Source organism: Alexandromys fortis, unplaced genomic scaffold (genome assembly GCF_014885135.2).
Source record: "Alexandromys fortis isolate MF-2015 unplaced genomic scaffold, M_Fortis_MF-2015_v1.1 scaffold_52, whole genome shotgun sequence".
Taxonomy (NCBI): domain Eukaryota; kingdom Metazoa; phylum Chordata; class Mammalia; order Rodentia; family Cricetidae; genus Alexandromys; species Alexandromys fortis.
In genome coordinates this window covers 2,385,846-2,457,030 of record NW_026067929.1, presented here as the reverse complement: position 1 = coordinate 2,457,030, position 71,185 = coordinate 2,385,846, and the positions used below count along the sequence as shown (strand labels likewise).

The 71,185-nt window shown below is 49.8% G+C and overlaps 1 protein-coding gene and 1 long non-coding RNA gene across 3 annotated transcripts; one reads left to right on the top strand and one right to left on the bottom strand.

Moving 5' to 3' along the window:
* Positions 1-27,972: 27,972 nt before the first annotated feature.
* On the top strand, positions 27,973-36,045 carry LOC126503191 (uncharacterized). The gene is made up of 3 exons (XR_007592208.1): positions 27,973-28,093; positions 28,967-29,154; positions 35,260-36,045. It is a non-coding gene; the product is annotated as an uncharacterized lncRNA (long non-coding RNA).
* On the bottom strand, positions 32,989-65,862 carry Tent4a (terminal nucleotidyltransferase 4A). 2 transcript variants are annotated; one of them, XM_050144724.1, is made up of 13 exons: positions 65,029-65,862; positions 47,096-47,219; positions 46,233-46,279; positions 45,086-45,206; positions 43,993-44,100; positions 42,672-42,800; positions 40,368-40,581; positions 38,458-38,584; positions 37,707-37,807; positions 37,012-37,184; positions 36,356-36,514; positions 36,053-36,217; positions 32,989-35,099 (listed from the first exon to the last, which is right to left on the bottom strand). In XM_050144724.1, exons 1-13 carry the CDS (start codon positions 65,748-65,750, stop codon positions 34,905-34,907), a joined length of 2,385 nt encoding a protein of 794 aa, XP_050000681.1. In that variant the 5' UTR covers positions 65,751-65,862; the 3' UTR covers positions 32,989-34,904. The 2 variants fall into 2 exon arrangements, with proteins under 2 accessions (XP_050000681.1, XP_050000682.1); XM_050144725.1 differs by having other exon boundaries at positions 32,989-35,096.
* Between the last annotated feature and the right edge of the window lie 5,323 nt (positions 65,863-71,185).

Below are 71,185 nucleotides of genomic sequence, written 5' to 3'. Positions count from 1 at the left end.
ATGGCAAGATTGAAGCTGGGGACAGGGAAAGTACTCGGTCACTTTACCTCCAACCCTGTCTAGTTTATGACGTCCACACCTTGCCAATGTCTGCTGCTTCCTGTTTTCCTCAGGCTGAGTTCTGTCCTGTGAACATGAAGTCTGAAACCAAATGAGATGGCTATACAGAAGAAAGCAATCCCCGTGTGTGTGTGTGTGTGTGTGCGTGTGTGTGCGTGTGTGTGCGTGTGTGTGTGCGTGCGTGCGTGTGCGTGTGCGTGTGTGTGTGTGTGTTCTGTTCAACCCCAAAATTTAAACAATCAAGTTTTTCAACCCATGGCGATTCAGTGGCCAGCCAGCTGGCAAGTGCCCAGTTGTGTCTCACTATCAGACTGAACAAGAAATATCCCTCAAAGTTCTGTGAACAGGGTGTGCCCTAGAAGTCACCTGATGAACAACACCCTTATTCATGGCCGGAAACTTCAGTCAGAGGTGCTGTACGCCCTGCTTGCGGAGCCTGCTTTCCCGATGTTGGTATTCACTACAGAAATCAGGAAAGAGGTTCCTCAAAAGCTAAAAGTAGAATCATCCCATGACTCGGCCATGGCGCTCCTGGGTGTTACTGTGAAGTCACGTTAGCGGTAGCATGCCCGTATGAGGAGGTCTCGCTAGCCCAGATGGCCACCACCGGATGAACCGATAAAGAAAACGTCATATGTGCACACGACGGAATTTTATTCAGCCCTAAAGAAAACTAAAATCATGATATTTGCAGGAAGATGTGTAGTCTGGAAAATACTATATTAAAAGAAGTAATACAGACTCAGAAAGATGAATACCGTGTTTTTCTCTCATAGGCCTATCCTATATCTTAAATTGTATATACATGTAGAAATTCACAAATGGGGTATAAATCATGAAACCAGAATGGACCAGGAAAGAGGGGAAGGAGTCTGAAAGAGGGGGTAACAGAATGTGTATGGCAGGAGAGTACAAGGGAAGCTGCCGGTGGAGGGGTGGGGCTGGCAGAGCTGGGATGAAGAGATTGAAGAGAGGAGAGGGAAGGAAGGGGAGGGGAGGGAAGCAGAGAGGAGGGAGAGCCCACAAATGCCATAACACAACTGTAGCTTTGTGTGCTGACTAAAACAAAAATATAACATGTAATGTGTTGTTTGCATTCCAAATAAAACTATGGCATAAATGATAAGAAATGAAGCGAGTTTTCATTTAAACAAGGCCTGGCACAAATCACTTAAGAAATCATGAATCACGGGCCAGCTCTAAACAATACGCAGTTCTGTAAACACTTTAGGAAAGGGTTATCTAAATTTAGGGAAGAATTTCAGCTGTGCTCCCCAACAATAAGTTTTAAATTTTCTCCAAATGAAAATTGCTTTATTTCCAAAATGTAGAAACAATTAAAATCTCTTCTATTAAAAGTCTTCTGATTTGCAGCCTTCCCAGTCACCATCAGGCTGTGGTGGGATGATAGCGACCCCTGGAGGCCAATGGTGAAACTGTCTGGCCTGAAGTTCCTGGCCATGGAAAATGCCTCTTCCCCTTTCAACTATCCTTTCCAAGAAAGAATAACCTTTCCGCCTATTTCTATTTATGAATAAAATGTTAAGATTCCTCCGTGCTTAGAGATAATATCAAGGTGCCAAGGGGAAGACAGCTGGAAGTGACCTAGAAACGTCACCAACTGAGACCCCCTTCCTAGATACCCCACAAACCCTGTTGGGAGCTGTGAACCCCCAGATCCTGAATTTCTTATAAACAACGTGCTATGCTTGCAGCACGAGACCCTCAGGAGTTCCTGATGGCGGGGGGGGGGGGGGGGGGGGGGGTGTGGGGGGGGGGGGGGGGGGCAGTGGTTTCTGGTGGGTTTGACTGGGGCGTGGCTATCAGTTAAGGATCCCTATCTATATATAAGCTGCCCATGGACACAATAAAGGGGGCATTCCTGTTTCAAGGGCGCCCCGTGTCTCTGTCTATGTGTTTAAATCTCCAGGTCCTTGCCCAGCTGTCCTGTAGTGAAGGAGTTGTACCGTACTCTCACGTAGTACAGGCGGTCGGTACAAAGCCCTATTTCCTAAGCCGGGAACCATGAGTGGTGCCATCCCTACTCTGCTTCTTAGCTGCTATGGATGGAGTTACTTGACATCTAAATGCTTTGTGTTCACCTCAGAGTACAGGGGAGTTGAGCTGTGGCAACAAACTAACCTGGAACCTCCCTGCTCACTGCACCCAGTTCCTCAGCCCTAAACCTGGAACCTCCCCGCTCACTGCACCCAGCTCCTTAACCCTAAACCTGGAACCTCCCTGCTCACTGCACCCAGCTCCTCAGCCCCAAACTCTCCTGTCCCATAGTCTTCTGTGATCTCAGCCACACACTCCGTAGGGACTGTCCTGCCCAGCTGGCCCACACAGTCCAGGTCCCCTCATCAGTGGCGAGGGAGCCTATCCACTCCAGGATGTTGCAGAGGGCTGGAAGTGAGGCCCAGACTTCCCTCTCCTGTCCAGAGCTTGGTGCATAAAGTCACAGAGGCCGAGTGGTTAGCTGGAGACCCTTCTTTTGGGAGCCACGAGCAGGTGTGAAGAAAGACAGAAGACAGCTGTGAACCGCCAGGCAAGAGGGGAAACCACAGAGAGTACAGTACAATCACCTGCCAGAGAAAGAGAGCATTCTAATGCTGAGTCCAGCGGCTCAGTGACGCCTGGGTAGAGAAATAGCGCCTCCCAGTGTCTCTTCCTTGAACCATCTGGGTTTCAGTTTGGTTTTAGTCCTATGGTCTCTGTCCAGACAGAAACGCTGCACCCTTGGTCTTACTGCAGCAACTGACCTCAAGTGCATGTTTCAACTTCCTAAACTGCTTCCAGAAGACCTGATGAGCACAGGCACAATCCAGTATGTCTTTCACCTCTGATTTTTCAAGTGGCTCTTGGAGGTGATCAGTGGCACCTAAGGAAAAATGAGGTAGGGCATCCTAATAGTCCCAGCCCCCACCACACATCCTTGAGGTGCCCAGCGGAGCACAGAAGAGGATGTATGAAAGCCATGTATGAAAACAACATTGTGCCATGGGCTTGACTGGACACTGACTGTGCCCAGGGCTGCTTCCTTCCCTGAAGGACGACTCAGTACAGACGTAATTTGGTAAGGTGGGGAAGCTTCTCTGCTGTCTGCACTAGGAGAGAAGCAAGTTCTGCCTTCCTCCCCACAGACACCATGAAAACTCACAATTGCACACACAATCACACACGGGAACGGTCCAGGGAGCCCAGGCTATGATAAACTGCCTGGCTAATTGAGAGGCATCCAGGTGAGGAAGGAAGAGATGAAAGTAGCCTTGGCATCTAGTGAGTGGCCTGTCACTCATGGCTGGTCAGGTTATTCTCTCCTTGCACACAGACATTTCACAGAGCACAGTGCCTGGGACGAAGCAAGATCATGCCGTAATTTGTGTATGTGCAGACTAAGCAAGGTCACTCTTCCTCCCATATGGTACTCAGCACTCCCCGCACCCCACGGAGGTGAGTGATGGCTCAGCCTCGCTGCACTGGGCCCTTCCTGTAAATGAGATGCATTAACATGCCTACGAAGATGTCTGCCCCTTTCCCTAAAGCATCCAGTCTATAGGGAGCACCTGCTTCCTCAGGCCACCCCCTCAGAACACTCACATGACCGGAGTCAAAATTCTATTCCACACTTCCTGACGCCCTCCTCATGAGAATGAATCCTACTGACTTCCGAACCTGTGAATGGGCTCCTGGTGGTGGCTGCTGTTGCTATAGGTGCAGGACTAAGGTCTGCGACTCCAAGGGCATTGGGCTGGTTTCCTGTCATTCTGCACAACTTCTACCCCTTCTCGAAGATGGGAACCCTAAGCAGATTAAGTGAGAGGAAGAAGGGAGTTGGCAATAAAAAAAAAAAAAGCGAGGTGTCCCCACCCCCTCTAAATGCCCGGTCCTGCAGCACTCCCTCGCTGCTCTCAACTCTGAGGTCAGTTTCTGTGCCCTGCAGCTCTGCACAGAGAGTGCCCCGAAGAGGCATAGGGAAAGATGAATCCCCCGAGTTGAGGATCAATTGCGCTTTTTTTTTTCCTCTGGACTTTACTTTTGGATACAGAAATCACTCCGTGGCGAAGACCATCAAAACTTGAGCTATTCCCACTGAGCAGTTCCTCCACACAAAGAACAGGAACGAAACAACAGCAAATGTGACGGTCCTGTCCGATTACAGGCGGCTACGGTGGGGATGCTGTACTGAGGATAGTCCGTCTGGGCTGCCTCCAAACTTCCTCCATAACATCCTAAGCCTTAATGCAATCAGCCCAAGCAACAGTTAGTCTGAGCTGCCTCCGTTACCAGGCACGGCCTCCACGATACTGTCTCCGAAGCATGCACTTGACTGAGCCGTATGCAAACTTGACATACTGGGCAGAACTACACCATCACCCCAATGTCACTGAGCCACACAATCAGCTAAGCTGCTTTTCTAACCAAAGGGATCCTCACCCTCTGCTGCCGCCCACAATCGTGCTAAGTCGCTCATCGGCAGAGCTGTCTCCATCAACGAGCAGCCCCCACGCTCCCAAGACACAGATTAGCTCGTGTGGCCTCTGAAACCAGCCTGAGCCCACCTGTGGTCATCTGAATGAGAATGGCCGCTATAGGCTCACGTATTTGAATGCTTGACCCGAAGTTAGTAGAACTGCCTTGGGGCATATTATTTTCGGGTGTGTGACTTTTGTTTACGCTGCATTTGTTTAACTCTGTGAAGCTGTGTTCCTGTGCCTGTCCAAAACACCTGATGGTCTTAATAATGAGATGAATGACCAATAGCAAGGCAGGAGCAAGGACAGGCGGGGCTGGCAGGCAGAGAGAATAGATAGGAGGAGAACTCTGAGAGGAGGGAAAGAGGAGCAAGAGAGCAAGAATAGGAGGGCATCGTGGGCCAGCTACCCAGCCACCCAGTCAGTCATGGAGTAAGAAGGAAAGAAAGGCATACAGAAATAGACAAAGATAAAAGCCCAGAGGCAAAAGGTAGGCAGGATAATTTAAGAAAAGCTGGTAAGAAACAAACCAAGCTAAGGCCAGGTGTTCATAACTTAATAAGCCTCTGTGTGTGGTTTATTTGTGAACTGGGTGGCAGACCCCTCAAAAAGTCAAAAGCGGCAAAAATGCCACACATACACACACACACACACACAAACTGTTTGGGAAGGACTAGGATGTATGGCCTTGGAAGAGGTGTGTCACTTGGAGGGGGGTAAGTTTCAACGTTTTAAAAGCCTGTGTCAGGCCCACTATCACCCCTCCTCCACATGAGCACAATGCTTGCTTCTCTGTCACTACACTCCCCACCACAATGATAATGGACTATAACCCTCTGATACCGTAAGTAAGCCTCCAATTAAATGACCTCATTTATCAGCTGCCTTTGTCTGAGTGTCCCCCCACAGAAATAGAATAGGAGCTAAGACACCAGCTAACTGAGAGCAACCACTGGGTCCAGATGTGTGTTCTGCACACTGTGCTTTCTGTGGTCACACACTTGGCCGCTCTCTAAAGCCACTGCTGCCACACACACAGAGCCTGCAATGCTCTCCAGTGCCACGCCTCCAGTTTCAGGACCGCAGTGGCCATGTAAAAAGCCCCATCCACACTGCTTCTCGGGCCAGAGTACAGCAGGTTAGAGGCCAGCCTGGGCTATGTGGGACACTGAAGAAAAGCCTAGCAAAGATAATAAGGAAAAAAAATCACTCTTTGGTAAATTTCCTACAAGCCAGCATTTTTTTTTCTCATCTTATCAGAGCAATCCGAATTACCGAATCTGTACGGCATGAAACAAACAGAGGCCTGGCAACATCAGCCAAGACAGGTCTCTTCCCCGATATACTCAATGTTTTTCTTTATTCCAAAAGCTCAGTGACTTATTAAAATATGGAAAAAATACAAAAGATTTAAAGTTCAAAGATCTAGGTATCATTTTCTAAAAACTGCAATTAAGTCACAATAATTAAACTCTTGCCTTTCTGGGATATTTTTTTTTTTAATTCTCGCTAGTTTATGTACTTTTTTCCAGAACAACTTAATTGGCTCCAAAAATAGTCCATTAGAGAAAAACAGCAAAGGAAAGTCAATAAATTTTTGCATACCAAAAGGCCCAGAATCTTATAAACACATTATAAGTATTTCCCGATTACATGTCTATCTAAAAGACTTTTTGAGTGACTTCTCTCTTTTGAAGGCCCTGGATTATGGATGTATCGTGTCCTGTGACTGCAAGATGAGGAAGTCATCTCCCTGACTAACCAGCCTTTCTTTACAGCTACATTCACTGTTCAGTTCTTTGGGTCCCAGCAGGAAGACAGCTATCCCATGCCAGTGTGGTGTGGGCGGAGCTGCACTGCCTCCGTGACAGCTTTGGAGAACCTCCCCAGGATGACAGGGCACCAGAAGGACCAGACCCTCAGAGCTCTGCTGGATCTGTAGGAAACCTCAACCAAGCATGGATGCCAGAAGCTCAGATGACAGAGCCTAAGGGGGTGGGGAGGTCTTTCTGCAGTCACGCTGCTCCACCAAGGCAGCCAAGTAGCATCCATGTCTCCACACACACAAAGCAAGAAGCCAGTGGCTCCAGAGACTTCCCAGCACAGTGTCTGGGTGGTTAGATTTCATTGCTAAGTTGACAGATCCCAGAGGTCCCCAGGAAAAGAGTCTCAGTGGGGAGCTGTAAAGATCAGGCTGGCCCATGAGCATGTTTGAGATCAGGCTAGCCCGTGAGCATGTCTGAGATCAGGCTGGCCCACGAGTGTAAAAACCGACAGGCTTATAGCGCCTGCACTGCAGGACCAATTGTGGAGATGGAGACTTAAAATCACACATGCACACAGAGACAGAGAGAGACATGGACACAGGTCATCCTTGATACAAGAATGCCAAATGCTAAACTTTATTGTGCTCATGGGCAGCTTATACAGGGATCCTTAGCCACGCCCAGCTCTCCGGATCTTTCAGCTGCCGGTCTCATCAGCCTGCCACCAAGGTCTCGTGCTCAGAGCAGCTGCAGGTGAGGTCTCGTGCTCAGTTCTCTCCAGCAGGCAAAGAATCTGAAGGAGGCAAAGAAAACCAAGGGGCCCGGGATCTATAGCTCCCAACACATGAGCCCGTCTGCTGGCCTGTGAGCATGTCTGTGAGGGCTGCTTTTCTTAATCGAGTTGACTGATGAAGGAAGACCTATTGGGACCATTTGGAGTCCTGGCCTCCAGCTGTTCTTCCCTGCTCGAGATCTTTACTTTCCTTCTGATTTGAGTTACTAAAGTCTATGTCAAAGTTGTTTACCAGCTCTGCTTCACGAGCAAGCACGTGTTGCCTTGGCCTTGAGGATCAGAGGATAAGGTTTTCACCTGTTGGCCCACCTGACTGTGTTGGGTATATGAGCTTCTGTGGTGCTATTGAATTAAGGGCTTCTTACCAGTGACTAGAGGTCCGTGTCTCTGTCGCTCTGTCTATGTCTGTGTGTCTTTGTGTTTTAACCTCCAGCCCCTTGCCCTAAGCTCGCGAACTGTATGGTAGCACATAGAGTGCAGACAGGCGTTGTGCACTGCAAAGACCCAGTCCACAGTGGGCAACACCATTCCCTGGATTCGGGTCTTGGACTGTATGAGAGTAAAGAAATAAAGCTAAGGGCTGGAGAGATGGCTCAGCTGTTAAGAGCACTGGCTGCTCTTCTGGAGGTACTGAGTTCAATTCCCAGCAACCACATGGTGGCTCACAACCATCTGTAATGAGATCTGGTGTCCCCTTCTGACCTACAGGCATTACACAGTGTACATAATAATAAATATTTTTTAAAAAAAAAAAGAAATAAAGCTAAGCAGGACGTGTATGCATTTATCTCTCTCTGCTCTTGACAGGGTGTGTGATGTGCCCAGCTACTTCCAGGTCTGCCCTCTCGACTTCTCTATGAAAAGGAACTGTAGCCAGGAACTGGGAACTGAATTAACTCTTCTGCTTAAGTTGCTCTTTGTTGGGGTCTTTGTCATGGTAACAGATAAGAAAATAGAAATGTCACAGCAGTTGCCTTGGTGTCCAACTTCCATCCCAAGATCATAGGACAACTCAGTGACTGGTAGCTTCTGGTCCCCTCCCTTCCTAATGACCCCCTCCTCAGTTCTTCCAGTTAACTCAGGAAGCAAGCATTCAGACTTTCTGTCAGCACACACTCTACAGGACACTCAGACTGGAGTGCCCATTCCACGGACAAGATTCAGGAGACTCTTGAAGCTTAGCTACAATTTCCAAGTCCTCTGTGACTCTGTTCTTCCCACTAACAGTGTTCCCATGGCCTCCCTAACTCTTTCTGAAATTAGCAGATGATTAGCCTCTGTGGTATTCTTGCTTAAAACAATGTATTCTCAGTGTCTGCTGTGGGTTCAATCAACCAATGTAGGAAGAAGCACAGCAGAAGCGTTAGTGCCTGCTTGATGTCCTCCAAGCCCTGTGGACCTGCTCTTCAAATTTTAACTCGGAACTTGCAAATGGGAGAATTTAGCCAGCAGTGTGTCCAGGGAGTAGAACTGGACTCAGTGATTTAGGCTCAGGGTGTGCAAGGGCAGAGGGGCACATTCACACCCACTCCTTTTCCCCCTCAGAACTTTGACCACCAACAGACAATGTCTCAGTCAACAGACGATGTGCACAGCTACATTAGAGCAATGGGGAAAAGCAGGTCCAGAGCCACATGCAGCTGTAAAGACTGGGACCCACAGTGGCCGGCCTGGTAAGATACCCTCAACAGCGCAATAGTGGCATTTTTATCTTAGGGCAGGGGAGATCAGCAACTGTCTAATTGACCCAAAGGTTCACTTGTTAGGAGGGGATTCATGCCTGGCACTGTAAACCCAGGCAGCTATCTGTGGCGAGGAATGTTATGGCCCGAAAGGAGAACTTACCTCTGCCCTTTTCAATTGTATTCTAAATTCTAAACGATATTCTAAATACTTATCCTTATACCGAGAGGTAAGTGTAGATCTTCTCATCAAAGAGCCTCTTTTTGCAGTGCCTAGAGACTACTGCAGAAATTCACACAGGGTCAAACACAGAGAATAAATGACCATGGCATGCCTGGCCCCAATTGATACGTGTACACCTATAGCTCAGGGGAAATGGTGGGATATGGTGATGTGGGAGTGTCATATATCAATCTGTTGATTTCATTGGCTGAGCAATAAAGAAACTGCTGGTCCTGATAGGTTAAAAGATAGGTGGGCGGAATAAACAGGATAGGATGCTGGGCGGAAGAGGAAGTGAGGTCAGACTCTGCTCTGCTTCCGGAGAGAGACCCGACAGCTCTGCTGGAGCAGAGACGCCATGCTCAGCTCTCCCAGGCAGCTGCGACCCACGATGGACTTAGGCTAGAATCTTTCCGGTAAGCGCACCTTGGGGTGCTTACACACATCATTAGAAATGGGCTAGACCAGGTGCGAGAATTAGTCTGTAAGGGCTAGAGTTCATGGGCCAAGCAGTTCTTTAAATGAATACAGTTTGTGTGTTGTTATTTCGGGCATGAGCTAGCCAAGCGGCCGGGGTGTTGGGGACGCAGCCCCGCCGCTCCTATTTCAACAGATGGCGCCCAGACGTGTGGATAACTGAATCCACAAAAAGCCTGAGAAAGCTTGGGAAAGAATGGAGTGAAGCATGTTTTCTTGGTAGCAGAAATTTCTTGGGTCTACTCTGCTTGCTAGAGGCAAGCAAGCGCTCTCATCTAAGAGAGGCTTCCTGACTCAGCTTCAGCTGCAAAACCCTGCAGCTCATTAAGAGGTCCTGCCACGAAACACTTAAACGGTGTTGGTGAAAAGCTGAACGCATGCTTTTTGGTTTTCAGCCGTAGCAGGAAAAAAGTTGTGCTGTTTAAAAATGCCGGCTTTCTGGGCCGTCCTGCCAGGGCAAACTCTGACTGAGGCAGGAGGGCCAACTACCGAGAGAGGACTTGACTGTTGTCTGTTGTAGCTCGCTGGCTGGCAGGGACCTTGAAACGCCATAGAATTGTGGCTATAAACATGGCTACAGCCTGTATCTCCGCCATGAGGCTGGAAAGCTAAGGAATGGACTGGATCTACCTGGCAAAGCCACGGCTTTAATCCTACTCATATTGCTCAGTAATTTAAAGGCTCGTGTGGTCAGAAAAAGAGAGATATACAGTAAAGAGATTCAAAGACAAAGAAAATTTTTAAATGATTTACAGTGTGTTAAAAATATATGCAAGCTAAAAGTTAAAAGTTCTTAAAAAAAAGTAAGAAAAAGAGAAGTTGTGTGTGGTAGTACACGCCTTTAATCCCAACGCTTGGGAGGCAGAGGGAGATTGACCTCTGTGACTTCAAGGTGTGGTAGCACACGCCTTTAATCCCAGTGCCTAGAAGGCAGAGACAAACAGATCTCTGTGAGTTCAAGGTGTGGTAGCAAACACCTTTAATCCCAATGCCTGGGAGGCAGAGACAGGCAGATCTCTGAGAGTTCAAGGAGAGCCTGGTCTACAGAGTTATTCCAGGTCAAAGAGATACAGAGAATATAAAAGTAAAAATAAACGAAATAGAGGTTAAAATAAAGCGTACAAAGATGGAAAATACACAGAGAATCTTGATACTGTATACTATTATGCTCTCTTTGAATTGTTTGAATGCTGAGGAAGGAGCAACAGCTGCCAAAAGATATTTGTTTATAAATGCTGCTGAACTAATCCATCGTAGAGATTTTGATGCCTTGACTTTGAAATTTGGATCTAAGGACATGATACTTTGGAAAGGAGTTTCTTTTTTTGTTTTCACAGAGGATGAGACCCTGTTCATTTCTTCTATTCCGATATGGTATGATGGACCACGCCCTCCTGAACGGTTGCTGTGAATACCTTCAGAAAATTGCTTCGCTCAACTGCCAACTGAGATGAAACTAGCACACAGGTTATACCATGAAAGACCTAATTAACGACGCCCCCATTCAGCAGGAAGCAGTTTGGAGAGAAAAAACTGCGCCCATGTTCCCAAATATTGTTTATAAATGTTCTTTTACATTTAAAGGGGGATATGATATAGATATGAATAATTTGCATTAGTATAGATTTTGCTTTATTGATAGAGATTTAAGGTCAATTTTGAATGTATATAGGTTGTTAATGAATAATCATTAATAGTAGTTAAGCTTGTAGTTATGTTAGTTAAGATTTTCTAGATGTGCATAGATATATTTTAGATAGGCATTCTTCATATCTTTCAAAGGCTAGAGAATATGGCATTTTACATGTTTTAATAACTTAGGACTTTTCATGACAATGAGACACTCTGCTCCTGGCAGCACCAATCTACTTCAAGAGGAAGATGGGCATCGAAGAGGATCCTTATGGAGTTTGATAGCCATTTGGGCAAGAAACTGCTCTTGCCTGGACTATTGCATAAACTGGACACAGAGAACCCGCAGAGAGAGGACTGCTGAACTTGCCTAAAGGTGAGATGATCTTTCGGGGTTCCTGATTCATGAAAGAGTCTGCAAGACATTCTTCAGGACAAGCAGATAGTGACTGCCTTTGAAATTTCCTGCTTTGTGGAAATGTCTGCTGGAAACTATGGGCCTGTAGGCCGAAGATGGATGCCCCAACGGTACAGAGGAACTTTGGGTGACTGTCCAGGCAGCGAGATGTCTCTGTCATTTCTAGAGCTTTGGATGTTAAGTTAAAGCCTTCTTTTTTTTTTTTTTTTTGTTTAAACAGAAAAAGGGGAAGTGATGTGGGAGTGTCATATATCAATCTGTTGATTTCATTGGTTAAGTTATAATAAACCAACTGCTTGGCCTCAGCTTGGAACATAGATGGGAGGAGTAAACAGAATAGAATTCTGGGCGGAAGAGGAAGTGAGGTCAGACTCTGCTCTGCTCCCGGAGAGACCCGACAGCTCTGCTGGAGCAGAGACGCCATGCTCAGCTCTCCCAGGCAGCTGCAACCCACGATGGACTTAGGCTAGAATCTTTCCGGTAAGCGCACCTTGGGGTGCTTACACACATCATTAGAAATGGGCTAGACCAGGTGCGAGAATTAGTCTGTAAGGGCTAGAGTTCATGGGCCAAGCAGTTCTTTAAATGAATACAGTTTGTGTGTTGTTATTTCGGGCATGAGCTAGCCAAGCGGCCGGGGTGTTGGGGACGCAGCCCCGCCGCCGCTCCTATTTCAACAATATGGGTATTGTAGAATAGTGTTTTATGATGTGTTGTATTCATGTGTGCTGTGGAACATTTGTTTAATGATGCAAAAACATGTTGCATTCTTTTGATGCATGTGTTTACCTCTGTGAGGCTTTGCCTTCCTAAAACACATGATTGGTCTAATAAAGAGCAGAATGGCCAATGGGTAGGCAGGAGAGGGATAGGTGGGGATATCAGGTCGAGAGGATAAATAAATGGAGAAGAAGGAGACGGAGAAAAGGAGGAGAGGAGGATACCAGAGGCTAGCCACCCAGCCACACAACCAGCAATGGAGTAAGAAGGAGAGAAAGAGATACCTAAGTAAGAGAAGTAAAAACCCAGAGGCAAAAGTAGGTGGGATAACTTAAGCTAGCAAAACTGTCTAGAAACAAGCCAAGCTAAGGCTGGGCATCCATAAGTAAGAATAAGCCTCTGTGTATTTAACTGGGAGCCGGGTGGCGGGCCCCCAAAGAGCAAATAGAAAAAAAATATACCACATCCTGGTGCCCAACGTGGAGCTGGAATATCCACCTTGGTAGGGTCTGAGAAAGCTGGAAAAAAAAAAAAGATACAGCCCCTTTAAGAAACTGCTATGGGGTAAACTCGTGCTGGTGAGCTAAGTGGAAACAGCCTGCTGGGTGGGAAAGTTAAATGCAGTTTCTAGTCAAATGCAACTCCAGAAAGGGCCTCGAGCTTTAGACTTGGCTTCCACAGCCCCAGAAGCGGGAGGAGCCGGCTGCCAAAGCCACAGCAGAGGTCTCATGCAGACACAGAGGGCTACGCAGTAAAGATAGATCCAGACAGAAACAACCTCTAAACTGGTTCCATCGTGTTTTACAACGTGCATAGGCTTCAGAAAGAAGAAAAATGGGTAAAGACAGTCATAGAAAAAAAAATAGGTTAAAAATAACAAAGTCTTTAAAGAAAAAGCCACGTAAGAAGGGAAATACACAGGGAGTCTGGATCCTGGAGGTGATTGTGTCGCATTTGAAGTTTTGATTGCTGATAAGCAAAGGACAGCTGCTGAGAGACGTGGGACTGAAAGAGGGGAAGAAATAAACCATCTCCCTGGGGGCAGAAACCAGGATGTCTGCTGCTAGACAGCATCTTCTGGGCATGATCGGGAAGCTGCACCCACAAAATCCCAACAACATGGTTGCCTAAGCAAGACCTGCGAAGACCACACCAGTTGTCATGCCAACAAGGATGAAGGGAATTTCAAAAGGTCTCATACTTAAAGAGCTACGGGCAATCAGTGACTGTTAGGACAAGAAGAATCCGGTACTCTAGGGATGAAATTCTGAATAGGCTTTTCCAATCCCAAGCAGTCAACCTAAACACATATACATATGAATAATATTAAAAATAGAGAAGTCATGAAGTTAGGAGGGAATGGGAAGACGTGGACGGAGTTGGGAGGAGAAGAAATGGGGTAAAAAATGATGCAAATACAGTACTCACATAGAAAGTCTCAAAAATAATATTTCTGAAGAAAAGAGGAGGAGGAAGGAGAAAGTATCATAAACGTCAAGGAAAGGCAAATCAGAAAAACACCTGTCTGGGTTGGGAACATGTCTGCTTCTCGTTTGCCAAGTATAAACAGAGAGAATTAGATGAAAAGCTATTGACTTGAGCAAAGGCCACCAGTATATACTAAAAATAGAATGGCCAAAGATACTAAGGAATGCCAAGTGTGGTGGTGGCACACACCCTTAATTCCACCACTCAGGAGGCAGAGGTCAGTGAATCTCTGCAAGTTTGATGTCAATCTTCTTTACAAAGTGAGTTGGGACAGCCAGGGATACAAAGAGAAATCCTGTCTTAAAAATAATAATAAAATAAATTACTGGGGAATAAGATAACCAAATAATGACAACATCCACCCATAGCCTCCCAACTATTACAGCGTCAAGCATCGCTCTTTGGTAGTGAAAACTCACCACAGCCACTGTGGGGTTTGAATAGGAGGGCCCCTCCTCATAGACACATATGTTTAAATGCTTGCCATATAGGAAGTTGCACTTTTAGATGTGGCTTTGTTGGAGCAGGTCTGGCCTAGTTGGAAGAACCTGTCACTGTTAGGATGGGCTTTGAGGACCTACATGCTCAAACTCTTCCTGCTACCAGCAGATCAAGATGTAGAACTCTCAGCTCCTTCTCCAGCACCATGTCTGCCTGCATACCATTTTCCCACCATGGTGATAACAGACTAAACTTCTGAACTATAAGCCCCAGTTAGATGTTTTCCTTTATAAGAGTTGCTGTGGTCATGGCGTCTCTTCACAGCAATAAAAACCCTAAGACAGCCATCTAGATGTGGTGACCCCAAAATAGCAGCACCTGGCACTGTGCAACCCACGGTGATGGAAAAATATACTGTCAGAGTGTTCCTGCCAAGATGCTTGCATTTGAGTCCAATTAGACTTTTAGAACTAACTTCCAGTTTGCAGGCAATATATGGAGAAGAAAAAAGTTAAAGAACACAAAGGGAAAATGGTCAAAAAAGTTATCTTTAGGAGATAACTGCCTTCTCTTAACAAAGCATCTGTAGAAAGAGAGGTACAGCAGTTACTTTCCTATAATTATGATAAAACCCCATAACCAGAAGCAGCTGAAGGAAGAAAGGGTTTGTTCTGGCTGGAAGTTCCACAGGAGGAGTCAGTGACAATGGGAAAGGCATGGCTGCCAGAGCCAGACACTCACAGGTCACGCCATCCACATACAGGACACAGAGAGACACAGCTCCAAACCCTCAAATCCTCCCCCCACTGACGACTTCCTCTAGCGAGCCTCCACCTCCTAGGAGCTCCATAACCTCCCAGACAGCATCACCAGCTGGGCACCAAATGCTCAAATACATGAGCCCGTGGGAGACAATTCCCAGTCAAACCACTACACGAGGCAGCTAGCCATGCTATACCAACTGAAGGTAAGAACGGGAACACAACCAACGTTGCCAATTGGGTTGTGGTTCTAATAAAACACTATTAAGAATGATTTGGAATGACAGGAACTCAGAATGGCATAGATGGGACTCACATCTCCTGCCCCGAATGTATGGCTAAGCTTAGGCTGTAGCGTCAAGGCCCTTCCTCTCTTTTCCGTGTAGCCACAATCCTAGAGAAACCAGAGAATAAAATACAAAATAAAATAAAAAATCATATATTATTTTTTCAGTAAAGAGTCTGAGCCAGCAGCCCAGCCGAGAGCATGGCCTTGTTTTTGTGAGGCTTCATCCATAGTCCACACCATTTCCAGTAATTTGCTTCTGCATTAGGTCCTTCACTTCTGCCCCTGCCCCTGCCCCAAGTCCTGCGACATGAGGACAGAATGAGAGTCAATGGTGTCCACAAACCTTTCCCAGTGCTAATTCCATGTATCCATTTTTGAGGAAATTCAACAGTGGTTATGCATAATTTTAAATCAAGCAGCACAGTTAAGGACAAGTGAAATGATCATTTTTCTTCTGTGCAGCGCACAGCGCCTGTCTGCGCTCTGTGTGCTACATACAGTTCGCGAGCTTCGGGCGAGGGGCTGCAGGTTGAAACACACAAACACACACAGAGAGACAGAGACCTCTAGTCACTGGTAAGAAGCCCCCTCTTCAATAGCACCCTGGAGGCTTATATACCCAACAGTCAGGTGGGCCAACAGGTGAAAACCTTATCCTCTGATCCTCAAGGCCAAGGCAGCACGTGCTCGCTCGTGAAGCAGAGCTGGTAAACAACTTTGACACAGCTTTCAGTAACTCAAATCAGAAGGAAAGTCAAGATCTATAGCAGGGAAGAGCAGCTGGAGGCCAGGACTCCAAATGGTCCCAACACTTCTACAAGCTGCACAAAGCCAAACAGACTTCCGGTAGAGGGTCCATTCCCCGTGCACTAGTATTGAATGTGTCAACCTGCTCTGCATTCCCAAGGGCTGGGGGAAATGAGTTAACCGTTTTTCTATAAACTGGAGACAAATAATGTCCTTGGTGACTCTAAAGCAATCCCAGAATGGAAACAGCCACGTTTACACCTGTGAGAGAAAACCCATCATCTGGCAAATTCCCGCATTGATCAGAACGGGGTAGAAGCTTAACTAGCCGCTTAGGGCTGAGACCCCAAAAGCGGCATTTTCATCCTTCCCAGAAGCTGCCAAATGCTTTTGGTTCTACATTGGCTAAAGGGCAGGAATCCCAGAAGGGAACTCTGCTTTATTCTCTCTCCGCACCTGAAGGAGCCCCTCTTCCTGAGCTACAAGTGAGGATGTATCTGAGACTCCAGTCCCTTCTGGCTTTGGAATTGGATCTCTGGGTTTCATTGTCATTGTTTTGTTGGAAATAGGTGATTATTTCCTAATCCCAGCCCATCTCCTAAGTGATCTTGGGGAGGTAGAACAGGAAGCCAGATGGGGATTAATAGCCTCAAAGACACTGAGGATGGGCCCCACCCACCTCCTGTCTCCGTAGTACCACCACCAGAGAAGTAAACGTCCTGCTTTGCTTTCTATTGCTGTGATACACAGCCAAAAGGAACTCGAGAAGGAAAGTGTTTATTACAGCTAATAGGTTACAGTCTACCACTGAGGAAGGCTAAGACAGGAACCTTGAGGAAGGGGCTGAAGCAGAGCCCAGGAGGGAATCATTCTTCATTGGCTCTCTCTGCCTTGTCCAGCTACCTGGCTTATACAAATCAGGCCCACCTGCCTAAAGATGGCATTGCCCACGCTAGACTGGACCTTCCTGCGTCAGTTAACGCCTCTCAGACTCACAAACACGACCGTGGGAGCACTCCAGAGTTAATGCCTCTCAGACTCACAGACACAACCGCGGGAGCACTCCAGCTGCCCTCTTCCCACCTGTGCCAAGTTGTCAATCACGTTCCCACAGCTCCTTAGGCCTCCTGGTCAAAGCAGGAAAACCTCTGGCCCTGGGTAGAGACACAACATTCTGATCTGCTCCAGTCACCACGCCAGAAGTCTACCCGCCCCAGGAAAGCTGTTTTACCCAGAAACATGCTAACAAGGGAGGAATAATTGTCCCCTAATGAGCTAAGGTCCTTCCCAGAAGCCCAGCCCTTGGAGAAGGCACTTGCCGAACTTCCATCGGGTGGCACGGGAGTCTCTTCTTGTCCGGGTTGCTCAGAAACCTGTAACCTCTTCTTCTGTTTTTTCTTTCAGACACTGGCCTAAGCCTGGGCACGTGTTCCTTGTCCTCGACTCAGTCTTTTTGAAGCCACACCCCTCCATCCTCCCACCATGTGGCTGCTTGTCCATTGTCTTTGTCCTTTGGTCTCTGTGGCTGTGACCAGGTATTGACTACAATTTAGGGAGAAAAGGCTTTATTTCGTCTCACATGTTACATAGAGTCCATCACTAAGGAAAACCAAAGCAAGAACCTGGCCAGGAGCTTGAAACAGAAACCACAGAGGAATGCCTCTTACTAGCTTGCTCCCAGACTCACCTGGTGGGGGGCAGCCTAAACCATTAGCGATCAAGCAAATCTCTCACAGATGTGCCCCCATCTGATCAGGTGACTCTGGGCTACTGTGACATCACAATGTAGCTGCTTACAAGGAGTGTGGCTTTCTCTTGTCTTGCTGCTTCCAGCAGCTGCAGCAGCTGCAGCAGCTGCTTACTGACCACTGTTGCCGCTCTCAAACGCTAAGAAAATGGAGCCCGTCCTGGAACTCTTGCTATAGCCCAGTCTGGCCTCAAACTCACAGAGATCTCCCTGTCTCTGCCTTTTGGGTGCTGAGATTAAAGGCCTGGGCCACCACCTCCCGGTTCTAATTCTTATTAATGAAATTAAGGAAACAAAATGGGGAACTCAAGTTTTCCAGGTAACACACTCACAGACAACTTTATCAGGGAACCACGCCCACCACCCCCACACCCCCATACCGCCCCACCACCCCCCTGCCTGAACCATTTGCCGTTTGGTTTTAAATACAGCGCAGAGCTAGAGTCATTGGGGGAGCATTTGCGGCTCTAAACACTGTTAGAAATACCAGTGACCCGAGGCACGAAAGGACACATGAACCGTGATGCAGGGAACTTGGGGGACTTGACGGTTAAAAACCACACCTCCTGGGGTCAGAAGAGAGGCATTGTGGGCTTCCCCGCTCACCACCAAACACTGTCTGGGAAAACATTGCATTCCATCCAACTGAACACAGACCTGACCGTAAAACAAAACAGCAAAGAGCTCGGAAACCTATTTCGCACCACGCTCCACCCTAGCTTAAATAAATCTGCATCACTGCCACGGGGTCCCAGGTCTTTATTTTCAGAAGCTCTCAGGTGAGCCTAATGTGCAGCCAAGATGGCGGGATGCCGGCAGCAAACCCTCAAAGAGCTCACATCTTAAAATGGTTCCACGTTCATCTGCCAGGCCTCTGCGGAGCCCAGAAGCAACCTGTCTAGGGGAAACAGGAAAAACCCTGACTCAAACAGAAGCTGGGGGTGGGGTGCCACCCACTCCCCCACCCTGCCTAGCAGCCGCCAGCGCCACCTGCCTTGGAGCAAGGGAAACCTGTCCCTTCTTTTCACAAGCGCTCCTGTCTCCCATCTCGGCTCAGGTCCGCCACGCTGCCAGTTACATAACTCAGGGAGCTGTTTTTCTTAAAGTTCAAAGTCAAATTGGATCCAGCACAGCAGGAAACAGGATAAATTTAGAGAGGCTCTCAGGTCTGTCAGCAGAGGCAGGCACGCTCTGGCTCCCATGTGCTGTGCTAAACCTCCCAGCATTCCGAGGCTGCAAGTGCAGCCGGATATTCGTCTCGGAGAAAAGCAACATTGGGTGGGAGCTGGGCCATTTTCGTTTCCCAGAAAGGTGCATTGCCATCACACACCATCTTCAACCTGTTTTTGTTGTTTTTTCTTTACAATAAAGATTCTGTGCAGGTGTGGCAGAGAGAATGTGCTGGGGGTGGACTTCAGGGAGGAGGACCCTTTATTAAAGTCCTATACTCAGGCACTGGGGGTGACGGGAATACTAGGATAGGAAACACCACCACTCAGAGCAACGAAGTTCCTGCCGTTTAGGAATTTTAGATGGGACGGGGTGTCTGAGCGTGTCGAGGCACCCGTGTAGAAGCGAAAGGACAACTTTGTGGACTCAGTTTTCTCCTTCTACCTCTATGTAGGTTCCTGGGGATCAAATTCAGGTCCTGTGACCTGACAGCAAGCTCTAGTAGCTGAGCCCTCTTGCCTGCCCTCCAGTACATTTTCTGTAGTGATATTTTTGTTTCTAATCTAACAACCAGAGCTTGTCTGAAAATCAAAGTGCAGAGCTAAGCCACTAGTCAGCCATAGAGCCAGACAGTGGTGCACACACCTTTAACCCCAGCACTGGGGGGACAGAGGCAGCAGAGGAATCTGTGAGTTCAAGGCTACCCTGGGCTATACTAAAATTGAATCTGTCTAAAAGAGAAATAGAGCTCACACAAAGGTGATCCTAACATTTGGGATCACGTGCCTTTGATCCCATCCCCAGCACTGCCCTGGCTAGCTCCCCAATGCTACAGGCAGCTAGAGCAGGGCCAAGTCCTTGCTCTCCAGCCCTCAGGGCCCGCCCACCCATATGCTCCAGGGCAAGCTCTACTGTGCTGCCCCGTACGGTACAGGGTCTGCTCTCCAAATGCAACAACTGGTTTCTATTTTAATACAGATGGAGACGGTGTCTTTCCCCACTGACTGGTGTTTAACCCCACAGTCTTGATATTGACTAGTTTTAAAATAATAAACTCAGCATGATGGCACACATCTTTAATCCCAACACTCAGGAGGCAGATCTCTGAGTTCAAGGCCAGCCTAGTCTACAGAGTAAGTTCCAGGACAGCCAAGGCCTCACAGAGAAACCTTGTCTCAAAACGAAAATCAAAACTAAAGTGCAAAGGAAATTAAGGAGAGTGGAGAGGGATGGGCCACTAAGTAACTTACGTTCCAAAACTGCAGCAGGACCTTTGCACAAGCAAACATTTTCACAGTGTGTGAGAGTTAGAACATTTGCACAAAGGGTATACAGGATGGAGAAGGTGAATAGTTTTGAGTTCCTCATCAAGAACAAACATTGTTCAGATAGAGAAGACTAATATTTGATGTTTCTTACATCATCACGGTGAAGGCAGTCGTGCGGCAGCAGGAACCACAGACAGGCTCTTGATGGATGAGCTTCACGTGCCTCTACTCACGCCAGGGAGCCACGTGTGCAGTGACCCCTCCTCAGGGTGGTGGCATGTTTCCAGGAAAGTGTCCTTCCTTGTCTCTTAACAGAATGACTTCTTGCTCGAAATTAGACCCATTTCTCTGCCAGCGTGTTGAATTGAACCACCAAGGTACTGCCTTCATTGATTGGCATTGATTGATTAATTACAGATTACCCCAGACTAGAGAACTAATCAACAGAAATGCTAACTTCTCGTAGCTCTAAGACTATGGCGTCCCACCCTCGGCTTAGTGTGTGCTGTGGTGTTCACGGCCACTTCTCTAAGCAGCATTTTCCCATAGCAGTGAAAAAGTAAGGAGAGGATATGACTGCTCCTAGGTACAGAGGACACATGCACACACTTGCGTGCAGAGATGGCCATACATATGCATGGTCACACACACACACACACGCATGCTGACCCACACACATGTGCATACTTGCACACATAGAGGTGGCCATCTATGTGCGTGGTCACACACACACACACATACGCACACTTGCACACAGAGGTGGCAGGGAGCTCTGTCAGGCTCATCTAACAAGATATCAACTTTACTTGTGAAGCTCTGCCCTTCCAATGACCTCCCTTCCTAATGCCTTTCGTAGGAGTGCTGGGTTTTAGTATAAAAATTGTGAGAAGGCATAGGCGTTTGGTCTATCCAGGCTACACGTCTAACCAGTGGTCTCCTGAGTACATGTGTCCACCCTAGGACGGCTGAAACGTAGATAAGGTCATATTGAAAGGTTGGGCACCATCCAGGTGGTGCCTTTAATCCCGGAACTCGGGAGACTGCGGCAGGCAAATCTGAGTTTGAGCCCAGCCTGCCAGCCTTATTTACAAAGTGAGTTCTGGGATAGCCAGGGCTACATAGAGAAACCCTATCTCGAAACCGCCCCCCCACACACACACCTCTGCTGTTGTTTTTTACTCTTTTGGGAGCCCACCACCCAGCTCCCAGATATATCACCCATGCAGAGTCTTATATGAATGCCCAGCCTCAGCTTGTCCTGTTTTTAGCCAGCTTGTCTTATCTTCAATTATCTTATCTACCTTTTGCCTCTGGGTTTTTTCCTTTTCTTCTGTATTTCTTACTTTCACTCTTACTCCACGGACTGAGAGGCTGGGTGACCGCTATCATCCTCTCTCCTTTTTGTCTTGCTCCCTCTCCTCGTTTTTTTTTTTTTTCCCTTCTATTTATTCTCTCTGCCTGCCAGCTCCGCCTGTCCTCTCTCCTGCCTCACTATTGGCCGTTCATCGCTTTATTGGACTATCAGGTGTTCCACACAGGCAAAAGATTACAGCTTCACAGAGTTAAACAAATGCAGCGTAAACAAAAGTCACACACCTTTACATCATCAAACAAATGATCCACGGCGTAAACAAAAGTCACACACCTTTACATCATTAAACAAATGTTCCACAGCATAAACAAAAGTCACACACCTTAAAAAAATATTCTACAGAACACCTCCTTTTGTTCCAGTGAGGAAATTGCTGCCTTTTGGTGACCCTGACACTGGGGACAAAAGATGTCTGGAGCACTCTGGCATATGTCAAGAGCAACAGGAAGTGTCAGCCCCCACATGCTTTGACTGCCACCTAAATAGCCCCTTCCCTGGGTACCCAGTCAGTGACTTCTGCTTCTCACATCTAGGTAGTTGATAAGAGAATAGACAGATGTCCAGACGTGTCTATCAGCTTCTCTGAACTCTGCCGCACAGTGAGGCCACCATGGTGGCGGAGGGGCGGGTGAACAGAGGATCCAGAAAACCCAGTGAAGGGCCTGGACTTCTCCAAAAAGACGGGAAGCAACTGCCTTTACTGAAGATAAATTCTTGATGATTTCCAATGGAAGAAGTCCTCAGTGGTGTTTTCCAGTTGGCCAGAGGATTGGTCCCCAAGTTAGAAATCAAACTTAACTCACATGAGCGGAGAAGCCCCCCCAAAAATGACATAGTCCAAGGACAAACAAACCCCAGGTCCTTGGGAATGGAGCCTAGGAGAGCCATTCAGCAGTGTGGACTGTGAAGACCACCTTAGGTTTAGGGCAGGGATTGGATTAGGTCTGTGGTGGGACCAGCGTGGTGCCGGAAGCACCTTCTGCTAGGTAAAATAGTCAGTGGTTAGGAGAGCTTGCTGCTCCTCCAGAGGACCCAAGCTCAGCGCTCAACTTCCGTTTCAGGTGGCTCTCAACCACAAATAATTCAAGTTCCAAGGGATCCAGTGTCCTCTACTGCCCTCCAGGGCACCTGTACACAGACACACACACACACACACACACACACACACATGCATGCACACGCACACACAAATACACATAAATAAGGGTAAAAGTAGATCTTTAAAACCTGTATCCTGATACTGGGTTAGGTCGCTGACTTTCATTCAAGCGGCAGAGTGAAAAAAGAGAGCAACTAGAAGTCGCCTGCCAACCCCCTCCCTCAGCATGCTTTAGCCCCTCATGCTGGAAGTGCCAGCCCACCATGACCCGGTGATCCGTGGAGCCAGCTTTCCTGAAGCTGGGCCCATGCTCAGAGAAGCATTCAAGGTTCCTTCTGGGCCACGAGAGGCAGGCTCACAGGAACTTGTGAACTATTTCTCTCTTCCCGCCCCCCCCCCCGCCCCAAATAGACCATAGACACAAGCCCATGTTGCATCGATTCAGCCGCCTGTGCGAAAATCCCCTGCAGCCTGCAACACGGGTTTTTATCTGCTGACTTGAAAAGCGCTGGAGGGATGGCTTGATGTTGAGTCTCACACAAAGCTCGAGCAGTCCGTGGAGTAATTCTCTTACTGAATTGTCGCCCTCCGCGGCACGCATTTCATCTTCCCTGTCTCCTGGGGAGGATGAGAACTGTTGAATCCAGAGCAGCAGAGAGCTCCACGCCCGAGCAGCCTTGAGCAATAACGCATGCAAAGCGCTCTGCGGTATGGAGAATAGGAACTGTTCTACCTTTGATCTGGCACTGTTGCCCGGGGACTGACTGGCACGGTAAGGTGCTGACACAGAATCTCTCCCTGAGAGAGATCGGTGGCGGGAACAGCTCTGCTTGCCTCCGACATGTTTCCTTTCTTCTCCATGAAGGATTTGTCTTACCCTACTTTCAGTGACCTCACTGGAATGGCTTCGGAAGCCCAGTACCATTTCCGAGCTCCCTGCTGTATGCCTGAGTCTCCTTCCACTGCGACAGCAACGCCCAGTAGTGCATGGGTACGCATCACATCCTGAGTCCTCAGAGAATTGCTGAAAACTGGGATGACCTTTGAAGCCCCAATACAGTCACAAAGCCAGTGATGTTCAACTCATCCCAGAGAAAACATCAGCGGGGCGCAGGATCCACGCGGGCTGAGAACCCAGTATTCGTGTTTGTGATGGTTGGGAACTCAGTCCAAAGCCATGTGGACTGGCAAGTCAGGACCCTCTTCCCAAATCTTCCACCTGGGAAAGCAGAGCCCAAACTTGAAGTACTAGAGTCTCCACGGAAGGGAGAGGGACAGAGAAGACCCCCGGGTTCCCAGCAGGGTAGCCAGAGACTAAGACTGCCCTTCCTGGGGGAATGTGTTGAGAAACACGGATGTTGCCAGATAAGCCCACCCTCACCCACCACTACCATGCTCGTGAAACCATTTCAAAGACTAAGGGCTATTCAAGGGGCACAGGTTCCCTGTCTCCATCAGGAAACCACAGGAAGGCATTACCATGGTTCCCTAGTCCCCACCTACACAAGAGCCAAAAGCCCGCAGCCCACAAAGCAAGCATCCAAACTGAGGAGGCAGGAACAGGGCAAGAGGGATGAGGGAGAGATGCAGAAGAGATGGTTCCTTGGTCAATAGCACCAACAGGATCTGGGTTTGATTCCAGCGCCCACAGGGCAGCTCCTCACAGTCTCCAACTCCATTTCCTGGTGATGCGATGCCCTCTTGTGGCTCCTGTAGGTACTGTAAAGCATGCGGTGCACAGATATTCAGATAAAACACCCACACGCAGAAATAGAAAAAGAAATAACATTTTAAAAGAGACACACAGCGGAAGTGTGTGACATCAGCAGGCCAGAGAGATCGTGACCCACGGGACCGTGGTCTGGAGCTCAGCTCTGTGAGATGTGGCCTTGTTTGCCTCCTACGCTCCTGCTGCCTGCGGCCAGGCCCAGACAAGTAGCTAACCATTTCTTCAGGGTAGGAAAATGTTTCTTTTGTAGATACAGCCTGTTTGTTTGTTTGTTTGTTTGTTTGTTTGTTTGTTTGTTTTAAGGTGTTGGATGCTGGCTCTAAGGCCTCACTACTCTAAGCAACCTCTCCACCAATGGTGTTTCACCTCCCCCTTCCCCCCCCCCCCCCCCCCCCCCCCCCCCAGCTTCAGGACATGAGTCATTTTGCCTTAAGCAGCTTCAGTACTTTCTCTGAGTCTGTCAGCCCCTGCCGTCCTCTTTCGGACACACTTAACTCCAGGTGTCTCTCATGTGGAGCCTAGGGTCCTTTGAGGTCATTGTCCCTGGAGGCTCTAGAGTACCCGGTCAGACGCCATCCTGTTCAAGAAGCTGCCAGTGAGCTGAATGTCCCCATGCCTGGGAGGACCTGGACCAAGGGAGCTGTGTCCTCCAGCTCTCTTCTCCATTCAAGGTGCTTAAAAGCAACATGACCAGGATCCGCACACGTCCCCACAAGCTTTCATGGCGGAGAACTTGAAAATCTTTGTCTCTTCTCAAAATCTCTCTTCAGCTCCCACCCCCTAAAAAGGCAAAGCCCACTCCTGTCCAAACAGCCTTCTCCTGTCTGTCTGTCTGTCTGTCTGTCTGTGCTTGCTATGATTCCCCATGCATACCTGGCCTCCACTAATCACAAAACAATCACTCTACACGGGTGACCGCTCCCGCAAGGTGGCTAGACTGAAGCTCACCTCCCATATGCAAACTAGCCATCCAACTTCTTGCCTGACATGCATGCCCAAGCCAACATCCCCTGCCTACACTGTCCCAGGACAGGTGCCAAGCCATTAGAGGCCACCCCTACAGTCCAGAGCCCTGGAGTTACCTCAGTCAGCTGCCTTGACTCTCCAGGGCACACCCCAGTGCAGACCCTGGCCACCCTAATGTGTCATGGGGCAGCCTGGTCTGTCCTGTTCTCTGGGGAAATCAATAAGTTCTCCCTTTGATAGAACTGGTCTCTTGAGTCATTCAGGCGTGACCATCAAACGCTGTCCTCCTCCCGTCCTGGAATCACCCTTCCAACTTGACTCCCTGACCTGAGGCTCCCTATACTGAACAAGGGAAAATAGAGTGGGGGGCACGGATAATGGGGAGCACACAGGACTTGTGACTTGATAGTGTCCCCAAGAGCAAGGAGAAGCTGGAAAAGGAGTGAAATGTTTCCCGTGGAAATTTGGCTTAAGATACATCCAACCTTTGGACATAAGGACACAGTGTGCCCTAAAAAGTTGACATTTGAGAACCATGCAATCAAGTTACCAAGAAAGTTGCAAAAGACCATTATAATGTTCTCATATTGGGCTGCACTCATAGACATCCCGGGGTGAGTGTGGCCCATGGGACCCAGGTTAGACGTGTGGGCTGTATGCTATCAGATGTATCAAACACTGAACTCAGGGAATGGGGAGCCACGTTGTGAGAAGGAAGCAGTTAGACTTTACAAAAGCCTCATTAGGGCTTCTTGGGCCACACCCACTGGAGAGGAGAAGCAGCTGCCAGAACTGCGGAGGACACAGACCCTAACAGTGATCCCTAATGGTCACCCTGTGACGGTGTCTGCTTGGCTGGTGAAGAACCGTGTTCGCTCAGATGCCTCCAGGATGGGACATGATGGGCAAACGGGAGGCAGACGACACAGAAGGCATGTTCAGAGTTCATTCACTGATAAAACCTGGGATATTTCATCACCATTAGCTTAGGCTGTATTTGTTTACAAGCCGTTCACCAAGTTGCTATTCCCTGAATGTGGTCATAGCATATTCACCAAAATAGTCAGAGCCCAGAGTTCCTTCCCAGAACCTGGTCGGGAGCAGGCCTTGTAGGGAGCCCTCCCTGCCCCCAGGCTGCAACTTTGCTTGCCCCTGCTCACACTGCCCACCCACTGCAGTGCATTTGTGGCTAGAAAGGTGTCTCTCTGTCATGAGGGCTTGGGCTCCATGGCAACCCAGGTGCTGTTCATCCCCCTGAGGCCCACAGCTATGCCACACTCTGGCTTCTGGCCCAGCCAGCGCCAGGAGCCTCTGTCACTCTCCTGCATCCTCAAGTGTGAAGTGAAGTGACGCAAATGTAGCCCTGACACCTTCCCAAGAGCCTGCATCAAGCCGGCCAGGCAGACAACACTAGAGAGGAAGAGAGAGAAGGGAGAAGGACGAGAAGCCACACCTAAAAGCCATGGACGGCCATGTCTGAAGGGGAGGCTGGCTGTGCGTAGTACTGCCTCCAGAGTGCTTTTCGGTGGGTTCTGCCCCCTTCTACAACACACCCAGGCAGTGGGCCACCTCCTCTCCACACAGGTAAAAGAGCAGAGCGTCCTCTGCCAGAAGCTTACAGCAATGAGCAAAGACAGGGATCCTAGATACCATCCTCAAGTCTGTGCAATCCATGTTTCTCATCACAGCCCTTTGGGCCCTGAGTGTGAGGAAACCATCGTCCTCTGAAAGACAGAGCAGCCTAACATGGCACTAGTAGGAGTCCCCGCCCAGCACATGGGGACCATGATGACCACCAATACCCCGGCCACACCAGAACTCAGAATGAGAACTCCACAGCAGGTTCTGGGGAGGGGGTCCTTCAATGAACAATCTGGAAACAGCTCTAACTTTCTTGCTGCCCTGGGGCAGTAAGAAAGACCTGTGATCAGGCGGTGAAAGGAGACAGAGACAGAGACCCACATTGGAGCACCGGACAGAAATCTCAAGGTCCAAATCAGGAGCAGAAGGAGAGAGAGCACGAGCAAGGAACTCAGGACTGCGAGGGGTGCACCCACACACTGAGACAATGGGGATGTTCTATCAGGAACTCACCAAGGCCAGCTGGCCTGGGTCTGAAAAAGCCTGGGTTAAAACCGGTCTCGCTGAACATAGCAAACAATGAGGACTACTGAGACCTCAAGAACAATGGCAATGGGTTTTTGATCCTACTGCACCTATTGGTTTTGTGGGAGCCTAGGCAGTTTGGATGCTCACCTTACTAGACCTGGATGGAGGTGGGTGGTCCTTGGACTTCCCACAGGGCAGGGAACCCTGATTGCTCTTTGGGCTGACGAGGGAGGGGGACTTGACTTGGGGAGGGGGAGGGAAAGGGGAGGCGGCAGTGGGGAAGAGACAGAAATCTTTAATAAATAATAAAAAAAAAGAAAGACCCGTGGCCCCCAAGAGGCAGCACCCCCAGGCATCCTCATTGTCAGGATGCCTCAGTTTCTTTGTTCCTCAGCAGAAAACATCGCAGCCCCGTTTCCAGGGGACTTCGAAATCCTGTGTGCCGGGCATGGTTTCTTATTAAACGTTAACTCAGAGAACACCTTTGCCTGGAGGTCAAAGGCCACACAGCCTAGCAAAAGGGAACTCTGGAGTTCTGACTCTGATTTGGCAGAGCTGAGCATCTGCAAGATTGGAACAAGGCTGCCCTCTCTCTTCTCTCGGGGACACTGCTTCCTGCAGCAGGAACAGCAGACATTCTGAATGCCAGCCCAGATGGGAGGTAAGGGGATAAAGGGACACTTCCTCCTGTAGGAGCCACATGACCCTGCGGACAGCATCCCAGAGCAACAGCCGCAGCTGCCCGCGTGGTTGCTGGTTGCACGCTCAGGTGGATCTGTGATGTGGAGCTTTGCAGACAGGGAAGCAGAGAAACCAGCCCTGAATGGACAGAGGAGGAAGTCCCCTGACCGAGATCATGGGCCCAGGCTTTCACTAGGTTAGGAGCCAGGATGGATAGGGATTTATTCCACTCCAGATATTTCAGGTGTGCAGCCATCAATATAGAGAGCTGTCCCTTCCAGGACATGGGCTCCAATTCCACGCCCAAGATTCAGAGCCTGTGTGAAAGCTGCCTTCCTTAGCCGGAACCAAGGGTTCAGTAAAGAGACAGAGGAAGGGGAAGGGAGAGGAGAAAGAGGAGAAGAGAAAAGGGAAGAGGAAGAGGAGGAGAAGAAAGAGGAGGAGAAGAGGAAGAAGAGGAAGAGGAAGAAGAAGAGGAAGAAGTTGTTGTTAAGTTAGGAAGTCAGAATGAAAGGTGGGGATGAATGTGTTTGGTCTGTGGTTTTAAAACTGTTCCATGGGCTGCTAGGAGCTTCTTGTCCCCCAAGCCCAGGAGGAAGGTATATAGTTTCTGTGCCACCTGGTCATCCCACAGCATTCAGTCTCAAAGAAACACACAGAGGTTTATATTAATTATACATTGTTTGGCCTATTAGTTCAGGCTTATTATTAACTAGCTCTTACAACTTTAATTAGCTCATAATTCTTGTCTATCTTTAGCCCTGTAGCTTGGTACACTGTCTCAGTAAGGCATTCTCATCTTGCTTCCTCTGTGTCTGGCTGGTAACTGACTCTCTGCCTTTCCTCTTCCCAGAATTCTCTTGGCCTGGTTGCCCCACCTACACTTGCTGCCTGGCTACTGGCCAATCAATGTTTTATTAAACCGAGACGAGTGACAAATCTTTACTGTGTAGAAGAGCATCATCCCACAGCAAAGGAGGGGCAGGACTTGAGGCAAATGAAGCTGCTCCCCCAGCTAGAGTACCTCCTACAGGGCTGCAGGTGAGCTTGTATTTCAGATGCTCTTTTAAAATTGAAAATTGTGTTCCGCTTAGAGTCCAGAGTGCCAGGCACGGGTTTGATCTTCATGTAAATGTCCTACCTGTGCCTACAAAAAGAGCTCCAGCACCCGGCTGGAGTTCCAGGGCCTTCCTGTCTTCCTCCTCTCTCGCTGTCCCTATGCCGCCGCCATGTAGTTCGAGATGGCTGCCACACCTCTCAGCATCACTGAGAATCAAAGGGGGAAAACAAAGTACTGCCTCCTAGAGAAGATTCTCGGTCAAAACACACGTATTGTACTGTAGGATCTTTGAGACGGACAGCCCCATTTCAGCGGTGGGGAGACAGAAGATGGAAATGAGAGCTCAATGCTAGATCCTTGGCAAGTACCCAGGCTGCCTACAAGCCACCTATGGGGACATCAACGAGGGAGAGTGTGTGTGTGTGTGTGTGTGTGTGTGTGTGTGTGTGTGTGGGTGGGTGGGTGGGGGGGAGGGAGGGAGGGAGGGAGGGAGTGAGTGAGAGAGAGAGAGAGAGAAGGATCCGGAGCCAATTATCAAATAGGAATCCCACGGGACGTTCTAGCCGGTGGGTCACCAGCAAGCAGGAATGAGTTTCCCGAGTCACACACTGAGAAAGGGCCCAGGCAGCATACATGCACACTTCATGTGAGGGCGGGTTCAATATGGCCAGGCAAGTCGACCACACAGAGCTGTCCCATCGACAGGGGTGGGTGTCAGGAGGTGGCAGCACAGGGCTGCAGTAGGTCTGGATCAAGTAAAGTACCTTGAGGAGCTGGGAGAGCCACCCGGCCCTGACCTGCTACACAGTTTACCTTCTGTCCAGATGGGTAAAGAGGTGATGGTAAATTAGAACTACCTTCCGCCCTGCTGTAACTCGCTGAGGAGATCTGTCTGCATGGCCACCATGGCACAAGGACATTTCCTGTGCACCTGATTTCCCCCAAGCAAAACTGAGCCCAACGTAAGACAGAGCACCCAACGAAGCTATCCATTGGTATCTGAAAGCACCAAGTATCACTCACTTTCTAAGTTCAAGTTTCACACTTTAAACTGGTAAACCTATTAGGCAATAAAACAGCTATTGGGTCAATGGCAGTGTCTACTACGCTACGCTAAAACAGTTCATAAATCATTGCACCAGACTGTCAAACAACATTTTAAAAACCATGCTAAATACTTCCCTTCCAAAATACCCAACACCTTAAGAATCTTCAATATCAAAGAACACGAAGACTAAATGGAACACAAGAAAGAAGGGAGACCCAAGCATTAGAATGTTTCTGTTTGGCCTGTTATAATACATTAACTCCTCGTGTAAATTAGACCCTTTAAATTGGTGGCTCGGCTCCATATAGCAACTCCTTCGGGTCTGACACCAGTTTATGCTGACCAGGGGCCTCTCTGCGTCCGACAGTTCAGAGCTGTCTGTGTGTATAAGGAGTGATTTTATAGCCCGAGGAAATGGATGCAGAGGGGTCGACTGGGATAGACTGACACACAGAAGTCTGGGTAGGTGGCCTCCATGGCTGCATGAACACGCTAGGAACACTGTCCTTCTAGAGGCTCAGTCCCTTTCTGCCGGCTCTGGGTCCCCAACTCCCTCTGGGCTTGGCTGGGGCTGTCGCTGGTAGGGCTGGCAGGGTAAAGTCCTCAGCTGAACTGCACTTCATTTGCCACCCAACACTAGCTACCCACACTGCTGGCTTCTTGCATTAAGGGTGTGAGTGTGTGTGTGTGTGTTTCATTGCTCTGGCTCTCACCAATTAGGCTAGGCTGGACAGGTGGCAAGTCAGGAATCCTACTGCCCTCAAATCTCCAGCTTTTTTACATGGTACTAGAGTTATAAACTCAAGTCTTCATGCTTATAAAGCACTTTAGGAACCACGCCATCTCCCCAGCCCCACGGATTTCCTTCTACGAGGATCCCAGTACAGTGTACTTGAATACAGTGAAGGGGAAGGCACCTGAGGGTTGTAATGCTGTTCTGAGGACCCCAGGCAGTGAGGGAGTTACCTGTGTCTTTCACAGATGGCTTTCTGGGTGATACAGAAGGGGCTGGGGGAATGCAGCAGGTGAGGAGTATCTGATACCCAAAAGGGAGACAATGGGAACACAGGGATGAAAGCTTCTCAGTGGCGAAGGAATGCAAACACATCAGCAGAGGCTGACAACCCTGCCAATAAAGTGGATCTCAAAGCCATGATGCCTGACTAGGAGGTCACCTGAAACAGGTGGCTACAGGGCTAAGGGAGCAAGAGAAGATGAGCTTGGAGACCCACTGAGTTGGCAGCCTGGGGAGGGGGAACTATACAGAAAGCCCGTCTAGATTATATGCTCAGAAGACAGGCCCAAGCCAGAAGTGCTCATGCTACCTGGCCAGTGTGACTAGGAAGGCTGGGGAGAGCATGTGGAGAGAGCCCGTGAAGAGGACTTGCAGGGGCGGAATCAGGCTGGGCCAGCAGCACCAGCTGGAGGCAGTGGAGAGAGGATGTGGACCGCCAGCTGATGAGTGAAGGAGAGAGGCAGGCAGCCTCAAGAAAGAAGTGGTCTTTCAGGATATTAAGAGCAGGGCTTCTGGGGCTGAGGCAAACACCAAGTCTGATCAGGTAAAGCTGTAGCTGTCCCCGGAAGCTCGAAGGTCTGAAGCTGATGGGCTCCCCCTGACCCTCACTGGAGAGGATTCTGTCATTTACCCGCATCTCAAGTAACTGCAGCATCCCTTTTCCTGAGCCTAGGGCTGAGGTGGCTAGCAGATGAGCCTACTTGTTTTGTCAGGACAAAAGCTCGGTGAGAGACCGACTTGTGTCCTCAAAGCTGGGCAAACCAGAGGGGACAGGAGACCAGGTGCAAAGGTGTGCAGGTGGCACTGGGCGAACATTGCTGGAACTGGCTTGAGGGCAGTGCCTACCTTGCACAGCAGAAGACCGACCTCCGGCACCGGCTTCCCTGTCAGGCAACCATGTGGACCGCAAAGCGTGGGCACCACAACTCAGGGTGGCTCTCCTCTCATCTGCATGTGGCCTCTAGCGGCAGCGAATGGCACCACAGCATCTGGCCTCTCATTTTTATGACTGAGCCCCCTAAGATACGCACCCCCCGCCACACACACACCTGAGCCAACAGTTATGAGGTAGGGGTCACATCTGTCCCCACTGCCTGGACACACACTCGGGACTTGAGAACTTGTGCGTGAGAGCAAACAGGAGCAGTGGACTGCTCTGCAGAAATGGAAACTGCCTACACTTCACAGCCAGCCTCAGGCCCGAGGGCAAAAGAGCAGCTTCCAGGGAAAACGGCCTAGTATGGTTTCCTACCTTGCCTGGAATTCACTGCCGCTTCTAAGGTCATGAACTGGTCTTTTTCTGACTCAGTCACTGGAGAAAGAACGATTGTGTTAGGACGGATGTGTGCTTTGTTCCCGGCCCGTGCAGTAGGCAGTACAGCGTCCCACCACACACACTGATGGGCTGAGCAGCTGAGAGTCCTGTCACAGGCATGCTTAGCAAACTCCCTACACACCAGAAACTGCAGGTGTCATGTTTGGGAGCTTGGAGTGTGGCAGCGTTGATCTGCATGCAGGCACGTTTCCCTGGGATGCCGGCCTCCAGACCACAGCACAGTGGAGAGCACACAGTGCTCCTGGAACTTCAAGCACCCACATGTGGGGCTCAAACTCCTGCAGCAGGCATGACCCCATGTGATGACCTGGCCACAGGGATGACCTAAGGATCGTATTAACCCCAGCAAGCAGCTAGTGCAGAAACCACCCCACCCCACCCCACCCTTCAGAGGAAAGCATCTAGTCCACACAAAGCTGGTTTCTAAAGTTTATTAAAAATCAAAGAATAGAAAAACTTTACATAAAAATATGTCAATTTTAGTGTCCACATTGTTGTCCACACACAAAATTAAAACATGATAGCTTCTGTCAGCCTGTAGCGTGTGGCCACAGTGGTAGCCAGGCCAATTCATTTGGTTCACCATTACAGGGATGGACACACACCTGGGCCTGGACAGAACTTTAAAACGCACATCTGTGGGTCACTCGCACGGCCCCACGGTGGCTCCTTAATGCAGATACAGTCAATATTGCTAATGTGTAATTAGTACAGGCCTGTGGACCAGTGTTCCTAAATATTCTTTAGCAACAGGTTTCACAATTTAAATAGTTTAAATATTCTGGATGATTCCAATCCTCATGAGCTGCAGACCCCATGAGCCACTCTGCTCAGGACTGTCTCAGAGTCAGCGGCTCCCACGGCAGCGGCAGCGAGAGGCAGACCCAGACACACACACTTGTCCTTGGCTAGGCATCCGGCACATTCAGACATCAATCTACAACTCCCACTGCTGCAAGCCAATCAGATGTCACAGCAATCAGTTTCTTGTTCTGACATTCTCTACCAGTGGACTGAAAGACCGACCTCTCTGTAGTGTTTAGCAGGGCCAGAACCCCCATTTCAGAAATGGAAGCCAGAGGGCCTACAAGATGCAAGCACTCCCGGGACAACCGTGGTGCTCCAGAGACTCGGGGTTTAGGCGATGGATATAATCTTGTTCAAAACAAGTAACAAAGACAGTGGTTGTTGTGGCAGAATACACTTGCATAGTATACCTGTATGCTGCTGACGTCAGGCACCAGCCGCTCCTGGGCCCACGCTGGCTGGGCTGTGCTCTCCTGTGATACAATAAAATACTCCCCACGTGCCCCGACCGCGGAGGTACTTTTCAGATATTTGCTCTTAACAGAACAGTGCATACCGCTATGCAGATTCCTCAATGGAATCAAGGAAATTCCTCTCTCCACATTCCTAATCTGGGTGCCATTGTCTGTAACGATACTCCCCAGGCCCACGGTTCAGACACATCACTTCCCGACCGACCGTAGCACGGCACAGCCACAGTACTGTACAATCTCTATGATGTGACCACCTCTGCTCCCTAGAGGTTTTTACTTCTGGCACTTTAAAAGCTGGATTTGCTGTCTAGTTTTTAAAAACCCAAACCAAAATGTCAGAACTTGTGGTCAGAGCAGGACAACAGCCCAAGGCCTACAGCAAGGCTGCCAGGAACGCACTGGAGGCCTGGGAGCTGAACGCCTCACAAAACCATCACGATGACTTGGCTCCTTCTCTGCATCCGACCAAAAGAAAAGACGTGAAAATAAAACCCGCAAGCCCCTCCTCACGGTGTTCAGGTAACGACACTTAACAGACAACAGCCAACACGAGGAACCCAACTTAGAAAATGCAAACTGGGAAAGGATCTAAGCGTGTTTAAAAAAAATTCCCTCCTCCCTTAAATATAACTTATGTGAAAATATGAAATTAAATAAAAAATATCTGAGTTATTGCACAAATCATAAGTTTTCAATATTTACATAGAAAAACAGTCCCAAAGTTTCAAACAAGACATGAGGGCAGTAAAACGGCGGCCTGCACACTCCCGTGAGAAAGACATGTAGCAGGGCTTGACCTCTCTGCCTGGGACAGACAGGAGCACACGCAGTCCTTCACTCCTTGGCCGCCCCTGCTGGGCACGGGCGCAGACTCCTAGGCAGGCAGACGCACATCCACGTGTAGTAAGGCTTCACAGATGAGCACAGGGAGCTGCTCTGTAGGATGGATGCGGCCACCACACAAACATGCAGAGTGACCTGTGCCGGGCAGCCCTCGGCAGCCCACAGTGGAGGTGCTGTGCGCAGTCTGGGGTGGGAGCAGCCAGGAGCCATTATCTGCTGAGACTCACAGGCAAGCTGTCCCTCGTGTGTGCGTGCTTTTTCCTCCTCCAGCCGGTGCGGTTGTACTGGTGGTGTCCTCGGTTGCCAACAGGAGGCCTCACGGCTCCACTACCCACAGAGCTGTAGCCGCCGCCCTGGGTGTGGTTGTGGGAGCCTTTCATCGACAGTTTCATGCCGCTGTGCTGCTGGAGAAACAGAGAGAGCAGGGCTGAAGTGCAGCACATGTACCATGAGATGACAAGAACCACAGCACGTTGTCCCTGCTGTGCTGTGAAGTGGGCAGACAAGAGCAGCACTGCGCTCCACGTCCTATACAGATTTCTGATTTGCTCTGTTTCGTCACAGGTATGAGAAGGTCCCTGTAAACCTCACTGTCTGTGACCGGAAGCATACATAGGAGTCACGTATGCCCAGCAGTAAAGCTTTGGGCCATTTCCAAAGCAACTGCAAAGAGGACAAGAGGAGCATGCGATGCTTCCGGGAAGAGTTGGGCAAACCCACCAGGTGGAGGAGGCTGCAGTGCCGAGGGCAGGAGTTCTCCATCCCCAATGCCAGCACACCCATAATAAGGAATTATCCCCTCCCAGAACAAAACTACACTGGCCAACTGGGATGGGGTAAGCAAAGAGGAGCTACTTTAGTAAGTACTGCATCCAGCGCTGTATGGGTCATGGGCTCTATCTGATGCCTTAGAGGATGAGGAAGGGTCCCAGGGCATGAAATACTCCCATGGCTAATGAGACTTGGCAAGACATCCCAGCATGGTGCAGCACAAAGCTCCCCACGGGCAGGGAAGCCAGCAGCAACTGGGCAGACTGGCGGACAGTGCCACTACAGGCTGTGGCAAGGGTAAGGCTTGGCTCTACCTTTTGACTTTAAAAACCAAAGTAAGTGGTAAAGTGAACTGGAGTCCACTGAAAGCCCTGCTCTCCTTCACGCTGCAGCGCCAGGGAGAATGGAAGTGCTGTCACTGCTTAAACTGTCGCAGTGAACCAACCAGCACTTTAGATGCTGCTGACAAAGGAAAACAGGGGTGAGCTGCACAGGCAGACACAGAGGCCCCTTGAAACTTTCTGGTCTCTCTGAGAGGCGCAGGCCCAGCTGCGGTGACTCCTGAGGCAAGACAGACAGCACTCACCTTGTGATATAGATGGGGACTGGACAGGGGATTGGGGGATGCCGAGGGGATGGCTGGGGAAGTCACATGGTGAACAGCCTTCAAAGACGTGGTTCCTTCCACGCCAGCCTGTCTGCAAGGAACAGGGGCGACTCCGAGGGTTGGTGGGGGGATGGTAAACCTGGTCTAGAAGGAAAAGGTAAGCATGAGCTTCCAGAGCGGGCAAACAACGTCAGTTCCTAGGACACAAACATGCCTGAAGGAGAGTCAGTTCACAATGAACACTGCTGGCTTGGATGCTGGCTCTAGAGAGGGAGCCTGTACCTGATTGTTCGTTGTCATGATCAATGTTCTGGGAGCAGCAGGCTGAGGCTTACTGCTGGGTATTGGCAAGGCTGTGGGCAGGCTGGCCATCAGGGTGGTGGGTGCTTGTAGGCTGAACTGACAAACACCGGGAGTGGTGGAGGCGGGCGCATCTGAGTCCTAGAGTCCAGCACAGAAACAAGGAGAGCTGTGAGCAGGGAGCCACTGAGGTCTCAAAACACACCCTCAGGGAGAGAAGCAGAAGAGGTCATTCGAGCAGATCAGGCTGAGCAACAGATGGTCCAAGTGTACCCGTTTCCTCAGAGTTACTTTAAAGCTGAGAAAGACCAGGCTATAGGAAATACAGATGAAACACGTGGACTTCAGTTTATAAATCTCTAAACCAGATTTAAAAAAAAAAACAAAAACAAAAAACAAAACCACTGAAAAAAGTCCATGGCTTGGCTGAGGGCTATTACTACCTCGGTCATGTGAGCAGCACAGCCTGGGCTTGCTTAAGGCCTATGGCAAAGAACACCAAGCACAGACTTCGTATGCATGCACACCCAGGAAGGCACTGAGACAGAGGAAAAGGTCCTGAACTCCCTGTTAGAGATAACAAGGACACCAACCACCCCACAGGTGAGGGAGACAGTCAAGAGCAAAAACCCACTCACAATATCACTTCCAGAGAGCGAAGACACGGAAGAAGCAGAGGAACCTGAGGACAGCAGCTGGGGACTGGACAGGGACAGAGTCAGGCGTTGGCTGTAGGGGGAGCCGGGCTCCCGGCTCTGCATCTGCTCCCCATTGCAAGTGTTGATTCTCTCCTTTATCTTAATCCTGTTGTCTGGGGCAGGAAAGCAAAGCAATGTGCCAGCAGCCCAGGGCTGCGGAGCTCTGAAATGTCGCATGTGCAACTAACAAACCAAACCTTAAATCTGAGTTAACCTAATTGTAAATGTATATTATACTAGTTATCAGAAAGCATTAAAATATCTGTCCAACACTGGGTGTGTAAATCTTACCTGTAGCTTTTATAAACTATAACATAAAGCAAGTATTTGAAATAGAAATGTAGAATTCTGAAATACAAAGACACACTGGAATTCTAAGATTTGAAACGAAAAAATACCTATCTCCATGATTTCTGGCCATTACGTGCTGGAATCCAATCAACCTGCCTGCCCCTCCCACACTCCTACTGCAGCTTCTGCTCTACTTCTATTAGCTTAGGCCTTACAGGAGGAATGGTCTGTCCAGAAAAAGCAGAAGGAGCCACCTTCCTGGCTTGGACAACCCACAAGAGGGTAAGAGAGGCTTCCGTGCTGAAGGGCAGAGGGCCAAGCCTCACACTGTGTCGGTCTCTCACCCAGGTCTGGAGACGGGAGGATTCTGCTACCCCACTTTTCTTTGATCCACCTCCGGTAGTCAATCACTTCCTGGGTGACTTTGATGATTCTTCCTAAAGTACTGCAAAGAACAAGGTGGGACACAGACATCATGTGTCAGGTGTGAGGCTCATGAAGGACAAAAGAAGTCGAGCTGAGTGAATGAGCTCTTATGTGTTTACATTCAAGTGTACTATGAGGTCACGATAAAAGGAGGTCCTTAACCACCATCTGTCTACGAAAGACGACGGCTCCAATCCAGCTCTTAGGGGCCCAGACCCCCATTCACAGCAGCCATGGAGTATTGTTTCCCACTACAGGGTAGGAAAGACCCCAGTGCTGGTCTGCAGCACAGCCACAGTGCCATTCCCAACAGCAGGCTGCGCAGTCCTGTCCTCCCCACCAGCTGTCTGCTCCCCACCCCCACATGCTATACCTATGCGGCAGCTAACCTGGAGTCAGAGATAAACATGTCTGACTGGAGGATGGACCAGCACCAATCCAGGGTTTAGAAGTCAGGATCTGCCCCCATACAGAATACCCCAGTAAAATACCACCCCATTAAAGAATGTTCAGCCCTAGCCCATGGGCCATCCAACAGCCATCCTGAATCCCAATCCTTATTACCAAGGTCCACTCAAGAATGACAGTGTACCCACCAGTATCACAGAAACACACAACTAGAGAAAGTAGAGCTGCCACTCCCCAGGACCCAGGTCCAAGACCCATTACCTTTCAGAATCCCGGTTGGGGTAAGACCGGGCGAGCGGCGACACGGCATGGCTGAGCACAATGTAGGCGTAGTCAAACACCTGCTTCACCTGCATGGCCCCGTAGGAACTCCGCCCAACATCGTTTCCTGCAACAAAGGCAACTGTCAGACTGCTTCAGGTCTGAGCATCACCCTGCCATTTGCAACTTCTCAAACACGGCCCTGGGAACGGGGCCTCCAACTTCAGCAGCTCATGCAACAGGCATGAGAACACAGCGCCGAGTGCTGCCGACCGCAGCTCACAGCTCATGTATGTAAACACACACAGGTTCGGTGTACATCAGATGCCACGTCAGCAGTCTACTGTTACGACTGCAAAGGGGGCAATCACAGGGATCCTGAGAGTTCATGAGGTCACCTAAGTCCCAGGGTAGCAGGAAAAGAAAAAATACCCACAAGGAACCACCCACCACAAGGAAATCAAGACATCCTAAGCTCGAACCAGTAGTGTGGCCCTGGCATAATCAATAACCTCACTGGTAAGTCCTCAGTGTCCCACAGATGAGAGGGCAGTCGCCTGAACACACAAGGAGAGCTGGTTGGGAGTGAGCGCTCTAAGGAAGAGGGCTACCAGTCTAAACTCAGAGCAACCCAATGAAGCTGTCCCTAGAGTTAAGAGGAACTACACACATTCATCCCTCACGGATGGGTGAGGTGCGGACTCTTAGGGTTTCGTCTTCCTAGACTCAGCTATAGCACAGCAGTCATGCAGACACACTGACACAGACACTCAGGAAAACCACACCTCCCCATCTATGGAATCTTTCAGACCTCTTAAAAGACAGCTGAGAAGAACTGTCAGGACATTCTCTTCAATAAATTCTTAAAGAAATTAATAACATCCAAGAAGCATTGAAACACTAATAAAATGTTCATTAAATTTGAGGATAATAAAACAAATAATGAACAGGAATAAACACAAATAAAACCACAAACTGGGGTGCAGTGAGGGACAGGTTTCCTTAACACAGGGGTACAGTGAGGGACAGGTTCCCCTAACATAGGGGTACAGTGTGGGACAGGTTTCCTTAATACAGGGGTACAGTGTGGGACAGGTTCCCCTAAGATAGGGGTACAGTGTGGGACAGGTTCCCTTAACACAGGGGTAGTGTGGGACAGGTTCCCCTAAGATAAGGGGTACAGTGTGGGACAGGTGCCCCTAACACAGGGGTACAGCGTGGGACAGGTTCCCCTAACACAGGGGTACAGCATGGGACAGGTTCCCCTAACACAGGGGTACAGCGTGGGACAGGTTCCCTTAATACAGGGGTATAGTGTGGGACAGGTTCCCCTAACACAGGGGTACAGTGTGGGACAGGTTCCCCTAAGATAAAAATCCATTGAGGAGCCTGCTCAACAGACCCAGCATCCACGCCTGCAGCCCTATGAGAAGGGACAGAGCACAGCCACTCTGTCCCCTGCCCTCGCTGACTCTCACCTAAGGGGTGCTCAATAAGCCATGTGCAGAGCTGAAAAGAACAGAGTTAAACAGGAATCTGCAGCATGGTTTTACCAGACTGGCAAAGGTTTAAAGGCCACTGTTACCACGGTGACACGAGCCCCCTTACACATGCCAAGGGGAGTGAGGCTGGGAGAGCCCTGGCTCAGCCCCTATGGAAACAACAGCAACGTTCATGATGACACAGGAAAGCCGGGGAGAAAGTGCTGCGGGACGGGAGACTCCACCCTTCCTGGTGTGCTTCTTCCCAGGAGTGAATGGTTTCTGGAGGACGCAGTGACTAACCTTCCCAAGTCCAGCACTCACGCAAGGTGAGGTTTAAAATGCAGTAAGCCAGTTAGAACAAAGACTCCTGACAGTGTCACCGCTAAGGTCTGTGGGTACAAAACCAGCCACAGGGAGTAAGCTCACCAGGCAGCAGGGGGTCCTCAATGCACAGCATCGATGGTCGGTACCCACTGGTCATGGCTTTCATAATCTCTTCTTTGGCGATATAGGCACCTCCTTCTTTTATTCTAATACCAGTTTTCAAGTAATTAAAATTTCTTCCATAAAGTTCAAAAAATTCTACAAGAAGCATTCCAAGGTTTTCGTCAGCTCTCCGGGCATCAATTCTTGGATGTAACTGTAAAAGTAGCACAGCCACAAAGCGTATGAACTAGGGATACATTCTAAAGACATATCCCTAGCAGTCTCTCCAGAGACTCAGAGTCCCCACTCAACAGCCCCTAAGAAAGTGTGAGCTGCGTCCAGGAGGCCCCAGTGCACCTGCCAGCCTGTCAGTCACTCAGACCATGACTTCCAAACACAGACACCGGAGTAGCCCCATGCTGCCCGACAGGAGGTTGTCAAGTGGATGGTGGACGCACCGGTTCACATTGATCTCATCCTCCTGAAATGCCACCAGTAGGTGGCAGAACAGCACCGACTAGAATCACACCTTGCGTGAACCAGAACGTGAGTGGACTAAGCTTGCCCAAGGAACTCACCCTGCTCCAAGACACACCACTGTTAGGCCGAGCTCATCACCACACTCTCTGCAAGCCAAAGCCTCCTACGGCCCCTCGCCCACTGTCCCGACAACTCCTCTGCACCAGTGACTGCCCACATGCAGCCAGCACTAAGGAGCGAGCACCTGCAGTCTCACTGGTCACACTCCAAGCACTCGAAGGTTGTATATGGCTCACGGCTCACAGTCTCTTCAGCCACACAGGAAACTCTGTCCCTGCACAATTCTACAACACGATGGTCAGGTCTCAATAACATACAAGTCCTGGCAGCACAGTGGCTGAAGCAGGAAGCATGGCTCCCTGTGACATCAGAGCTCTGGGTTCCTGGATCGAACCTCTGCCAAAGAACAGGGCAGTCTGCCTGTCTGCCTTTATTCTCTTGCCTTTGAATCAAATCAGACGCTCAAGTCAGTCCAGTCCAGGGCCTGGCCTCCTTCCCTCAGGCAACTGTAAGATGGTCCAGCCTGAGGCTAGTGGGCTCTAACATAGGCACAGAAGGTGGAGAGGAAACAGCAATCCCATCCCATCTGGATGGCCCTGTGAGGTCTCACAGCCGCAAGGACCCCAGGAACAAGCACACCAGGAGGTGACATGCACATCACAACTGTCCTTACAAGATAACTGAAATGGGGCACTCAAGAAACACAAACAGAGCCATTTAGCTCACAGCAGTGGCATTGCTCAGTGCACTGGGAGGCTGCACCATCACATCAGAACAGGGGGCTCAACACCAAAAGCTCCTCTGCTGTCACACTTCAGGGACATAAGCTTCAGGGGCAACAAGCCTGGGAGTCAAAGCTAACACACAGTCAGCATTGTGGTTTAACTTGTAGGGCATCAAGGTCGCTGGAAATGACAACCCTCCCCAAGCACAGTGCAAAGAAAATCATTGATATACATGGGACATATACTTGGGGGGCTACAATACACGGGAATTTTTTTTTCTCAAGCAAACGTTAAATGTCATAAAATTTTAATTAACTCGAGTACTACTTTATATATGTGACATCGTTAACAGGTTTAAGAGATCATGCCTATAATTCCAGCGCCTGGGTGTCTAAGGCAGAAAAACTGCTACTAGTTTAAGACCAACCTGGAGCACATGGTGAATTCTAGGTCATCTGGACTACAGAGTGGAGGTCTGGTGTCACTGGCCTCTCCTATGCTTCACTCACCAGAACAAACAATGATGACACATAACTAAGACCACCAATCACAGAAGGCTTGGCAGGCAGTGTGGCTCACACATGTAATCTCAGCACGAGAGAGCTGTGTCAGAAGGACTGCCAAGAGTCCAAGTCAGCCTGGGCTACACAAGTCAGCTCCAGGCCATCCAGAACTAGAGCGACTTTATCTCCAAAAGCAAAATGAGAAACACGTAGAAGAAACTTTCTCCATCTTTTCCCCATGTTGGTGCCCGTCCTTCATTCTGAAAGTGACTGGGGACAGATACAGATAAGCACCAATGGAAAGGGCTCTGTATAGTTTATATAGCAATAAACCAACTAGCTCTTGCTTTCTTGCTCCAAATACACAACTCACACAGTCTCAACATAGTAAAAGCTTCCTAGAAATCAGACAGACATCGCCAGACAGAAGCCAGCCACACCTTGAGCCAGAACAGAAGCAGGAAGAGGAAACTGCTCACTAGTGGTGAGGGCCGCCACTTCCGCTGAGAGAACAAGTTCACAGAAGGTCCACTCACCTGTAGGAAGCTGATGGCCATTAAGATGAGGCTGTAGGAGCTGATTCCTCCTGTGAAGACCTCGTTCAGATCCCTCTGCAGGAGGAACTGTTTCAACACTAAAATCAAGTACGGCAGTAGCGAGTACTTCTGTAAACGCAAGAAGACGCATACAGGTCAGCACGCAGACAGCAAGTTTCACAAGAGAAAGAACTGCTCATCCATCCTCTTGCCCCCACCTCCAAAAAAGAACTGTCTCCAATTTTAACTGTCTCCAAGGCTGAAGGAGTCACACTTGCTGAGGGAGTATGAGAACACCCTTTCCCCTCGAGCAGTGACTCAGCCGGGGGACACAGTAAGACTGGCAGCAGAGTTACTCCCGAGCACGCAGGAGCAAGCAGGTGCACTCGGGCTGCGAGCAGCACAAGGGAACGCGGCGAGGCCAGGACATGTGCAGAGGGGCTGATCCAGTGTTCTCACGGGTACAAATGCTAAGGTCAGATGAGAAAGGAGAGGAGCTGACAAAGTGGAAGACAGAGAGGAGGGAGCCAGACAGGCCTGGCCAGAGCTCCAGAAGGCACCAGCTCAAGCACCAAGCCAATCTTTTATCACTCTTTGTTCGTGGGGAGGGAGGGGCTACCCCATTCCCAAATAAATCACACACAGAGGCTTAATATTACTTATAATATTATAATATAATGCCTGGCCTTTCCTGTAGTTAGGATGATCGAAGCCTCTGGGTTTTCCCTTTTCTTACTTTCACTCTCACTCTGTGGCTGGTGGGCTCCTAGGATCCTCCTCTGCATGTTCTCTGGCTCCTCTCTTCTTCCTTTCTCCTATTCCTACTCTGCCTGTCAGCTTCATCTACCCTTGCTCCAGCCTCACTATCGGCTGCTCATCTCTTTATTAGGACCATCAGGTGTTTTAGACAGACACAGGAACACAGCTTCACACAGCTTCACAGAATTAAACAAATGCAGATAAACAAAAGTCACACACCTGAAAATAATATTCCCCAACACTGAGGCCTCTAAAGGGAGGGGACCCACAGAAGGAATGTCGACCTAAACTTGTGAATGTGGCCCTGAGCCAGGAGCAAGGATGTGCACTAACAGAAAGAACATTTCCCCAAAGCTCTCTAAAATGACACTCAATGTTAGGAAGTGGTTACTCAAAGTAAATCAGAAAAACAGCTACGTACTTCTCAAGTACCTCTAGAAACCCCATTACAAGGCACTCATAACTGAACCTTCTGTATTGCTACCAATGCCCCATTCCAAGGTTTTTAATGCTCATGAGAAAGGAGTAACAGGATCTCACATGGAACCTGTAATAGCAGTACCTTCATGTAGTTCTTGATGAACTCTGCCGCCCGGACACCAGTCTCCATGTTAAAGCTAATGTCGACTTTAACTTCAGTCTCCTGGTCTGTGAGCTTTATGATTGGCACCTGCAAAGATTTAATTTAAAAAGCGGCTTTGGCATCTACATTCTCCAGACAGCCATTCCCCTCCCTTTCTTCACAAAGGGAATCAGCAGTCCTCAAGGGCAGTTTTAAAGAGAAAGGCTCTGTCAGTGGTCACTAGAGACCCAAAAGATGTCCAACGTCCCCCTCCACTGTCCTCACAGCAGGTCCCCACTGCACCTGCTCCTGCTCTGAAGTGGGACAGTCAGAGGGGAACAAGAGCCTGAAAAAGAAGACTCCCGAGGGAAGGCCTGACCTGCACATGCACCCTAAGAAACCATTACCACACATAAATGCCATTTCTTCTCGGTAGACTTGGGGCAGGGGTCAGACACACAGAGCAGAAACCACAAAACTACCATACTTGTTTTGGAGCAGCTGCAGCAAACACACAGGTTGCACCACACACAAAGCCACTGCACTCCAAGATCTGAATCCATGGATATTATGGAGGATGGTCAGTAAAGACAGAACACCCCTGCAGCAGCTGGAAAGCCTTAGACGCAGTCTCACCTTCTAGCTGTTAAGATGGGAGCCCTTTCCTATGCAGACACAGCTCTGGGTAGCAAAGGGAACTCTTGATTTTCCTCCTGCAATGTAAGCTAGCATGTTGTCTTTCCCACATGAAAACCACACAGCCACACAGATCCCTAAGCTGCACTCCAACAACAGCACAAGGAACGCTAGTTTCTCCTGAACTATCCTCTTCTTCCACTTGCTCCTCGAACGCACATGGACACAATTCTGTCTTTTAGCATCAAGGGTGGCGATCTCACAAATGTCAAAAAGTCCAATTATCACAGGCGGGCAGCTTCTCAGCTGGTTAAGCATGAAGATGATCAGTTGCATTTATATACCACAAGAGGACAATCTTTAAATGTAGGCAGTAACAACGACCAGAAAGACCAGAGGACGCTGGCATCATGTGGGGACTCCTATTCAGGTGGAAGTGTCAGGCCTCCGTACTCACTGTAGCTTTGTCAAGGACTTTGATGGAGCATGGCTCAGCCACATTGTGCTTTCGAAGGGCTTGTTCCAACAGCTGTAATGGAGGACGTTCCCACTTTCCAAAGACAACCAGGTCTATGTCACTGGACAAAAGAGAAACATACATTGGTCACAACACACCTTACCAGGAGGTGACATCACACATGAGAGGCCAGCCCCATAGCATGCGGCCACTATACTACCAGGCAGCGGCAGAATCCCACTAAGGACCTAAGCCTTGGGCACTGAACATAGCTCAACTCGTGTAACTATGAAAAACAAGAGTGAAAAGGTCCTCAAAGCCCCCAGAACCACAGGGGTGAAACAGATACCGCTTTCCAGTCAGCTGTGCTACTGTCATTGACTCTTGCATGATGACCTTTCTGAGGGGGATCAGATTCTGGGCACTGTCTTTGTGATATCAAGACCACTGACACATGGGTGGTGTAGTTATAGAAAGTAAGAGTTTGATCCAATTGTGGCCTCTGAATCTTGGACTTTTCAGTCCACAGAACAGAGAGCCAAATAAGCTTCTATTGTTTACAATTAAGCCAACCTGTGGCTACTATGTTACAGTATCAGGAGATTGAAGACAATGTTTACAATTCAGCCAGACTGTGTTTACTATGTTACAGTATCAGGATACTAAGGCAATGTAGACAATTCGGCCAGACTGTGGTTACTATGTTACAGTATCAGGAGATTAAAGACAATGTTTACAATTCGGCCAGACTGTGGTTACTATGTTACAGTATCAGGAGACTAAGGTGGTGTTGACAACTCAGACTGTGATTACTATGTTACAGTATCAGGAGACTGAGACAGTGTCTACAATTCAGCCAGACTGTGGTATTTATGGTATTACAGTAGCACGAGACTAAGGCAGTTCCCATTCATCTGTCTCTAATGCCCAACATTTCTATTCCATAAAAAATTAAATGCAAGACGAAAAAAGCCAAGCAAGCAATTTGATACCTTAATAATAATAATAATAATCTAAAATTCACTTTCTGCCTAGCATCCCTCTGTGCTCCACAATTCTTCTCCAGCTGACTATTGGAGCCTCAGATGCACACAGAACCATCTACCCAATAAATACTAAAGCACACAGTCATCTGAGTGGTACTCACCTTGTTGGAAGATAGAGACCTGTACTAAAGCTGCCAAATATCTGCACCTGAAAGAAAATACCCCCACATTCGAGTCAGCAGGCTCCCACCTTGCAAAACATGAGTAAACAACAAACCAGCTTGGATAGGGGAGGGAGCAGGTGGAATGCTACAAACTAAAAAAATCCGTTTATGTATGTATCAAAATCCAGGCACAGTTATTAGCTGCCCAGACAGGTGGCATACTGCAGGGTGTCTGCACAACTACAACCAAGTACCTCATTTCCATAGATACTTACTCATCCATGTGAAAGTGAGGTACTATAAAACCCTGTCTTGTGTTGGTTTCTTAGAGACAGAGTCTCTCTCTGTAGCTCTGGCTGCCCTGGAACTTACTATGCAGAATAAGCTAGCCTCGAACTCACAAACTTTGCCTCCTGGGTGCTGAAACTAAAGGCATACACCACCATGCTCCATTTGGACTTGCAATTTCTAATAAAACAAGTTATATGCTGCAAAATGCAGTGACTGCAGGGGGTAGGGCAGGAGTGAGATTTCTAACATTAAGGAGATTTTAAAACAAGAATGAGTAAGAGAGAGAGAGGATAAATAAAAATGAAAATATAAATATGAATTAATTTCTCAAGCTAATTTAGGTCCTCAACCAACTAGCTAACCAACGGTTGACCACTCCAGAGTTTGATTCAGCAGTGCAGTGGAAAATGCTTTTCTAAACAGTTCCCAGGTGCTACCCAGGATTGTGCCTCGAGAGCCACTATACCCAGAGTAATGGGAAGCATGGATGTGAGTGGACACAGCTGGCAAAACAACTACAGGGCATTCACATTGACTGGTATGTGTGTGGTAACACAAAAGATACCCACATCAGCTGTTGGCCAGAGGTCTTTCACCACAGTTTCAATCCGTTTCACCACTTCCCTTCTCATGGCTGCTTCTTCAGGACAAGGGGACATGAAGTTATAGAAGTCAATTATCTCCTCATGAAGTCTGGTGAATAAAAAAGAAAAACAAGAGAGTTACAATTAAACAGAATCCTACCTTTTTCTATAGGTGAAAACATATTTGGAGCTACTCAGAATCTAGTTTCTGGGATTGGAGTGATGTCTCAGTGGTTAAGAGCACTTGCTGCTCTTACAGAGGACCCCAGGTTCGATTTCCAGCACCCACATGGTGGCTCACAATCCTTTGTCAATCTAATTCTAGAGGACTTGATGACCTCTTCTGGTCTCCAAAGGTATACCCATGGTACACAGACATACAGCAAACCACCATACACATAAAATAAAAATTAAACTTTAAAAAAAAATCTAGCTTATTTAATTTTATTATTATTTATTTAATGTGTATGGGAGTTCTGTTTGCAGGCATGTCTGTGCACCACTTGTACACATGGTACTCTCAGAGGCCATTAAGAGGATATCAGATCTCCGGGAACTAGAGTTACAGACAGCAGTGAGCTGAGAATCAAGCACAGGTCCTCTGGAAGAACAGCCCATGCTCCTAACTGCTGAGGCATCTTTCTAGCCCCGAGTTTCTTTTCTATGAAAATACAGAATGAAAACTTTGAAGTACGAGAGCTCACAGCATGGTTCAGCTCCACAGATGAACTCCTGTCAATTCCAGACATCAGCATACTGATGACTAGCCTTTAAAGATGTATTCAAAACGATGTGCGTTTGAGAGGTACACTCATAGCAAAGGCAGTTTCCAATGAACACAGTGCAGCACAGCAGCCAGCCAAAGGAGCAGACTCCAGCAAGGCATCCTGAATCACACAGGATACCTCATGATACCCACAGCCTGAGACAGAAAAGATTCATGAACATCCATCCCCAGGAGCCCAACAGCCCCAGGTCTCAGCAGCTCCGGATGAGACCAGTAGTGTTCACAGAATGAGAGCAAGGTACAGAGACAGAGAAGATAATTAAATGACTGGCCCAAAGTCACAGCAGAACACTAAGGCTAGCTCACAAAAAACTCATGCATAGTTCCCAGGCTGGCTACACTCACACATCTTGTAAACAGAGAGGTTCAATGGCCAAAACGTGACTCAAGTCTTCACTAGCAAAGCAGCATATCCAATCAACCTTCTTTAAGCTGTGTCTGAAATATCAACAGAATGAAACAGTCACTTTTCTGCTCCCGAGGCCTCACGTGTCGGGCTTCCTCCCTCAGGTGAAGTTACCTGGAGGACTGTCCCTGAAACTCCAGAAAGGACAGCTGGACAAGTCCTCTAGTCTACAGCAGGCACCCCACCAGTAAAACAGTATGGTCAGATGTCTGATCACTCATCCAGGGCCAAGAGGGAATGACCAGCATTTCTCCAAGGTGAAAAAGGCCACAACCTACCCAGGTGCCCGAGCAAGAAGTGGTGCCCTGCAGAACACAGGTGTCCTGATTCCAGCGAAAAGAACAGGCACTCTGTCTGTCTGAAATCATGCCAAATGAGATGCAAGCATTACCACTTCTCTGGGAAAAAAGTCAGTCAAGAACGTGTGCTTTGTTCTCAGAACAGGACACTGTTGCTGGACTGCCTCAGCTCCTCTGAGATGAGGGTGTGGTGGTCTGAATAGAAATCCCCCATAGACTCATGGGTTTGAATGCTTGGTCCATAGGAAGTGGCACTATTAAGAGGTGTAGCCTTGTTGGAAGAAGTGTGCCACTAAGGGGTGGCTTTGAGGTCTCAGGAGTTCAAGCCAATTCACCTCTGGCTGCCTACTGAACCAACCGTATGCAGAACTCTCAGTTCCTTCTCCAGCATCACGTCTGCCTGCAAACTGCCATGCTTTCCGCCATGACGAGAGACTAGACCAACCTCTGAAACTGTAAACCAGCCCCAGTTAAATGTTTTTCTTTATAAGAGTTGCCTTGGTCATGGTGTCTCTGCAAAGCAAAAGAAACTGTAACTAAGACAAAGGGGTCCAAAAAAAAGCCAAGCCTCCTGTTGGCCTTTCCTGGAAGGAAGCAGGGTCACCACGGCACCACAAATGAGTCAGTGAGGGCAGGAGGACTGATGACTGACGGCAGCTGTTAACAGACATGGGAAACAGATCTGTTCCAGCCCTCCTGGGCCATGGAGGTAGCATCCCACAGCCAGTGGGAGTCAATGCTAATCCTCTGCTGTCCAGCAGGCCTGTGGTCAGCACTGCCCAGCGAGGAAAGTCACCCCTGTGCAGGTAGGCGAGCAGCTGCCATCTAAGGGACAGCGCTGAGAAACCTCTTGGTTTCAGATGGCCTGGAAGGCTGGTGGGACTCTACTTCCACTCCTAGATCCTGGAGCCTCCCCAGGTGCAGAGAAGGAAGAATGCAAAGCGGTGTGCTAGAGGCCTGTGTGTTCACTGTGTCAGAGCCTCGTCTTCATAGGCTGGGCCTGCCACTCGCCAACTGCCAGGCTGCGTGACCTGGGAAAGCAGGTCAGCAGGTCGTAGTCCTCCTCACCACTGCCTGGGAAGTGATTGCTACCACTACACCTGCTGGATTCCCTGAGCTTCTTGAGTTCTGTACTCCATTTGCTCTTGTTACAGTGTAGAAAAGGAGCATTGTAACCAAGGGGACCATGTTTGTCTCTGAGATACCAACCATGACATCTGGCCCACAGGCCAGGCACAGCTCCAATTCCATCGAGGACAGGGACTGCACTGAGCACTGCGGTGCCTGAACTGGGCACTCTGTGATTGTTCTGAAGAGGGCAGAACTGGCCAGACCAAAGGCTTCTTGGTGAGCTTTTAGTTTTCAGCATGAGAATACTAGAGAGCTGACTTTTGTTGTGTATTTTCTACTGAAAATTAAAGTTCATTAAAAAAAAAAAAAGATAGTTTTTGTCTATAATCAATTTCCTGAAAGTCCAAATCCATTCAAGGATAATGGCAGGCTAAGTGTGGTGGCCCACTGATGTGAGATTCCCCTCTGTATGCTGCGGGTATCACTGGTTAATACAGGAACTGCTTTGGCCTGTAGCAGAGCTATAGGGGAACAGAGCTGGGTGGGGAAAGCTAAACTGAATGCTGGGAGAAAGGAGGGTAGAGTCAGGAATAAGCCATGGAGCTGCTACATGGGACAGGCAGACACGCTGAAATTTTGCTAGTAGGCCATGACCTCATGATGCACAGATTAGGGGAAATGGGTTAAATTAAGATGTAAGAGTTAGAAAATAAGAAGCTAGAGCAAATGGGTCAAGCAGTGATTTAAATAAAATAGTTTCTGTGTGATTATTTCAGGGCTGAGCAGTTGAGAACCGACAAGTGGCCTCCCTCCAACAGCCCACATCTATAATCCCAGCACTTGAGGCAGAGCATGGGAATGGGGAGTTGAATCGAGCCTGGACTACAGGACACCACCTCAGAACACAGAGAGAAAGCATAACAGATTTCCTCATGTCTCTTCTGTGTGCTCTATCAATTTCTGCTCTTAATACCCAAATCAGGGCGTGGAGCCTAGATCACTGGGCTGTTTGTAAGAAGAAGCAACCACAGCTACAAAGCCAAACCAAATAATTCCATAGCAAACCCAGCTACTGGGGAAAACAATGGCCATCCAGGGAAAACAGCTTCTACTATGGAAGTGTCGCATCCAAACAATCTTTGCAAATCCAAGCCAGGTGAAGCAGGTACCTTGGGCTCCTGGTTCCTATGCCTTCCTCCTGCTCCTCCCTGGCAAAGCTGGTTCCTTCTCTACTCCACAAGTCCCAGAGCTTCTGGCTTGGGCTCTCTACCCCCAACCAGCACAACTCCTAAGCTGTCCTAAGGACAGCCTAGGCCGGCAGCTGCACTGCATCTAGTAAAGGACACAAGGAAATGTGCAGCAGAGGCAGTCACGGCATGGCATCACAGCCACAGGAAGAAGGGACAAAGAAAACTCCCAAATGCTGAGTGACAGCAGTGCCTTTACTGAAAGAAAATAGGGTTGGAGCTGAAGATACGGTTCAAGGGTGAAGAACATCTGTTGCTCTTGCAAAAGACTCAGGTTCTGTCCCCGGCACTACATAGAGGCTCCTAACCATTTGGACTCCAGGTCCAGGAAATTCGATGCCTTTTTCTGGACCTAGATGGTGTACAGACCATGCAGGCAAGATACTCATATACATAAGACATAAGATAAATCTGAGAGAAAAGAGAAAGAGAGTGTGTGCAAATGAGAAAGAACACACACAGATTGATGGGTGACCCTCCCTGGATGTGTCCACAGCATTTAACACACCAACTGTAAGCTGCTAGCACTGTGGCTTCCCAACTTGCCTAGACAACAGCTCTTGGACCCCAAAGGTCCAAAGCTCTACAACTGTTAATGCTTGCCTCCTTTACCTAGAGAGCCCATCAGTCATCAGCTCCCAGTTCTGCAGGAAAGTGATGTTAGGACCGTACTTGACTTCAAGTGCTGATTTCCCTTCCCGGTCTTTTCCAACACAAAACACTGGCAACAGTCCTCAGTTATCAATTATTCTCTCCCTTCCTCCAACTTTGTCTTCAAAAGCTTTTGTTTGGGGGTTTGTTCTTGTTGGTTTCAGACATGGCCTCATTACATAGCCCTGGTTGACCTTAAACTTGCTATGCCAACCAAGCTGGCCTCAAGCTCACACAGATCCACCTGCCTTTGCCTCCCAAGTGCTGGCTTTAACGGTGTGCACAACCATGCCCAGCCTCAAAAAACTTTAAAATCAGTAGCTTCTGAGAAACCAAAACCCTTTCCTTTAGGCACCACTTTAGCCAGGAAACAGCACCTTGGTAAAAATATTTGGAGTTAACTGATACACACCCCCCGTGAAGCTAACAATTAAAGTTGACTCAGTAGGTTAACACTGACTGGTGTACACAGAGCAGCCAGACAGGAAAGGTCTTGAAGCTCTTTTTGATTCGCATGGTACTAAGCTGCAGTTACCTCCTTACTAGCCAGAAGAAATGGACTGCTAAGAAAATGGGAAGTACCATGAGAGAATGAATGAATCACTTCCACTATTCTGAGAGCAGATAATCTTCTTTAAAGCATCATTAGCTAGCATAGTTAATGAATTAATTATAAATCACTTATTTAATTATGACACAAGGCAACTAGTATCTGGACAGATTTAGTAAACTTTGAATCAGAAACAAATTAGAAAATCTTGAACCATACTATCAAACACCTTTTTTTAACTGCAGGCTCAAAACAAGTAGAAGGAAGTAGCCTGGAACTGGGCCCACGGGTGTTTAGAGAACTCCCACTAGCTGCTCTCTGAGTAGCTGCAGGAGCCTTTCTGGTACCTATCTTCTACAGGGGGCTCTGAAAGGAATGGGAAGGCACAAGCAGGGGGAGGGATGACAGCTATACTACAGAGGTGTGTGAGGGCTTGACCTCAGGAAGCTCAGGAGAGAAGGAAGGTCTCTCCAGCAGCAGCTACTCCCTAGGGGCACCAAGAGAGGCCAGGGTCAAGTGTTGCTGTGATAAAACACACTGAGTTTATGTGGCCCTACTTCCAGGTCACAGTTTATCAGTGAAGCACATCAAGCCAGAACTCAGCAGCCAGAGGGAGGGGAGCTTGCTGGTTTACTCAGGATCATGCTTAGCTAGACTTCTCATACAGCCCAGGAATATCATCAGCCCAGGGAATGGCTTGTCCACAGTGGGCACCTCTCCCACATAATTAACTAGGAAACAATCTTCCACCAGCGTGCCCACAGGCTAATCTGATCTGGGCACATCAGGAGACTCCAGGCTCTAACCTGTTAATACCAACTAGTTTACACAGAGGATGAAGAGGGAGGGCTCTGCAGCTTTGTGACCCATGCTGTCAGTCTGTCCAAGAACCTTCCAGAGTCTAACCAAGGGTTTGAGAGGCGCCCGTGTGCACCCTCGGTGACCCAAGACTATACCCCAGGCAGAGAAAACCCAAGGACACTGCAAAATCCCTAAAGCCACCAGCAGGCTTCTTTCTCATAATGCAAAGCAAGAACTTAGCTTCAACAGCAGGTGCCTCATGGCAAATCTTCCAGTGCTGGCAGAGCCGCCATAGCTACAGCCCCGAGCACATGCAAACGCAGCAGTGGGACAGGCACCCAGATGACAAGTGAGCCACTGCACTAAATCTGAGGGACACAGCTCAGGTCCACTTCATGCCATGGCTACTGGAGCAAACACAGAAACAAGCACCTACCTCGCTGAGAAATGCCACCTCAGAGCAACCCTTCCACACAAAGGGATATTGATTCCCAATGATTAGGGAAAAAAGCCTACAATTATGACAGTAAGAAATGTTGACCTAGAACTAGACTTTAAGAAGCAAGCACAGAATGGCACATTTGTTACAAGAGTAGCCCTACTATAAAATAGAAACACACACACTTGGGTGGACAGTAGGGAATGATGGGTAGTTTCTTTTAAATTTTTTTCAGTAAGTTCCTGCTTTTATGATCCTGATCCCCCCCAAACACTAATAGAACCCTAGCTTTACCACTCTTGCCAGTGGCACACCAAAATCAAGCAGAAGGCACCCTTAGGCCTGCATCTCCATCAGTACCCCACCTTTTTTTTTTTAAAGATTTGTTTATTTATTATGAACACAGTGTTCAGCCTCCATGTATGCCTGCAGGCCAGAAGAGGGCACCAGACCTCATTACAGATGGCTGTGAGCCACCATGTGGTTGCTGGGAATTGAACTCACGACCTCTGAAAGAGCAGTCAGTGCTTTTAACCTCTGAGCCATCTCTCCAGCCCCAATACCCCACCTTTTGTAGCCTCTACCTTAAAGCTGGCTGGTGGTGTTCCTTATGACTTGGCAGACACCTTCTGCAGGCCCTTCAGATTTGGTTCCTCTCAGGTCACTACTATAGAAAGTCATTCCAGATGGTCCCCATCCCACTTGCAAAGCCAGGGCCCTAAAAACCTATCCCACAATTCCATGCGCTGAGCAGGGAGTTGGGTAGGAGTAGGCACCTGATCAGACCCCACCCCAACAGCCCAGCTGCCTAACCTCCTTAGAGGCATAAGACCAGAAACTGCAGACTAGCTAGCTCTGCAGCTGCATTCAGACTTGCAAAAAGAAGCAGCTTGGTTGAATATGAGCGCTGCTCTCTCTTGTGTGCGCGATACTTGTCATGGAGCACATGCATCACTGACATGCACTCTGCATCAGCCCCACTGCAGCCATGCCCCTAGCCGAGATGCAAGATGACAAGATGAACCTTGTAAGAAAAAAAGGGGACCCTATCAGGGTGGAAAATTACCAAAACTATAGAAAGAAAGAGCAGGGATTAAGAGAGAGGAAAAGAAAATAACCCAAGAGGCCCAAAGATTTCTGCCAATATTCAGAACCAAAAGCAGAAGCAACTTGTATGCTCCAGTTACTTAGTGAGGACCTACTCTGTGGCAGCTACTGTAGAGGACAAACAAGACCCTTGCTCTCACTCTGCTCTCCTGGAAGGGGCTTCCTCGTGGAGAGGAATAACGAATAAACAACACGCTACAAGAAACACAAAATGTGCTGTGTGGCTCAGGATGAGTTGCCAGGACTCACCTTCCAAGGAGCTGCTGCTGAGGCTGGGGCTGGAAGAAGCAGCAGCAGTCAGACAGGAACAGCAGCCCCAGGCAAGGAAACCCTGCGGGGAGGAGCATCCCTACACCGCAGACTGAGTGCAGGAGCCCTGGAGCGGTCTCAGTCCCCAGGGGCTGACTGTAAACAAGAGGCCACCAGGCCTTCTAGGAAGTCCAGGGAGAAGCCAAGAGCACTGAGCCCTGGAAAGCTGAAACAACTCAAAGCCAAGTTCAGGTCCCAAGAAAAAGCTCAGTCTGCACCTCTGCCGCCCAATATCTGGGACCTGCAGGGCACAGAATGATCATCCTCGGGGCACAGGCAGACTTTCAGAACGGCAGGTGGACTGGGGATGGGAGCTGCTCCCACAGGATTCACAGCAGGTCAGTGTTAAGACGAGCGGTGAGGAAATATGCTGTGCACAGGAAGGGAAAGAGGAATGGTGTCATAAAAACAGTCAACCCTGAAGGGGAAATTGAAGACAGACAAAACCACCTCATTGCCAGCTCCACAGAAAAACCAGAAAGAACATATCAATAATGTAGGGGAAAGTCAGGGGTCAAAACAAGGCATCCAAGGATGAACAGACATCAGATACTGCCACCCCAGGAAGGTAAAGCCAGCAACATGATAGAGCCCCTCCCTACTCTGCAGGGCAACTTCAAGTCTGCAGCGCACAGCATGGAGTCCAGAAAAGTCTGCCTCCTTGGACAGAGGTGTTCTTCAGACCAGAGAAGACAAGGTCCTGCCTGGCAGGACAGGTGGTGGTGGTACTGTTCTGAGATGGAAAGCCAGCCAAGCGACTCATCAGGCAGTGCAGCAGCCCTTACCTGCTCTTCAAAAATGCTCCATCTAGTCCCTACACAAAAAAGTGCTGGCAGTGGCCGCTGTGCAGTACCACCAGGCCACACAGCAGGCAAAAACCAGACACAGGGTCAGAGCATGGTAACCCAGAACCCAGCCAGAATACACGGATGCCTCGGGGAAGCAGGGCTGACCCTGCCAAGCTGATGAAAGCTAGTAGATGTACCAAATTCACAGCAATGCTGCCTTGTGTACCGTCAGTAGGCGGGAAGACCCAGAAGGTCTCAGTGCACACAGAGAGCAAATCAGTGCCTTGTTTCTTCAGTTTTACATTCTGAGCTTTGGCAGTAGCTCTTAGAAACCTGTGTTTCTATCTGAAACTGCACAGCTCTTACTGAAGCAAGATAAATAATTCACCAAAGTTTAAAAGAAGATGGCTCAAGTGAATCTGCTGTTGATGGCACCAAGTGTCATCTATAGGATCTGAGAGAATGCCATCTATACTTGTGGTCACCTGGTGATTTCTGGGTGATGGGACTAACTTCAAAGCTAACACGTTTAAGAAAATGCATCAACTTCACAAATACATCATTATTTTAAAATTGGTGCCAGATATGGTGGCTCAGATTTGTAATTCCAGCCGACTGGAGGCTGAGGCAGGAGAACAGCCCCAAGTCTGAGGTCCACTCTTAAAAAGCAATGACTAAATGAACGGGCATAAATGCTCTGAAGAGCCATCTGTAACCTGGGCAGCGAGGAAGGAGGCCACTCTAGTAGCAGAGCACAGCGCCAGGTCGTGCGCTGGATCTGTGGGAAGTTGCATTCAGAGTCCTGCCCTCTAAGCCAGGCAGTCATGGCCGTATCTGGCCTCTCTCCAAGGAGCCAGAGCCCAGGACTCACAGGTACTGCTCCTGTCAACCTCACCTCTCTGGCAACCCTGGCTGACGAGTAGGCCCGGGCTGCCCTGACAGCCTGCCCCTACCGGCTGTGCCGCTCTGGGTGGACTGCTTCGCTTAGCGCCATGCCTCCTGGGAGCATCCTGAAGGGCAGCAGGTGTAGGTCAGCAGGGCCAGTAACAATTCCTTCTAGCCATCCTGCTTCTGTGTACACACTAGTCTCTGGTGACTGACTCGTGAGGAGACTGGTAGCTACACTCAGAATTCCTTTCTATTTCCCAGACCATGCCAAGTGCCTGTTTCACATTTGGACGCCATATCATAGTTGTTTCTCTCTTCTTAAAATGCTGCTTAGATTTAGAGAATACAAAATACTCTTCTTACACTTCACCATACCTCTTGCCTCTGCCATGTCACCAAATCATGTCTCTGGCTCTGCACTCAAATGCTCCCACACCCTCTCTGGGAAACACTGATGAAGCATATGGACTTGCCAGGCAAGGAGCCTGAGCCCAGTTCTACCACTTCTTAGGTGACTTTTGGACAAGATCTAAGAGTCTCTCCAAACTTTCCCTCATCTCGTTAAAACCAGCTGGTGAGGAGTGCAGGAAGTCAAGTCTGCAGACAGTCAGCACCTTCCATTGCCCCTAAGATATTCTGGGAAGCAAGATCCAGTCCTGAAGTGCTTCCTCTGTCCCCTGCAGTCAAGACCCACAGGCAGGGTCTGAACACGCCCATTTTCATTAGGAAAGGGACTCCTCGGAAGAGGAACAGTAACGGTCCCTTATAAACTTATCTTCCAGTTTGTCTAGTGTCTAGTTAAATCCTTAGCCAGGAGAAAGCTAACTCCCTCATCAACAGCACTGACCTGTATGTCCAAGTGCAGAGCTCTCTGCCAGACCATGTTAGCCAATCTAGACTGTGTCTGTGTCTGTAAAACACAAGTAATAGTGCCCATTTGTGGTTGTGATCCAGAAAGTCAAAGAAGAAAGTGCAGGGCTCACTAGCCTCCAAGAATGCTGTGCGCAGGAGCTGCTGGGAGATGGGACTGGGAAGCTGAGGCTATTGGTGACCCAGGGTAAAATACCAACAGGCATCACATCTTTCGCATGCTGAACCAGCGGTGCTCCAACCCTCAGAGTCGCTCCGTTACACTCGCCGACTCCACGCTGCTCAAGTCATGAAATCATCAGCCTTTCATAAAAGATTTGCACTGGAAACTCAGAAGCATGGATTCTAGCACTTTCTCCATAGCAACTTGCTGAGCAACACAGTTTTTACTGCTGTTGAGTTTCAATTTATTTCAGCAACTTACTGAATCACACTATTTCAAACGGAACGCAGAGCTGCACAAAGTCAGCACTGTCCAAACACAAGGCCATTTAAATTTTAACTAAAATTAAATAAGAGCTCAGGAGGGTGCTCACTAGAGGAGTATCTGCCTGGCATGCTCAAGGTGCTCAGCTTGATTCCCAACTCCACAAAACAATCAATAATTAAATTTCAACTCAGTTTTTCACCTTCACTGGCCACCCTCTTAGTGCTGGCTAGCACACACAGCCAGTGCCCATAACCCAGGAGAGACATAACTGCCATCCTCTGCCCAGGACCTCAGCCCCTGCTGTGTCTTCCCTACAAACCCACTGAGGACGGACTAGGAGCCATATCCTGCCACACACACTCTGAGCACAAGATTGAGATCTCATAACCCACCGACCACCAGTTATACCACACATGTACACAACACAGAACAGACTAAGGTGCTGTCTTCAGTCAAAATACAACTGCAGATTTCTGGGGGGTGGGGCTATCCCAGAACTGCCCAGTGTCAACACTGGTCTCAGCTGAGTCTACATCCTCCTCCCCTCCCTAAGACGTGGAACTTTGGGTCTGTAGTTTTGCCTATTTAAAAAAAAGAGGAAGGCTTTTCCTGTTGGCAACACAAAGCCCATTTTGGGTTTCTATTTCCTGAGGGGAGAATAGGGGAAGGAGCAGCCCTTCTCACACATGCAGACCAGCTCACAAGCTGACTCCAAGTCTTCGACTGCTATGAGGTAGATGTCGCAGGGTCTACTTTTCAGGTGGAGAAGCGGAGTTGGAAATGAGATCCCAGGTGAAACCAAAGGACAGACGCAGCAGGTTCTCAAAGCCAAGTGCATGCTTCCCAATACAGGAAACAAATTCAGGTAAAAACAGTAATAATTCGACTTTGTGTTTCCCTTAACCAACCTCAGCATTCCCAGACTAGAACTGGAAGGTTATGCCCACGCTGTCCCTCGGGAAACAAACACTGGCCAAACCCAGAGCTGTGTGAAGCAGCATCTGTGGAAAGGCAAAGGAGCGTCACGACCCACGAGAGAAAGGCGAGCGAGCTCTGGAACAAGGACCCTTGAGATGCTCCTGTCCAGTTGGCCTTGTCAGCTAGGAAAAGATAAGGCTGTGCAGAAACCCACGTGTCAAGCCTCGATGTAGCCCAGCCTGCACTGGCTGCCAGCAAACAGCACAGATGACTAGGGACACTCAGCAGGTCCCCAGTTAATCTCCGAACTTACTCAAGTTTTGTAACTTTTCTGTTGGTATCTATTTTTTAAAAAAGGAAGATGTTACAACCAACCTTTTGGGAAGCCTTTTGGATGCGACCTGCGACTCTGCAACTTGCTTTCCATCCTGTGTGCTTGTGAATGTTTTTACCCTGCACTGCAGGTCTTAGCCATGCTTTCCTGCTCCAACTAAAACAGTTCAGCAGTTAAATCCACTGCAGAATTCACAGGCGAATCTTTAAAATGCCTAAGACAAAAACTAAAGTTTCCTTTACTTCTGCACACAAAGTCTATTTGTCCTTTGCCTCTTAGTATGTCTTTGGTGCTGGGAGTACAAGCTAGTATAGGGGAAGCTAACTCCACAGAGTGCAGGCTGGGGCAGTAGGAGCTAACTCCACAGAGTGCAGGCTGGGGCAGGGGGAGCTAACTCCACAGAGTGCAGGCTGGGGCAGTAGGAGCTAACTCCACAGGAACTAAATATGCAGAGATGGGGTCAGGAAGGGACAAGGAAAGAATTGTGAGGGGTCTTCTTGCTCCTCCAGGACATGGCACATATTCTGAAACTAAGGCCATAGGTGAACCACAATTCCCATCAACCTGGCTTGCAGATCAGGTGTTTCCCACATCTTAAACTAAACAATGATGGACTACTTTGTAATTATCGAGTGGCAACTTAAGTGGGTCACCAAGACAATCTGACTAATGCAGGACACCTCCTGGCTGGTACTTTTCAGATACAGTTTCTGTGCAGTCACATGGTTCTTCTATAAACTTTTTTAAAATAAGAAACTAAAGAATGATCCTTCTGCTCGTGTCATCTCCTAGGAGTAAGGATCAAGCCAGAGGACAGGACTGGCAATATGCAAGAGTCGTTGCAATGGGCTAATGTCCAAGCCAAGGACAGAGTGTGGGAAAAGACAACCGTGGCCTCCTCTTCCCACAGCAGTGCTGTCTCCTCACTAAACAATGCCTATGTGTGGCAGTCAGTGCCCAATCACCGAACCTGTGGTTCTTAGGAAACAGTTTGAAGACAGGGTGTCTGGATGGGTCTACCCTGTCATGTGAGCCCTTGCAAGGAAGGGGTCTTCTCTAACTGGCAGGAGACATCAGGGTTAAGGCATCTTGTGGACTTTAAGATGGAAGGGAGCTCCTAGAAAAGGAGAGGGCCTAAGTGCCACAAGGGCAGGAATGGGCTTCTGAGTATGCCCTAGGGATACACGCCACCTGATACTTAGACCCCAGCCTTGTAAGAGCTGAGTGGAAAGCCCACCCAACCTATCCCAATGTGACTCAAAAACCGTGCCCAGTGAGACAACCGTTCACAGCACTTTGCTACCAGACCACAGAAAAGTGGGTAGTCAGTGTACATGCCAGGTGGGGAGAAGACATGGCTGCCCCGCTGGGCCACGCTCACACAGAGCCTCTCCTGCTTGCCTCTGCAGCAGGCTGCACCTCCTGGGTAGTCTTCTGGGGTTAGTGTGCCATCCAGCTGTGCTTAAAGGAAAAGCAACACTGACAGGCTGGCCAGTTCTGGACCTGGCCTCAGGGCAGCAACACAAGTCCAGGGCAAGCTGTAGGGGTGGCTCGCAGGAAGATGATCATCCTGCGGCTTCAACTCTGGCTGCACCATCAAATTAACTGTGTCAACTTGATCATCTTGGATAACTTTCTAAGTACAGCTCTTTTCCTGCACAACCTGAAGATCTGACCCAAACCACCTCACCAAGGCCCAACCTCTTACTCCAAGGGGCACTGGTACCCCTGCTCCCAAAGGCCACTTTTGTATGAATTTTTTTAAAGATGACACCTAAAAGCTCACATTTGTGATCAAAAACTATCCAAGACACTGAAGCACAAGCCTTAAAATTATGTATTTTTTTCTTTTAAACGTCTACTTAAGGAGCTAGATGGACAGCCCACCGGTTAAGAGCACTCGCTCCTCTTCCAGAGAACCCTGGTTGTCCCAACAGCCACATCTGTTTGTTCACAATTGCTTGTAACTACAGGTCCAGGGAAACCCAGCGAATGCGGACATGTGGATGCTCACACACATGATGCACAAAAACTCACAAAGATACATACACAAAAATCAAAACTAAAAATATATAACAAGATAAATATTATAAAGTTTACTTAAACATACTTTAAGTTGTAAGCATGCTGTTCCTAGTGAAAACAGCACTGTTTTTCATCCAAAGACCACAGGAGCAAGACCCAGGACCCCACCTTCCACAACATGGGCACTAAGCCACTTCTGTTTAAAAATCGCTCACGGCTTCTGGTTTTATTTTTGTCCCCCCCTCCCTTCTATTCCTTTTCTCCTTGATGTTAGGAACCAAACCCAGAGCCTCCCCAACCATAAGGCCTCTCATTTTTCCAAAGGACCGTGCCAGCTTAATATTCTTGTCCAAAAAAATATACTGGCCTTGTCCTCCTGGGTAGCCCTGACAAGCCATGGTGCACTAGAGAGGCAAGTGGCTAAGCAGTTCTCCAGGACTCCCCTCAGCCACCCTAGCAGCCATGTGGAGGCTGGCCGTGGGAACATGGACAACAGTGAGGCCACTAAGCTGGACAAGTTTTGCACAGGAGCTAATGTGGTCAGCATGACCATTCTCATCTCCCTCTCCAACCCAAGGCAGATCTCTGCGCAAGAAATCCATAAAGCATGCCCACTTGTGCCACCGTCCCCTGCAGAGGGAGTGCTCCCAACCTTCCAGGCATCAGCATCCCCACCCCCAAGCTCCCAGAAAGACAGAGACGAAGGCAAAGGTGACAAGAGTGACTGCACCTGTGCTCCACAGTACACCCCGCTGGCCCTCACCTGCCTTCTTCCCAGGCCCGCTAATTCTGTCAAGCAGGCAGGAACCGTGCAGGACGAGAAGGAACATGGTGGCTCCATCAAGCTCTGACTCCCTCCCAAGAGTACATACAGCAAAAAGAGCATGCATGGAGTCCTGTGAGCATCACCAACCACAACCGCGCTGTAACTGCTGATCTGGAGGCTTCTCGGGCTCAACACAGACAATGAGTTCCCATCACCGAGTGCAGAGCACATTGAAAGACTAACCATGGTGAGGAGAGCTTCAAAGAAGCTGCACATGGCTGCTGTCACTGCAGGCACACCTGGAAGGACACAACCTTCACAGAGTCAACTCAGGTCATGGGGCTGCAGGGGTATGCCAAGGCCTTCCATGTCCAACTGCACTCCTGCTGGAAGACACCTGTGAGGATTTGACTAAATGCATGAGGACCACACTCCCATTCCACTTAGAGGGCTTTGCTTTCTTTAATCTGAGGCAACTTCTAAAGTCACTGAGGCTGACCATGGCAAAGGAATAAAACTGTGGGTCAGAGGTGAGCACTCAGAAGGCAAAGCAGGTTAAAAAGGGAAAGAGAGGACCCAGAAAGCCCATCCACACCCGCCTCCATCACTAGGAGAAAGAGAGGATCCAGAGGGCCCATCCACACCCGCCTCCATCACTAGGAGAAAGAGAGGACCCAGAAGGCCCATCCACACTTGCCTCCATCTCTAGGAGAGATCATGCAGAGGGCATGTCTGATATTACATATGCCATGTCCTAAACAAAGGTCTCACAGTTCAGCTTAAACCTGTGCCGGGAGCAGTTCGCACACCGGGATCCACCTTCTCTACTCCCCAAGCTCATGTACTAAGCCATCCTCTTTCTTCATCCAGCTCGAGGTGGAAAGCAATCAGTCTAGCAGTCCCACGAACCCAGGCCAGCAAGCAGTTTCCAAGGGCAGACTCCTCCCAGAGCTGGGGGATGTCGCAGGTGCCATGTGTCCACCAGCCAGAGAAGCAGCTGGGGTCAGCAAGAGCTGCAGACTCTCACCCACCGTGAAAGCACTCATCCTCCTTTCGGGAGGTCTGCAGAGTCTCCTCGGGCAGGCAAACCCCAAGACTAGAAAGAACACTACTCGGCAGCCCCTTACCACACTTCAGCTAGCACTTGACCTTAGTTCTGTCTCTTGCTAAGCACAAAGACTTGGTGCTGACCCACACGTCACTCTAGACAAGCTGGTGGACGAGACAAGATTCAGAGAGGTCTCTTTCACGCCATCCCAAGGTCGGTTCACACACGACCAAGCAGCCACATGGAAGCAGTCACTGGGGTCCCCTTTACTCCTAACACACAGGCTCAGCTCTACTGCTGCCCACAGGAGGAACCTGACAGAGGTACCCTGCCCTCCCAGGCAGGTCAGGCTAGCTAGAGAGCTCCTCCTCCAGGATTCAACATCCAACAAAGTCAGGACACGTGCACCTGAAACAGACAAGGAGTCACCAGGCACAGGAAAGAGATGTGGTTAGCATCTCCTGGTCCAGGGAGAACCAAGGCGAACCTCTTAGCTGGTTCAGAGTCCTCTTAAGACCTCTATACCATAGTGACCAACTGAGGCAGAGTCCAGGGCGACGGAGTAACAGAGCCCAAGCACCACCGAGTTCTGGCCTTCATCTCTCTTGGAGATGGGGGCCAGTGGGGGAGGAGAGGTTACAGGGTGATGGTCTTCTTGGAGTTGGGAGCTGGCAGCACCTCATCCCACTAAGAATGCTGACCAGTGACACATCCAGGCCACAGTTACAGAAGACAGCAGGCTAGGACTGCTCAGGCAGTCTCCACCAGGGATGATTCCAATGTGCTTGAGGTACGAAGAGACACACAGGTCCAGGGGACAGCATCTGCTCAATGACTGGACTTGAGAGAAAGGGTGACAGGAGCCAAGAATAAACACCTAGGTAGCAATATACACCAGTATACCAGTATACCAGGAAGGGGCACTCAAAGGAGGGACCAGGTCTGGGGATCAGTAAGACTACACATGTCACCCAGTTCAACTCCGCCCCAGACTCGAAAAATACCTGACCCATCCAGAAGAACATACAGAGGCCCACCAGCTTACAAACCACCACGTGGGTCACTTCAAGAGCCACGGCTATCGCTGAGGAACAGACAACGCTGCTGGTGCTTAAGAAGCACACAAGCACAAGTGTCGGGGGTCAAGCCATTTTCCAGGAGAAACACCATTTCCATGACAGTTATGTAACAGTCTAGAAACCTCCCTCAGGTTCACGCCACACACACAATCTGGTCCCTGACACCTGCCTCAGAAAGTTCTACAAGCCAGCACTGTGGAGAGAGGGCAGAGGAAACCAGACGACTCCTAGTCTGGAGTGCATGCTATACCAGGTGAAACAAGTTGCAGGGTGGGCAACTGTTACAATGTAACACACGCCCATTAAAGAGTATCAGTGTTCCCACACACCTCAAACAGCAAACCGCCCCCTAAGCAGTTACCTCAAAGGAGTCTCAGGGTCTAGCAATCATTCGGGCAGATCTGGCTCCCTGAGAAGGCCTGGGGTTGAGGCGGTAAGGGTGGGGGCTCGATGCCTTTTAGATCTGCAGGATCTAAAAAGCCACACTCACCAGCCTTGAAACGCACAAAGTATACACGAATATTTTGTTCTAGACTCAGAAATGCCAATGGGTTGAATGAATAGCTTTACAAGAGCAGTCTCACCTGGGGCAATTCCAAACCAGCACCCCCCCCCCTTGCTGTCACTGGGGACTCTAAACCCTAAAGGTCCTCCGGGATGTGTGGAAAATTTTTAAATGAAAATGACACCTTCCTGTGAGTACACAAAGAAAAAAATTCTGAGAGCTTTTAAGCAGCTTTTTAGACTCCCCAGGTGATGCCTTCTGTTAACGTCTGCCCAGAATTAACACGTAGCTCGTAACCTCAGCACACAAAACACCCCACTTCTAAAAAGAAAAAGAAAGAAATGGGAGAAACACATCACCTTCAGCCTGACTACACCAGAATTTAAAATACTCGATTTAACTCACAGGAAAGAACGAGCTCCCCAGCAAGCTCCCCAGGTTTCCCTGCCCCGGAGGGGAGGAAGCCGAGAATGGTTTCCCTGTCTACCCCCGGGCCGCCATCCCGAACTGTCAATCCCCGGCCCGGTAGGTCTGGTCCTAACGGAGTTTTTAAAGTGCCCGCGTCCCCGGCGGCCCCGCGGGTCGGGCGGGTGCACTCACCCCTGGATGCCCGGGCTGTACGCGCGGCTCTTCCACGGCGTGCCAGGCCTCGCCGCCTGGGCCCCGGGGCCGCCCCCTCCGCTCAGCGTGGCCGCGCGGCTGCCCGACAGCAGGTAGTTGAGGCCGTACGTGCTAGCCTTGTTCTCACGTTTCCGCCGGCCCGGGTGAAACTGGTGCTGCGGCGGGGAGCCGGCGGGCGTGGGGCCGCGTGGGCCGGGGTGCGCGTGGGCCGCGCCGTCGGCGAAGCTGAAGAAGGTGCGGCCGGCGCTCGCGCGGCTGAGCGAGGTGCTGCTGGAGGACGACGACGACGAGCAGCCGGGGCTCTCGGTGCCCGACTCGGCGTTGGAAGACGACGAAGACGACGACGACGACGACAGCGACGGGGACTTGTGCAGGCGCCGCGCGCCGTCCGCCGCGGGCCCGAGCGCAGTCAGCAGAGCCGGGGGCAGCGCGGAGGGGCCGGGCGCGGGCGGTGGAGGCGACGCGGCGGGCGCCGGCCCCGGGCCTCCCGCGGTGGTGGCGTCCGCTGCTGCCGCTGCCGCCGCGCGTCCCGCAGCCCCGGGCGCGGCCGCCGTGTCCAGAGCCGGCGAATTGAGGCAGAAGTAGGACGCGAAGCCGGAGCCGCCGCGGCCCACGCCCTGCGAGGTCTCCCAGATCTGCATCCACAGGGCATTGGCCGGCCCCTTCTGCTCGGGCTGGATCCAGGCCACGCGCGGATCCATCCACGCGCCGCCCCCGCGGGGCCCGCGCCGCCCGCCGCGCCCCGCCCCGCCCCCGCCGCGCCCCGGGCCGGCCGCGCGGACGGACGGACGGAGACGGACCGAGACGGACGGACGGACGGGCCTGAGGCGCGCGGCTCCGGTGCGCGCGCGGGTGGGCGGGCGCGGGCGGCGCTCGGTGGGGCGCGCGGCGCGGCTGCGGTCCGGGCGGCTCAGGAGGCGCGGGGAGGGCGAGGGGGCCGTGGCGGCGGCGGCGTTGCGTGCGGGCGGCGGGGAGAGGCCATCGGAGGGGCGGCGACCGGCCGAGGGGGCGGGCCCAGAGCGCCGGGCCGTCAGTCCGTCACGGGGCTCCTGCGGCGCGGCGCAGCGCGGCGCGGCGGCGGAAAGACGCCCTCGGCGGCGGCCGGGCGCGGGGAGGGACGGGGGCCGCCGCCTCCGCTCCAATGAGGGGCGGGGAGGCGGCGCGGCGGGGGCGGCGGGGCGGAGGCGCGGCCTCCCCGGCGGGCCGCGGCGCAGTGCGCACGCGCGGGGATTTCAAATCCTCACTAGACAGCGCCGCCTTGGTTACCGCGCCTGCGCCCTGGGAGGCGGCGGCCGGGAGACGGCGGCGAGGGCGCTTGCAGACCAGACAGACAGGGCGGGGCCGGAGGGGGCGGGGCGCGGGCCGCCGCGCCGCGCGTGCGCAGAGGCCTCGGTCGGCCGGGTGGAACTTTCCGCGGCGGCTGGCGTGCTGCGGTTGCCGGTCCCGGATGGCCGGGAAAACGAAACTGCTGCGACTGCGCCGGGCGAGGGTTGCGGGGTTAGCCGCCTCCCTCTGCTCGCCCGTCCTATGCGGTCAAGTGACCCGGTAGAGCCTTGACCCGCGTGGCCCACCGCAGTCCCCAGAGCTCCGCCGGGACGCGTGGTTTGGGATGCGCCACGGGCCACGCGGCCGGTGAAGTAGGAAGCAGTTGCAGCGTCCTGCGGGTTTTATGTGCAGGGCGAGCCTGGGCAGGAGGGCAGGTGCCCGGCAGATGCAGGCTCTCTGCTTCGGCTGCGCTTGGCCCCACTGCACCCGGGCTCCGGTATTTGTGAGCCTAAGGGATGGGCTCCGCTTCTGGTCTGTACCACGGAGAGGCAAATCGTTCTGAGTGCTTGGCGCTTCTAAGGATGCACCAACGTGGACGGGGCCATAGTGCGGACTTAGTTCCTTTGGTCGGGGGCGTAAATACGAATAAATGTTTCGTCTCTGGCGTTTTCTGACCGCCTGTCCATGTGGCGATCACCGCCAATGCTGAGAGAGAGCCTGCGTTAAGCTGTGTACAACGGTGCATGTCTCTAATTCCAGCACTTAGGAGGCCAAGGCAGGAGGATTGCAAACAGTACAAGCCAGTCTAAATCAAAGAAGCCCTGTCCCAAAGAGATAGGGTGTATTGTGTTGAATACTACAGAAAAGAAGAAAAAAAAAAACAGTCCTTAGTTTGGAATTCAATTTTAATGGATCAGGGAAAATACTTCGAGACCTTGCTCTCTTCGCCTTCCATCCCTCTGCCCTATTGGCTGCCAGGTGCATCCGAAACCAAACCATTACCTTTCCTCTTCTTGGTTTTTCCAATCACCTCTACCTTCGGTCGGTCTGTTTCCCCGCATCCATCCCATTCTCGCCCCCTTTAGTTTTACCCACACAGCAGGTGGTTCTTTAAGGGATTTGTGTGCTTTTATGTCCACACATGCATGCATACATATTTAAGTTGTTACTTTTAAGAAATCAGATCATTACATCCTCAAAATTGTACGGGGCCGGGGGGGGGGGGCTGCTCTTTCAGTGCTCACCTTCTAGATTCTGTTGTCATCTTTCCCTCTCCACAGCTATCTCTTAACCTCGCTTGCACAGGGTGGGGCACACTCCTGCCCCCGAGCTTTCGCGCTGGCTCTTACAGCTTCTTGGCATGGTCTTCTCCAGACATACATGATTCCTTCTTCCCTTTTCATTTTCATGACTTCCAAGTGGTTGCAGACCTCGTCCTCAACTTCCCCACTCCTTTCCCTGATTGACTAAGACAAGTTTGTCCCTTCCCCATTCTGGAGACTGGGAAATCTGACATCAAAATGTCAGTAGGCCCTGTTGTCTCAGAAGGTTGTACAGCAAAAACCAGCCGCTGCTTCCCGCTTTCCTCTAAGTGACGGCTCTTCTTGGCAGTCCTGAGCAATGCTCGCCTGGCCACAGCACTGTCCTGTCTCTGCCACTGCAGGACACTTTCCCTGCGTCCGTGTCTTTTCCTAGGGCACCAGTCATGTTGGATTGGGCTCACCCTAACAGCATCAGCATAACCTGAGAACATCTGTAAAATCTGTCTCCTTATAAGTCCATTCAGGTGCCCAGGATAATGGCTTCAACACCTTTTGATTCTACCCACTACACATCTGATACATAGTTTCACTGTGGTCCCTATACTCCATCAGAATGACAGGTCCCTAGGGAGAGGAAGGCTCATCCTCTGCTGGACGTCAGCTCTAGGACAGTGTAGCACAGAGAGTAAGTCCTCCCGTGAGTGCTAGCCAAAGGCAAAGGGTATGAGAGCACTGGCTGCAGACTCCTAGCCAGCTCCCAGGGTCTGTCATTCATGCTACCATTATTTTCTCCTTACAGTACTTTGCTGTGGGTTTTTTTTTCATAAAGTGCCATGCTCTTTACAGTTGCCTTTAGCTGCATCCTCCCCCCCATCAATCAGCCACCAGACAAGTTTTGTACTTAGAACAAAGGTTTTGATCACAAACATTTTATGTAAAATAGAAGCCATATCTTTTTTCTGAGATTTACTTATTTTTATTTTATGTGTATAAATGTTTGCCTACATGTATTGTAAGTGCACTGCATGTATGCCTGGTGCCCACGGAAGCCAGAGAGGAGTGTCAGATGCCCTGGAACTGGAGCTCCAGATGATTACGCGGTACCATGTGGGCGATGGGAACCGAACCTAAGTCCTCTGCAGGGCAGCAGGTGCTCTTCACTGCTGAGCCGTCTCTCCACACAGAAGCCGTGTATTCCTTGATGCTGAAAGGAAAACTCAGTCTCGGAAACCCTGGGCATGGAGATCATTCTTCTCATCAGTTTCCATGGAGAAAAAAACCAACACTTTCCCTTTGGGGCTCGAAGGGCTCCCACAGTCAGGTCTGAAAATGTAGCCCCGAGTTTCCAGGCTCCGTGATGTATCAGCAACTGGTGGATAGGGGCTGAGACGGCCAAAGGTGGGCTTTCCCAGAGGGTCAAATTCATGCACCTGACATTTGGCTGGCAGGCAATGGGGGCACCAAGGCTGACAACCTCATGTGTTTCCTCGTGCCACAAGATGTCACGGCTTGTTCTTAGTGTGGCTGAGCAGGGCCCGAAGGAAGCAGGTGTGCACAAGCTTTGAGCCGGCGTGTCATCATTTCTCAACACTCCATGAGCCCAAGTGACAGATGTGACCTTAGCACAAACATGGGACTCTCCGTCTTAACGGATGACGCTGCAATCACACACATGGTATGTGGATACAGGACAGCTAATAATAGGGGCCCCGCTGTCTCCCCGTGTGTCTGTGTCTTCTCTTATTTATTACTTTTTAAAGATTCATTTATTAGTTATTTGTAAGTGGTCCATGTATCTGTGTGCTCATGCATGAAGGCAGATGTCTGAGGAGGCCAGAAGAAGATGTTACATATCCTGGAACTAGAGTTACAGAGACGCTGTGCCACCCAGTGTGGAGGCTGGGGACCTAACGCATGTCCTCTACAAGGGCAGGAAACACTCTTAACCACTGAGCCATCTCTCCACCCCACCCCACCCCCACCTTCTTACAAACAGGCAAGTTAGGGCCCATGTTGAATCATGGGCGGAGGTTCTGAGAGTGAATTTTGAGAGGACTCTCTCCAGCGCTCTACAGAGGCTTTGACCTGCAGGCAGGTTCCTTTGCTCCAACTGTAAGAAGCCCTGAAATAGCAGACCAGTGGTGGGGTGGCACAGCACCCTAGCCTGCACAAGCTGGCCCTGCCTGTGAGCCCAGACCTTTGCTGAGGGCTGTCCCGACCCAGCCCTCGTGTTCCTACTGAGGACGTGAAGGGAGTAAAGGGCAGTGTTTACTGCATTTGACCCCTTTGGTCAGAACAGCAATCATTTTCCAAGAAAACCTCTCTACGTTTTTTTTTCCTTAAATTGTATTGATGAACTGACTGTAAATATAGCCACTTTCAACTGCCAGAGAGGCTAAGAAACGAGACAAGAAACCAATAGAGTCATGGCTTGTACTGGGCATGAGTAGGGGACGAAGGACAGAAGGGGGGATCTGCTACAAAGGGGAAAACAGTTAGGGGAGGGGACCGCAAAGCCAATGGATGTAAGTCTAAAAGCCGGTTCTGACTTCTTCAGGTCATCCTTAGAGTAACTCCACCAGGAGAATGCAACCCTCTGATTTCAGGGCTCTAGGTGGCATGGCTTTCTCCCCAGCTCACTCCAGGGCAGGAATTGTCAGCAGGACTAACTCTGTCTCCACAAGAGGGCACTTTGATTGTTGTAACTGGGAGGTCCCTGCAGTTGTTCAGTACAGACACACGACCCGCACAGGCTCTGTGTGAGCGAGAGCCCAGAGATTCTCAGTGGAGAAAGTGGAGATGCACCCTGAATTCACAGAGGAGGGTGGTGGGCAGAAGGGGGAGTCAAGAAGAGCTTCCGGACCAGTAACAGGGCAGATGCCTTCCAGGGGGAGGTCTGGGGAAGGGCGATGACCCAAATGCTGAAGCCCGCACACGCTAACAGGCCTGGGACGGCGAGGTGTCGTGCTCTGACCCTGAGGAGGCCCCTTTAAAGGTTTATTCCTAGGACAATGCAGTCTGACCGTGTTAGAAGAGCCCACTCTGTCTGACTGGCTGAGGCGACAGCAGGAACTCAGTGACAGGCGCTGTTTTTAGTGTGGAGATCATTCAGAAGGAGACAGTGAGGGTCAGCAACCATGGCCACTATAGGAAGTAATCTCAGGCTGGAGGGAATAATGTGTTGAGAGCTGGTTTCTTATTTTTTTTTTTCAAGGCAGCGTTTCTCTGTGTATCTTTGACTATCCTGGAACTCACTCTGTAGACCAGGCTGGCTCTGAACTCACAGAGATCTGCCTCCTGAGTGTTGGAATTAATGACGTGTGCCCAGCGAGAGCTTATTTCTGACACAACCCTGTCAGCGTGGGCCCAAGGTGGACAGGAAGTATAGGCAGGTGGACTCAGCCCCTCCCAGCCTTCCGGGGTTTGGATATCCAGAGATGTGGGTGACAGAGAAGGGACTTCAACTCTACCTTCTTATCTGGGGATCAAGGGTGTGGGAAGGGAGGGGGTTCAGCTCTACCCAGTCAGATAAGGATTTGAGGGCCGTGTCCAGAGCTCAGCTGAAACAGAACAGGAGGGCTCTCTCTGGGCACTGGGTGGGGCATTGG

Excerpts from the sequence above, each read along its gene's own strand:
- Tent4a (XM_050144724.1), bottom strand. The coding sequence starts at position 65,750 with ATGGATCCGCGCGTGGCCTGGATCCAGCCCGAGCAGAAGGGGCCGGCC. Across the intron at positions 37,808-38,457 it reads CCCAACCGGGATTCTGAAAG|TACTTTAGGAAGAATCATCA; the intron begins GTAATGGGTCTT and ends TGTTCTTTGCAG. Across the intron at positions 36,218-36,355 it reads TCATGACAACGAACAATCAG|ACCAGGTTTACCATCCCCCC; the intron begins GTACAGGCTCCC and ends TTTTCCTTCTAG.